We start from the raw sequence: 72,089 nt of genomic DNA, 5'->3' as shown, positions 1-72,089 counted from the left end.
CCAGCTACATTGTGTAATTTTCTGTTCATAGCTTCGTATGCCCGTATATTTTTCATGCATGCATGTTTGTATTATTGTACTGTTGATCCCTTCACTAGTTTTGCACATTAGAGTGTTTTAGTAAATATTAGTCTTAAGTTCTGATATCACGTGTTTCAAACCCATATCATGCGTAGAAGGCCCAAAAATGGTTCTTTTGTTGAGTTTTTGAATTTCGGATGACATATCTTGCACACCAAGATATTTGGTACAGAATTAGGGTTTTATAAATTGTACGTTTCCCAAAAATATCACTTTTTGAGTAACCGCCAATTTTTTTTTCCTAAAATATCGGGATCTTCAAAAATAAATCCACCTTCCTTTCTTTTCGTGGAACATACGCTCCGAGACTGGCCTCGTCTTTTGGACCGAGTTTGCCTTGTAGCCTCGATTATTCGAGCTTAGATCATTCTGATTTTCATTCTTAACTGCTTGTTCGTTTGGCCCTCACCCTTTTTTTCTCTTGTTAGATGCCGCAGAACTCGAAAAAGTGGTGGGGGTCAAAGCTCACAATTCCTTATTCGCCGAAGGCTCCGAGCCCGGAATCACCTTTCACCCGGAACCAGCATCTGATTCAGGAGCACCAACTAAGGCGTGAGCAAGAAGACACCCGAGATCACTTTCGGCGCCAAATCGACGAGGTCAAGGAGGGAAAAATGAAGAGACTTAGTGTCGCCGTATACTCGGATCCAGACTCCGAGCCCAGGTCAATTCCCATCGATCCCACTCTTAGAGTGACAATCGCCTTCAAGTTAGGGGACCTTCAAATTTCATTAATGGGAGACCCAACAAACCCCCCTTCTACCTCACAGCCAACCTCCATCCCCACCTCGAAGAGAGAGTTCTTTGAGGCCGAGCACTACTAGAGCTCGATCTCTTCATTAGGGTAGATCTCCGACATCTTGGCCTTTCACAACATTTGATTATTGGGCTCGCTGAGGTGTCAAGCTCCGTCATCCCACGAGCGAAGTTGCCGTGCCCCGGGAGATGGGAACCCTGACAACAAACTGAAGTATGCAGCCTGGAGCCAAGAACATATGAGGCAGGGGCTTTACTGCCTTTGAAGCCCTTTTTCAAGAACTTCTTGGACTTCGTTGGGCTTGCCCCTTTTCAGCTCAACACCAATTCATACAGGGTTTTGTCCGCCCTGAGGTCGCTTTACCACTAGCTCAAGTGGAAAGGGCCTTCACCAAAGGAGATCCTGTATCTCTTTTGTTTGAAAAGCAATCCCTCCCGAGCTTGGGCAGGGGACGACTTCTACTACCTCTCGAGCTATCCCAAAGAGAAGAAAATCTTTGAGGATCTACCCAACCATCCCCCAGACTTCAAGAAGGCTTTCTTTTGGACGGATGGCTTGGCTCCTTCTAGACACTACTCGTTCAGGCAAATTCGTAAGTACCTAACAAATTTCTTCTTTTCATGCTCAAGTTTTGTTTAAGCTCGCGCTTAGTCATAATATGTTCATTTTCCAGCCAACTACAATCGTCCCACTCCCACCAAGGAGATGAAAGAGCACAAGGAGGCTCTGCTCCAACTTCCCTACAACAGGAGGTCCCACTCCTATCTCCTTCATGAAGAAAAACTCCGAGCTTGTGGCCTCCTGGAGAAGGATTAGTCCACGTTCAGCTGGTCTAACAAAAAATATACCAAGTGGGAGCTTATGCCTCTCCCAACTGGCAACCTTCCTCTGAGGCGAAATGCTAAGCTGCCATCCCCAGTTCGACATCGTAGGAGCCCACAATCGGGGAACAAGGCCAATGATGAAGCCTCAAGCTCGAGCTCGAGTGACAGAGATACGGTCATCCTTAGCTCGGATTTGTGGTCTCCCTCCCTACTTAAGCATAAGCCCGACAGATTAGTTTTGTGTAAAGATGATAGGGACCATTTTTATGTATGGTCTTGGGTAGGTGAGAGGGTTCATAGGTTCGATAGTTGGCTCGGGAAGTATGACACTATGTATAGTCTGAACGAGGTATGGAATGGAATAGCCGTTCAATATCACAATTCAATTATGATTAATAAGATTATGTGTTTGGCCCATCTGCTTATTACATTTCCGCAATTAAAATAAGTTGGTAATTACTTGGTAATTAATTAAGAAAAACGAAATTTCAATAGAATAAAAATCTCCTTATCATGAAGATTTTGTTTCCAATTTCATTACATGAAAGCAAATAATACATGAAAAAGTCATCGAAAAGAAAACTAGGGTTCCCTTGCAGATGAACACTCTGCATATTGACAATTTTATTGTGCTCATTATAGTCACAATAGTTAGATCATATGCTTATTTCAAGGGTTGCATAACAAACACTCATTTTGTTTGATTATAATTAAGGAAAAACCTCAATTAGTGACTTCAAACCAAATATGGGTGTAATTTTATAGCGAGTGAAACCAGCTTTCAATACAAGTTTTTCCCAATCTTTCTGGCTTCTCTCTCTCCCAGGGAGACAGACCATTATTAATAAATCAAAAGAGAGCTTAGCTTCCAATACTTCATGTTCATCTTTTGTGCTGTCTATTACAATGTCTATAATCACAACCTTTCCTCCATTGCATGGAATAGATTCTCTACATTTCTTCAAAATCGTCAGGCTTTCATCATCACTACAACCACGTAGAAGAGACTATATATATATATAAAAAAAACAGTTAAGATATAGTTTTATACACCGAAATTCTTACAAAAAGAAAAAAGAAAAGAAAAGAAAAGAACCAATAACACTGTATATGTATATATAACATTAATGTTATGGCAAACAAACACACCTTGAGTAGAATTGCATCAGCTTGAGGAATTGCTTGAAACAGGTCACCCTCAATAAACTTCAAGTTTTCAGTATTAGGCAAATCAGCAACCACATGTGATAGTTCAAGCACTGAGCATTTCAGGTGAGGAAATGCTTCAATGAGAATCTTACAGACGGCACCTGTATTGCCGCCCACATCGACCAATGAAGTTAGTCCCTCAAACACAGGCTTGAAATCTTTTATAACAGCCTTCAACATTCCTGAATCATTGGCCATTGCATCATTCAAAAGGTCACCGTATTCAGTAATGTTCCCCCAGTAATCATAAAAGCTCATGCCATGATGAGCTAACTGAAATGGCATTGCTTGACTTGGAGTTGCATCTTTCTGCTGGAACCAACTTCCAATGAAATGGAATGAAGTTACTGTAGCTGGATGAAGCACTGCAAGAACATAGGGGGACAAGCTTAGGACCTCTTTATTACCGTTATTAGTGAGAAGTAATCTAGATGAAGGTGTGAGACCATATGCATCTACTTCTTCTTCATTTTGGCTAATAACTTTCTTTGTTGTGAAATTCACCGACAAAAGACACTTTTGCCGGCGCAATTCCAAAACGCATCGGCAAAAACCTTGTTTCTTGTATTGTAAATTCATATATATAAATATACTAGTTACAAACAATGTGAAATGCACATTTACTTAGTTTTATTTATAAAATTTATTAATATAACAAAAAAAAACCCATTAAAACCAAGAATTTTTGTTATCTACACATTTTTATATAGAAGATATATATATATTAAGAAAATATATAATTTTATTTTTATTATGTTTTTTAATTGTCATGTAAATTTTAAATAAATAAACAATATCATATATTATACAAGAATTGCATAAACATATTTTAAAAAAATTAAACCAAAACATTGTTATAGATAATTTTAAAATAAAAAATAAGATAATTTTTTAAAAATATAAAAAAATAAAATACTGTTAATTCAAGAATCCATTAAATACATACTTTTTTTATATATAAATAGTGCATTCTATTTTTTAAATTAAATACCTTTTTCCAATTTTCTTTTAGGAAAAATATCTATGAATTTCAATATAATAAAATATTAAAAAAATTCTAAATTAAAACTAAGAATTTAAAAAGTTAATTGGATCAAATTTTAATTATTTAATTTAAAAATTTTTAAAGCCAACAAAAAGTTATATATAAGTATATATTATTTAATTAATGACTAGAGGAACTAAAAAAAGTAATGTCTCATTAAAAAACTAAAGAGAAAAATAAGAAAACATGTATATTTATATCTTATTATACTATCACATATATAATTGGATGAACAAAATAAGTTAAATGACAAAATAAATAATTAATAAAAGAATGAAAAATATTAAATTTAAGCACATAAATATTTTTCGATTATAGTTTTGAAAATATAATTTATAAAGTAATTTAAATATGTGATTAGAAATTATTATTCATTTATTAATTTTTTTTTTCAATTTATTAACCTTATTTAGATGATATTTTTTTAATTTATTTACCTTATTTAGATGACTTTATTAATTTTTATTTTATAAAAAATATTTATCTTATTTAGATAACTTTAAAACTAACGGTGTTAGAAAATAATAAAAAAAAGTGTTAAATCTAACCGAGAAGAACAATTTCCGTTAAACTCACATATAGTATATATATATATATACACTAAGTAAAAATAACGTGCAATGAACATTTACTTAGTTTTATTTAGAAAATATATTAATTTGTTTTTATTACATTTTTTTAATTATCATATAAATTTTAAATAAATAAACAATGACACATATTAATTGTCATATATTATAAAAGAATGACATAAATATTTTTAAAAAAAATTAAACCAAAAATTGTCTATAGTTTTTGTTGACGCCGCTTTTCGTCAATTTAAAATGTAGAGCACGTAAACAGTAAATAATTATGGCAAGAATAACACAATAAAACAAAGAGAGTTTTTTACGTGGTTCAGCAGTTAACTCTGCGTAGTCCACGAGTCTTTTTTATTAAGACTTAGGAAATCTCTGGAAATTCTTCAGGAATGAATTCTCCAGAGATTCTCTCAAGATCACAAAACTTCGATCCCTTACAATGGTACATGACCTCTCTATTAATAGAGGAAGTCTCGGAATACTATCCCACACGTTTCGGGAAGTTATTCTGTATATTAATAAATTTAATGGCTTTAAAGCCTGTAACTCCTATATACCAGGAAACGTCCCCTGAAGACCAGGGGGCGTATAACCGACTAATAAATATCCATTTATTGTAGGGAAGTTACAACAATAAATGTAGACTGCGTCTCTTCAAATGACCTATTAAGCTGTTCGAGATCAGCAATCAGTATCATCAGCATCATGCCAGTCTAGGTCTCTGAGTAACTTACGAGTTATATTATTTTCCCCAAGACCAGCTCGGAGTGGGTAAATATCACCGAGACCACCTTGTTTCGAGCTCACACTCATGTCAAGCTCGGACCTCTTTATCCGAGGTCGCCCGAAAATGGACGCCTTCCGATGTTTGTCTTTCGAGCTTATAAGGACTTCGAGGTTACCCATCTTCGAGGTTGCCACCAACTTTGAAGATTCAGCGCCTAGGTTGCGAACATGTATTCTAGCTATTGCGAGCTTGCACCTGACGAATCCAGCTTTCGAGGTCACAACTCTCAAGGCTCGAAATCTGGGTGTAACATTTTTCCCCCTCAAAAGTATTTGTTCGAATCCTATGAGAAGGAAACTTTTGAACTACTTTCTTCGAGAACTCCACCGTCACACATACTCGAGTATGGACACGCATCAATTGGGTATTGCTCATTCAAGGTACTCGAGTACCTTGGAAATCTGCCCACGATCGTTCGCCTGCCACCTTTTCGGCACCATCTTGTCATTTATCCCTGGCCGTTGGATTTGATAAGGATCCTGGACAATTGCTCGGATTAATCCCTTTTTTATCACTTCTGATAGTCTATATATAAGACTCCAGTCATCTTCCTCCTCTTACTTTTACTTTTATCAGAGAAAAAACCAGAGGCAAGCCCAGAAAGCTTTTGCTTTTGCATGTTTTCCCAGCCAAAGAAGCAAATGACCATCAGCCTGTTCGAGACCGTGAGACTATACCTGCAGCCTCTTCTTCAATCAAATATTTCTCTGCAATCGCCATCTTCATTGCGTAAGTATCTGATCTTGGTTTTGTATATATTTTCCTTCTTTTTTTTTCTTTATGTCAGTTTCTAGCTTTGTTGTTCTTAAGTTTCTGGGAATGTATTGGTTCACTTTTTAGTTTGATGTACTAGGAGGCTTTGATCGATAGATTTTAGGTTTAGGTTCTCCCATTACTAGTTCTAAATCCAGTTCATATGTAGAAAGACCCAAACATGGTCTCTTTTTTCTGGGTTTTCAAAATTTGGAAGATGTATCTTGCACACCAATATACTGGGTACAAAATCTTGGTTTTAAAAAATGCACGACACTCAAAAATACCATTTTTGAATATCTGCCACCTTTTTTCCCTGATATTTCAGGATTTTCAAAAATCAAATCCACTTCCTTCCCTTTTTCGTGAAATACACGTCGTGACACTAATCAGGTCCTCAGGATCGAACTCATCTCGTACCCAAGCATTTTCGAGATTGATCCACCAAGCTCGTCATTCTTGATTCCTTGCTTGCATGGCCCTCACCATTTTTTCTTTCATGCTAGATGTCACAGAATCTGGAAAGATGGTGGGGGTCGTTGCTTGCTGTCCCGTACTCACCAAAAACTTTGAGCCCGGAGTCGTTGTTTGCCTAGAACCAGCGTCTGATCCGCGAACGCGAGCTGAGGTGTGAGCAAGAGGACACTCGAGATCACTTCCGACGTCAGATAGAAGAGATCGAGGAAGGAAAAAGAAACAAACTTAGGATCGCCCTTCATCGAGACCCTGACACCGAGACTAGACCGATTCCTCTCGACCCCAAACTTAGAGTGACAGTTGCCTTCAACCCAGGTGACCTGCAATTTTCACTGATGGGGGAGCCTTCTACCTCCCAGCCGAGGAGGGGATTTTTCGAGGCTGAGCATTATTGGAGCTCGGTCACGTCATTAGGCCAGATAACAGATATCATGGCCTTTCATGGCATAGGACTATCAGGATCGTTAAGGTGTCGAGCCCCAACCTCTCACGAGCGAAGCTGTCGCACTCCAGGAGATGGAAATCCTGACAACAAGCTAAGATACGTGGCTTGGAGCTAGGAGCATATGAAGGCAGGAGCAGTACTGCCATTGAAGTCTTTCTTCAACGACTTCACAGACTTTGTTGGGTTGGCCCCTTTCCAACTCAACACCAATTCTTACAGGGTTATGTCTGCTCTGAGGTCGCTATACCACGAGCTGAAGTGGGAAGGACCGTCACCAGAGGAGATCCTGTACCTCTTCTGTTTGAAAAGCAATCTCTCCCGAGCTTGTGGAGGAGATGGCTTCTATTACCTTTCGAGCTACCCCAAGGAGAAAAAGATGTTTGAGGATCTTCCCAATCATCCTCCTGACATCAAAAAGGCCTTCTTCTGGATAGATGGCCTAGCTCCGTCACGATACTACTCGTTCAGACGGATTCGTAAGTATTTCAACCTCCATCTTTTCTGTGCTCGAACTTTTGTTTATAGGCCTGTACTTAGTTGAAATTCGTTTAATTTTCCAGCCAACTACCATCGCCCTGCTCTCACTGACGAGATGAAGGAGCATAGAAAGACCCTACTCCAGCTCCCTTATGGCAGGAGATCCCTCTCGTACCTCTTGTACGAAGACAAGCTTCGAGCTTGTGTTTTGTAAAGGATCAGTCCACCTCGGACTTGTCCAACAAAAAATATGATTGCTGGGAGCTTGTGCCCCTGCCTACGGGAATTCTCCCCCCAAGGAGAGATTTGAGGCCTCCACCTCCAGTTCGCCGAAGGAGTCCACAATCAGGGAACGAGGCCAACGACGAGGCCTCAAGCTCGGGCTCAGATGAACAAGGTACAGTCATCCTAGCTCAAAAATGTGGTCCCCCTCTCTATTAAAGCATAAGCCTGATAGGTTAGTATTGTGTGAGGACGACAGAAACCACTTTTATGTGTGGTCTTGGGTAGATGAACGGGTCCATAGGTTCGATAGCTGGCTCGGGAAATACGACACAATGTATAGCCTGAACGAGGTATGGAACCGAATAGCCGTCTAACATGGAACCAACGACTATAGGGACCTTTCGAGGTTGACGTCCACCTATAGGGAAGGTACTCCCCCCGCCTCTTCTGAAGATGGGGGAATTTCTTGGTCGCCGAGCTCAAGCTCGGGGGGGGGGGGGGGGGGGGGAGTTCCAGTTAGGTTTTCTCCACTTGTCTTTTTATTCTTTGTCTGTTAGTGCCATGCTAAATTTTAATTGCTATCATGCAGGTGACATGGACTCCGACCTTGACACCGTGCTTGCCAGTGGCGAGGGAGCTAAAAAGAGTAAGCGCCCGCGAGGCTCGCGGAGGTCGGACCGACCCTCCAAAATCCTCAAACGCACTGAGAAGACCTCACTAGCCCCGACTACGGTGAGCACAGCCGAAGACTTGACTGCCCAGGTCAGAGCATCCATCTCGGTCGCCTCTGCCGCTCTTCCTCCGGCCATAACCCATCCAGTACTCGGCCCACCTCCGAAGAAGCCTTCAACTTCCAAGTTACATATGCTGTCGATCCGACCTCATGTTGATGAGTTCCCGATTGACAATGTTGCTGGTGCCCACGGTGCTGTACTTGGTTCGGACATCCTACCTCGGGTGGGTCAGAGCCTTGGCGGTTTCGACGCTGAGCATTGGGATTTTGTGAATAAAGCTCGGAACTGCAATACTCTTTATGAGAAGAGTATTGAGCTCACTGCCTCGGTAACTTTTTACAACTTACTTTTAATTGTTTATGTGCCTTATCATATATTCTAATTTAATCTTTTTGTGTGCCAGGCTCTTTTTGTCTCAACTCAGCTTAATTACAAGCTGACCAATGAGGTGCACTCGAGCATGTCTATAGCTCAAGAGTCGAAGAATCTTCAGCTTAAGATGGCTGATGATCTCAAGGCTGCGAAGGCTGAGGTCGAGGCTAAGACAGCCGAGCTTGAAAAGGCAAATACTCGGCTTGCGGAGCTGGATAAGGCCAATGCCAGGCTTGAGGAAGAGAAGGCCGCCATTTTCAAGATCATAGAGAATGAAAAGGCTCGTCTCCTCGCCGAGTTTAAAGAGAAGAAGGACAAGGCGGTTGACTTAGCTATGTATAGGATCTGGGCCAGCAACGCCGATCTCGACACCAGTTTCCTTGGCTCTTTCGAGGCAGGATTCATGGCCAAATGGCATGCTCGGCTTGAGGTGGAGGAGGCTGCTCGAGAAGCTCAGAAGGATAGTCATGCTATTCGTCCTGGAGAGTTTAGCACTGCTGATGTTGAGAGGGCTAAGGGGGCTGCTCCTTCATAGATCTTACTTCGGGGCTGCGTCCCTTTATTTTTGTAATTGTTTTAATTTATGCCCGCAGGACTGATAAATATATATGCTTTACATTTCTTGGTTTGAAATATCTTGCACATTTTATATTAAAGAGTCGTATATGCTTGTTTATTCGCACTAACATAATTTGGATTTAGGTTCGAAATTCAATGCATTCATGCACAGTTTGCTCGAATTATCCGCTTCCGATCTCGTTATTTGTCAAGGTCAGATATTACTTTAATCATGCACCCGTAAGTACTTATATGGTGTGTAATGCAAACGGTTTAGTTATATCTTACTTTTTAGTTATTTTTTCTTGTCCCTCAGTTATCTCTCCGAATTTATGAGGTCGAAACTATTGTTTTGTAAGATACTCCAGCCTCGATCTCGGCTTATCCGAAGTGGGTTATGCTCCAACTTACTGCTGATTAATTTTTGCTGGTTTGTTCCAAACCTGTTAAGGTTCTGTTAGGTTAGTAATCCATACACTTAAATTTTTAATCTGCATATCCAAACATTTTTATCTTTTGATAATTAGGTACGTCCAAACTTTCTCAGCTCGCGTATTTGGTTATGTCCAAATACTTGTATGTTTTTGATAGCTTGGTTATATCCAAACTATCCTAACTCGCACATTTGGTTATCTCCAAACACTTGCATGTATTTCGTATATGTTATTTTATTTTTCAAGCTGATGGTATATATACCAATGATGCCCCCTTAATATCCTATGAGTGTGACCATAGGTTATTAAATTAAGAGAGATTGCAAAAATAAAAAATAAAACATAACATATTGAACGAAATAAATCTTTATTTGAAAAAATCCAAAAGTAGACAAAACAGTACAAATAACGTGCAATGAACATTTACTTAGTTTTATTTAGAAAATATATTAATTTATTTTTATTACGTTTTTTTAATTATCATATAAATTTTAAATAAATAAACAATGACACATATTAATTGTCATATATTATAAATGAATGACATAAATATTTTTTAAAAAAATTAAACCAAAAATTGTCTATAGTTTTTGTTGACGCCGCTTTTCGTCAACTTAAAATGTAGAGCACGTAAACAGTAAATAATTATGACAAGAATAACACAATAAAACAAAGAGAGTTTTTTACGTGGTTCAGTAGTTAACTCTGCCTAGTCCACGAGTCCTTTTTATTAAGACTTTGGAAATCTCTGGAAATTCTTCAGGAATGAATTCTCCAAAGGTTCTCTCAAGATCACAAAATTTCGATCCCTTACAATGGTACATGACCTCTCCATTTATAGAGGAAATCTCATAATACTATCCCACATGTTTCGGGAAGTTATTCTGTATATTAATAAATTTAATGGCTTTAAAGCCTGTAACTCCTATATACCAGGAAACGTCTCCTGAAGACCAGGGGGCGTATAACCGACTAATAAATATCTCTTTATTGTAGGGAAGTTACAACAATAAATGTAGACTGCGTCTCTTCAAATGACCTATTAAGCTGTTCGAGATCAGCAATCATTATCATCAGCATCATGCCAGTCTAGGTCTCTGAGTAACTTACGAGTTATATTATTTTCCCCAAGACCAGCTCGGATTGGGTAAATATCACCGAGACCACCTTGTTTCGAGCTCACACTCATGTCAAGCTCGGACCTCTTGATCCGAGGTCACCCGAAAATGGACGCCTTCCGATGTCTGTCTTTCGAGCTTATAAGGACTTTGAGGTTACCCATCTTCAAGGTTGCCACCAACTTTGAAGATTTGGCGCCTACAAGAAATCATGTTTTTAGCTACAAAAGTTTTAGCTACCAAATATTTTTGGTAGCAGTTAATTACCATTTGCTACTAATTTTTTGTAGCAAAATGATTTAGTAGTAAATTCTAATCATACAATACTAGATATTACTGCTACCAAATATTTTGGTAGCATATTTATATTTTCAGCTACCAATGTTCTTTTGTAGCTAATATTATTGGCACCAATGAATAAATTTGCTACTAAATTTTGGTAGCAAAATGATTTAGTTGCAAATTATAATTAAATGATACTAAATACATCTGCTACCAAAATATTTGGTAGCATATTTATATTGTCAGCTACCAATATTTTTTGTAGCTAAAATTAAATATCAGCACCAAATATAAAATTGATGCATTTTATATGATTTTATCTTTGTTTTTTTTTTCCCATTTAGTGATCAATTCTTTGGTAGTAGAAATAAATTTATTGCTACTAAATTATATCATATTTTGGCACTAGCAAATAAAATATTTCTAGTAGTAGTATTTTTGCTACAAAAGTATTGGTAGAGAAAGTACACAATAAAAATTATAATGTAAAAAATATATAAGAATACCAAACATAAAGTAATTAAATTTAGATTTGTGTTATGGACTCTCAACAAATTAATAATATTTTAATTCGTAAAATAATTTTATTTTTTAATAAATAAGATCAAGGTAAAAAAAACTAACTAAATGTAGAAGGACAAAATAAAAAGATAAAATTAAAAATATCATAAGTACAATAACAAACTCGAAGGAAAATAAAAGTAAGAAACTACATAAGCCATGTATAGGGATGCATATAACTTTCCTAAAACAAAGATATTGCATTGAACCTATGGCAAGCCTCAGTTAAAAAGCGCAAAATGGAAAATGCAATGGGAAAAAACCTCTTGGGGGAAAAAAGAGCATAGTGACTATAAGACTATTCAAAATAAATAAAAAAAATTAGAACCACAAAACTCTTTGGATACAACTTTTGAAAATGAAAATTGGAGGAGGAACTATAGTATTGCTCATTGGAATTAGTCAACCAATTCTATGAATTCGTCAGCCCACTCCACTCGAATTTGATCAATATTTTGTTTTGTGTAATCTTTCATCTTCTCTTTGTACTGTAATAAATAAATGTAAGTAATAATGAATATTAGTCAATTGTATAATATAATAACAAAATATTCTATTTCAATAGTATTTATATACATCTTACATGAGTAGTTAACCAATTGATAGGTCTAGAATTCATGCAAAAGTCACGCATATATGTCATTACATAATATCCACACTCAATATTTAATGGTTGTTGAGGACACTGCACAAATTCATAAAATGTAAATGACAAGATTAAAAGATATTGATAATTTAAATTTTCAATACAATATTATATTGTAATATTTTAAAGTAACTATAAAATGTAATATATATTATGTGATATTATTTTATAACTTACCTTTATAGATTTCCATGTAATCTCTTTTGGTTGCTTATTTTTGGAGGTATTGTAGTAATCAAAAGCCCTAATAAACAAATAAAATATTTAATAATAAATTTAAAGTAAAAATTAAATAAGACTAATCCATATCACTATTTAACTTACATTGCCATTAGACTTTTAATTTCGTTTCATGGGGGTAGTCTAATTGGATCAAGCCAATAACATGTATTACTCAATGGATCAATTATTACTAGCATCCAATGATATCTGCTGACCATAAAATACGATATTGTATATAAATTAAGATATTGATAATGTAATTAGTTAAATAAATAAATAAATCTTACCCAATATGAATAGGAAGTGTTATCCAAAAAATTGGCGTAGATGACGTGGCAAGTGATTCTCGGACACGTGGCTGACACTTGGAGGAACCCTGCTAGGATATCGCCCAGAAGAAATATTATAAGCAGTATGCAGCCCAGTCTTACCTGCGACTAGTCTGTTCGCAGGTTCCGCATGTAACATGATGTTTCCATAAAGATCTTTGTAAATCCCGAAATTGACTCCCACAATCTCCTGAGTATCCGATTATTTAGGAGAGAATATCTGTAACAGATTCATGTAATCCCTTTTGAGCCTATAAATAGAGAAAGATAGCTCAAGGAAGGGACTTTTGACTTTCGAATTATTTGAGACTAAAGTAATTCTATTTGAGATATTGTATTGTTCTTCAGAGGTTAGTGAAACTCATTGAACCTTAGTTCTTTGATCACTCCTTTGATTTTCACATCAATAACAATCTAAGTGGATGTAGGTTATTACCAGACCCTAGGGCCGAACCACTCTAAAAATACTGTGTTCATTATTATTTTCGTCATCACGTTCTTTTCAACGCATTCATCCATGTCAAGCATATTTCGACTCCGTGTCAGTTGACCAAAATCAAGGTCAACATTCTGGTGCTTTCATTGAGAGCTTGATTTATCACCGTTGAGAAAACCAATGGCGAAAGCTACAAGGAAAACTGGATAGGCGGCCGCCGCTGCACCATCAAACCCGCCTCCTCCTCCTCCTGCAAGCGTGGCTGAAGATGAGCCACATTTGGACTTTGAGGAGGAAGAAATGGATGACGCGACGCTGAAGAGTACTCTAGGGGCGTTGCATGAAGAGCTAGCCAATCTGAGGGCCAGTCAGGAAAGTGCTGCCAAAATCATGGCGCGGCAGCAGCAAGAGATTGAACGGCAGCGTGCGGAATTAAGTGAGAGGCAGGCAGAGATGGACCGTCGCCAGAGCGAAGCCATGGCAGCCCTCGAGGCAGCCTTGCAATTGGCTAGGAATCAGGCTGCACCTGCCACGCACCCTGATCAACCCACAAATGGGCCACCCCACAGGGGTCCCAATCCTAGTCCGCCTATCCAACCCTTGAGTCCACAAAGGCCCGAGCAGCCTCAGGTGCCCCATGACGATGCCCCGCAGGACCCTAAGGCACAGCCTTCATCCCAAGCTGATGGCGGCAATCCCCCACATGGGAGGCAAAATAGAACCAGGCATCAGCCTCGCAGTCCTAGACGCCAAAGGGGCGACGAGCCAAACCTTCCAAACAGAGGACAACATCCTCCTAATAACAGGAGGAACTCAGAGTTAGGCTCTGCGGTCCATGGTCCCCAACGGCATGATAACGCACGGGAACCCAACGCAGGCCATCCTCTAACGCTCGGGACGTTTAAGCTCGGGATGGAAATCGAGGGAACAGTCGATCCCGTCATGGCCAGTCACGATTCAGAGATGGAAATGGTTATGATGAAGCCGATTCCGGCAGAGGAAACGCCGGTCGTAGGAATGACGAAAGAGGTGGAGGCAGGAGTCAGCCACCTCAGGATGACCAACCCGACAGACGGGATGCTGGGAGGCAGCCCAGGCAAAATAACATCTTCAACCGGCTCGGAGCTAGCGAGCAGCGGAGAAGGGACGAGGATTTGAGAGATGTGCTCAATGATCGCCGTGAGCGACATGGCGAGAACATCCCCCCAGCAACATAGGCCACATCGATTCCTCTCGTGGTGCAGGCCCAGATAGATGCCCTCAACCAGGCGGTGCAACAACTGGTTGGGGGAAGAACATCATACATCGACCACGATAGGAGGAAAGGCACTCCTTTCGTCCAAAGGATAGCTATGGCAGAGACTCCTAGCAAGTTTTAAATGCCTACACTTCCCAACTTTGATGGGTACGGTGACCCGGTGTCTCACGTCAATAAGTTCGAGATACAAATGGACATTCAGAAAGTGTCCGAAGACGCTCGGTGCAGGATCTTTCCTGCAACACTTTCTGATGCCGCACAGGAGTGGTTTTTTAAGTTCCCTCCTGCGAGCATAGTTTCCTGGGAGATGTTCGTAAGGGAGTTTTACGGACAGTTCTACGCATGTCGTGTGCATCCGACCGAGGCGAACCAGCTGGTTGAAATACGCCAGCAGGATGGAGAATCGCTTAAGGATTACATCTTGTACTTTATGCGAGCAGCCGCTGGAGCAAAAACGGTGGGGGACGAAGGCAAAATGATGGCCATAACCGCAAGGGTTAGGCGTCGCTCCCCCCTCTGGAAAAGCCTCCGAAAGGAAGGGGTTAGAACTACCCAGGAATTCTTGGACCGGGCTGATCGTTACATCAAGCTCGAAGATGCCATTGCCGACGATGGAAAACCTCCAGGCAAGGGTAAGAAGGCTGCCAAACCCGCCAAAGCCACCAATGGGTCTAAACCTAACGGCAACGGCAAAGGCAACGGGAACGGCAACGGCAATGGCAAGAATGGTGGAAAACGGCCACACAATGAGCCTTCCACCTCTGACGATAAACGAGCCAAGGGTAATCGTTATGAACCTCGGTTCACTAACTATACTGCCCTTGTTGAGTCTCGGGGAGAGGTTTATCAGGCCACGAGTTCCAGTGTGCCCTATAAGAAGCCTGTCTCCATTCGAAAAGATATTTCGAAAAGAGACACTTCCAAGTTCTGTCGTTATCATAACGACTACGGACATGATACCAACGAATGCAACCAGCTGAAGGATGAAATCGAGTTCCTTATTAGACAAGGACACTTGAGAAGATACGTACGGGCCTCGGGGAATTCCCAACGAGAAGCTCCAGGTGGCAGCGAGCAAGCGCCCACACGCCAACGCTCGCCACCTTTGCAGCCTGCCCCCGTGACTGGCACATTGTTAACCATCTGTGGAGGCCTGCACCTCGAGGGGAACAGCGGAAAGGCCAGAGAACGATACGCTCGAACTCTGTGCCATGACCAGGACATCGAGATGATGACTGTGGAGGACCGCGCGCCAAAAAGGCTCGATCAGAGGAAGGTGAGATAACCTTCTCTGATAGCGATGCCCAACATGTCCGGTTCCCACATTCCGATCCGCTGGTCGTGGATATCCAAATGGCCAACATGATGGTGAAGAGAGTGTTGGTCGATACAAGAAGTTCGGTGAATATCCTGTATAAGTCTTCGCTGGAACGCATGAAGTTGTCCGTCAAGGACCTGGAGCCTTGCAACCAGACGATATACGGCTTCTCTGGTGAGGGACTCGCCCCTGCAGGATCAATCAAACTACCAGTGACGACAGGTACAATGCCTACTACCAGGACATTACTCGCTACTTTTATAGTAGTCGATTGTCCTTCGGCGTACAATGCCGTCATCGGGAGGCCCGTACTGGTTGATCTACGGGCCGTCACCTCCATGTGGCACTTGGCCATGAAATTCCCGACAGACGCAGGAGTAGGATGCGTATTGGGAAACCAGAGGGAGGCCAGAGAGTGTTACAACGCCTCAATCGCGAAGGCGAAAAAGGGGACGTCAAAGAGCACTACCTTAGACAGGTTGCAGATGGCAATAGATACGCAAGCCCAATCCGGTGATATTATCCCCAAAATACAGACGAATTTTTTAATAAATATTATTATTATTATATTACAACATAGTAAATTATTTAAAAGAAAATGATGCGAAGTAACTAGGCAGTTCTCGTTGAATGAAGGTCCCCCATGCCTCTAAAAAATTGGTGTCTCATGTTGTGTCCATCCAATAAAATTTGGAAACATAATTAAAAATTCAAAAAACAAATTTCCAATATAAATGAGTCATTATTTATTACAAAGAAAACCATCTTTAGTCTTCTTTCTTATATATATAATAAATAACTTGTGTTGTGTGTGTTCATACTTGCTATCAATAACGTGAAAATGCTTCATTCATTAATTAACAATATGGATCATTAATCATATTTTAAAGTTATAATTAACAACTAATTATTATTTATAATAGCAAAATACATTGACTAATCAATTGTCCCCAAGAGCCGAGATAACTTCTTTTGTTTTTCTAATATTAAAATTTGTCAGAAAATTAATGGCATCACACTAATACGAAATTTGGCTTTCTCTGCGGCTACCATACTATTGTTTTAAAAACTATATTTGATGATCATCCTAGGTGCTTTGATAGCGATTTTATTGTTATGTCGAATAATATGGGGTTGTTTGAGATAAATGATGACATTAGGGCCAATAAGCTCATTACTTGGGTTAATCATATTTTATTTCAACACTCCGGAAATTGTCAAAGGTTGTGATAATGACAATTGGTTGATAAAGTACTAATAATATTGCATCTTAATAATTGCCACAAAAAAAATATTGCATCTTAATAATGTTTCTACAAACTAATGATAACTTGATGAATATTCATAGTAGTCTACAAAGACTTATCGAAAATATGGGGTCTAACTAATAAAGAAAGACTCATCATTTATAAATTTAAAGTAAACTTATTAAAGAAAGTCTTTTATATAAAGTCTTTTATTCGATCACTAAAAAAGAAATGAAAAGAGAGAGAAGACCATATTTTATTGTTCGTTTATTAATTGGATCTCCATATATAGTTTAAAGATATATTAATTTATCAAAAATTAGTAGAAACATTGTTTTTATTTCTTGCTCTTTCAAAGTCCTTAATTTATTAAATGACTACTACGGCAGCTTACAATTTTTATACGGTACCGTATCGCACGATCTACTTTACATATGTACGAAAGTTATAACTCTAGTATGTTTTCATGACGATGTTTATTGTAGTTAAAGTAGATATCCTCAACGTTTTTAAAAAATTTGGAATAGTTAGGATATCAAAAACAAATCCAAACTTCTATTTCTATCAATTTTTATAAAAAAAATAAAAAAATTAATTGATACATCTCCATATTTTAAAAGTTAAATCAATTTCAAAATTTAATGTTCATTCTAGTAAACACAAAATTAGAACAAAGATATTAATTAAGACAGTGAGGAGAGAAAAAAAAGTCGGAGCCAATAAAAGTATCCTTTTCTTAAATTATTTGTAAATTTAATTTAAATTCATTAAAGAAAGACTTTTATATGAAGTCCTTTATTATCAATATTGTACTTAAATCTAATCAAAGTTATTAATATGAAGAATATATTTAATATGAATTTAATTAGTAAAAAGGAAATATTGTTTTTACAAATAACATTTTAAATTTAATAAGAATTTCCCTAAAAGATAGACCTTCACATGAAGACTTTCATTATTATCGATATTTTACTTAAATTTATAAAATATGTTGATATTAAGGATTTAATTTTATTAGTTTTATTACATAAATTTAATAAAAGTCTCCTGCATTGAGAAACGAATGAGTATGGGCAGTGATGTCACAATTGTAATATGAAATGCCAAGGTACATTAAGATATGTTTAACTATGTATGAGTTCGGCAAACGTGCCACTAGGGACCGGTTAAGATTATGTTATGTTATGTTGACTTTGTTATGAGATATGTATGAATTTATGTAAGATTATGTTGTTTAATCATTTTTTGTGTTTTGTTTTATTTGTACTTTTTTATTGGACTTTAAGCTGACTCGATTCTTTATAGGTGTTGTTAATTGGCAAGCATGTATGTATATACATGTATGACTCGACTCTTGGAACGCGGGATGCTTCATAGAAGTTTTCCATGTTTTATTATATTAAAGACTCAGTGGGATGTATTTTATTTTATCTAAAACTGCATGAAAGTTATATTATTTTAAACATATTGTATATTACTTCAAATAAAGCTCCCACTGTAATTTCAACTATATTTGAAGTTTTTAAGTATTTATTTAAAATGTTGTATTTAAATAATGTAGGCAAATTAGGGGCAATACAAGCTCCAATTAAGGAAGAAGAAGCTTGATAGTATTTAGATCGTCCAAACGTAGATCTAGGATTGCCAGTGACTCGTTACCTGCGATACAATCCCAAAAAATCAAGGATTATTTCCCCTTCAGAAGATTTTTTTTTTATCAAAAAGAAAATTTCATTGATCAACCAAACTAATACAAACAAAAAGGAGCAAAAACACTACCGTCAGAAATTACAAATCCAAACATTTGCCTTTCTCTAGTAGATAAGTGCCTAGAATTTACATTAAGGATTCTAGCTTTGAGAGCTTGCCTTATCAGATTATCAATTTTAAAGGCAGTGAAACAACTATCATTAAAACAGCAAGAATTCATATTATACCAGATATAATAGGTACAAGCAGCAAGTGAAGCAGTCACTATGTGATGAATCCAGTCCGACTTCCATTTAGACAGCCAAGCAATCCAGTTCTCATAATTCACAGGCCAAAAAATCCCACCAAGCCAACCTGAAATCAGCTGTAAAACCTGTCTAGAGAAAGTGCAGTCAAAGAAAAGATGACCATGGGACTCCTCAGCAAGATCACAAACTGGACAGTGAGTATTAGCTACTGGTATGTGATGAGCTACCAGTAAATCCCGAGTTAGCAAGTGATGGTTAACAGCCTGCCACAGTATATATCTATGCTTAGGCACCGAAAGCTTACACCAAACTGGTTTAGCATAATCAACTTTCTCAATCCGCAGTCGCTGATTGTAAAAGGATCCCAGCTAAAACTTTCCATTGACCACTGCATTCTGCAAGTCAGATTTCGATATCGATTGACAGAATGACATCATTTTCCTCCAGTACCAGCTGGTATCAGCTTTAGGTTTATAACTCCAAATGCTTATTCTTTTCAGGTATACACAGATGACCCACTTGACCCAAAGCTGGTCTTGTTTAGATTCAATTGCCCATATATACTTTGCAAGTTTCAGCTTATTCCACATAACCCCCTCCCGAAATCCTAAACCCCCAAAAGGCTTAGGACGACAAACTTGCTTCCAAGAAGTGAAGTGAAACTTACTGCAGGAACCACTCTCACCCCAAAGAAATTGGCGACAAAATTTATCAATATCCTTCACAACACTTTGAGGAAGCATGAATATACTCATCCAATAAGTCCGAATACCCATTAGCATTGACTGAATTAGTTGGACTCTACCCGCATAAGAAAGATGGCGGCTGTACCACACGTTGAGGCGCAGCTGTATTTTTTTAAAAATAACATCACAATCTACTGATTTCCATTTGGTTGGACGTAGAGGAACACCTAGATACTTCATAGGAAAACAGCCTTCAACCAGATTCGAGCAAACCAGAATATTCGATTTAATCTCTGCAGAAACACCTCCAAAGTATATGTGAGACTTTGAGTAATTTATCACTAAGCCCGAGGATTTACCAAACTCAGCAAACACCTCACAAAGAACCTGAACAGAAGAAACAACTCCTTTGCAAAATATGATGAGATCGTCAGCAAAACAGAGATTAATGAGATTCAAAAACTTGCACATAGGATGAAATCTGAAACTATTATCTTTGAAGCCTTAATTAGAATGCAAGTCAGATATTCCATTACTATGACAAATAATAAAGGGGATATAGGGTCTCCATGCCGAAGCCCCTTCCCTCCTTTGAAATTCCCTTGAATTCTTCCATTCAAAACCAGAAAATAAGATGATCCCCTCAAGCAAACCATAATCCAATAGATGAAACGGCTCGGAAAGCAAAGCATATTAAGTAAATTTTCTAAGAAATCCCAATCTATAGTATCATAAGCCTTGCTCAAATCTAACTTCATAGCACAACGATGCGAGCTGTTCTTCCTATTATAACCTTTAATCAGATCTTGTAAGATGAGAACATTATACGCCAAAGATCTTTGTTTGATAAATGCTCCCTGATTTAGATTGATCAGAGAGGGGAGAACTGCTGCCATTCAGTTACAAAGAATTTTTGAAATGCATTTGTAAACAGTGTTGCAGCAAGCTATAGGCCTGTAATCCGTAGCTTTTGATGGCTGGTCAACTTTCGGAATGAGTGAGAGGATAGTGTCATTGAGAGCTGGAGGAATTCTGCCAGATATGAAAAAATCTAAAATAGCCTCAGAAATTTCCTTGCCAATATCTTTCCAAAGCACTTTGAAGAAACCCGCACCATAACCATCCAGGCTAGGACTTTTGACTGAACTGATACTATACATGGGTGAACGAACTTCATGGTAAGTAAAAGGTTTTATTAGACGCAGCTGGTCATCCAAACTTAACACATGACAATTACTAATACTCTCTGTTACGACCCGAGTCCTAGGCCGTGACAAATTTGTAATATCCATAACTTTGGTAGTCAAAGGTCAAACTTTGACCCTCGTTGTAAAATAGTCTTTATAAATGATCATTTAATTTATATTAAATCGTACTATAATTATAAGTTAAAATAATGAAATAACTTCTATAATTATATATAAAAAATATTAGTAATAAAAGTATGATCATTTATCATTATACATAAAACAATAATATGCTCACAGTTATGTAATCACCAAATAGTTAAATTTAATAAGTCATAAACACCCAAAATAATACCTAGCATCCACCATTCCTCATTCTTGGCTATTTCATAGCTCATTCAGATATACCGAACATTAGATTCGAAGTTGAATACATATATAATGCTCAAAAGATAAGACAATGACACGAAATAGAAATAGGCTAAACACATTGGCTCCATCGATAATTCATCTTTTCCACGTTCGCGTCACTAAGCTCCTGGAATGGGAGAGATAGGGGGTGAGCTTATAAAGCCCTGTAGGAAAACAACTAATAACATAGGACCCAAAAGTTTAATACAACCCCTGCATGGTTAGCTTTGAAAACAAAACATACATCAACATGTATAAACCAAACTAGAGAAACCATAAATAATCATAAGAGCATAGCTACAAGTGCACATCACACCGTCCACTAGATCCTTAGTTCCCCTTACCCACCATAGAAAATCCGACATCCTAAACTGGGTAGCCGGACCTGATAACCACCACAAGGGGGAGGCTCATAACACTTCCTGTATACAGATGCTAGGTCTTTATACCTACAGATGAGTGGACACCTGATCTACCTATGGTGACACGATGACTAGGTCGTGAAACAACAACGTGCACCAATCATGATCACTATGGCTCTCATCGGTATAACCAAATGCAGGTAAACATGAAAAGAAAGAAACATATTCCCTTTATATTTTAGAAAATTGGGCAGCATAACAGCTACATTTGAATAAACCCAAAAATCACAACCTGCATAAATAAGTGAACAAAAATATATATTTGGCACTCAGTGCCCTCAGAACAGATCAGAAAACATGCAGGTTAAGTTTTCAATTTTTCAAACATTTTATAAATATCAAAATTGGAATATGTTGAATGCAATTTAATACGAGTAAAATAAGTCCAATAGTCTAGTTGAGTCCCTACCTCTTTAGAATTTTCAATCCGAGCCCAAAGCGATGCTCCTAAGCTTAACGATGATCTTAGTCCGATTTTAATATCACGTTTTTCCCAAGCGGTGCACAATAACGGTTGGTGGCAGTACCGGAAACGTCGACGAATATATGCATGGCACATATCAAAACGATCCTCTTGATGAGTACATCAAGAAAGTACAGATCCTTCACCCAATTGACCTCCGGTGTCGCCAAAAAATGCTTCCAAAGGGGCGAAGATATCCAAAATCTCGCCGGAGAAAAATGGCGAGTTGACCGGAATGACTTAGTGGGCGACGATCCTCTCACGATGCTAATTCCAACAGTACCACCCACTCACAGAATGGTGGTCAGAGTTCGCCGGAAACTCACCTCAAAGTTTCGACGGCGAAACTTTGGAGTGATCGCACATGCGCGTCCTTGCTTCGATGGTCACCAAATTTCGGGGTTGTCGTCGTCGCTGGTCAGGGAAGCTGCAGCTCCGGCACGTGTTAGAAATGGTGCTCCGATGGTGACTGGTCTGAAGCTTGCCGTGGCTGGTTTGGAGAGAAAACAAAGGAATGAAAAGAAAAAAGAAAAAGAGAGAAGAAGAAGAAGAAGAAGAAGAAAGAGAAAGGTTCGGGAGGGAGGGAGAAGAAAAGGAAAAAAAAATCAAATATAATTTAAATTAATTTTCTTTTCCTCCCATAATTGACTTTTTCAACCTGAAAAAGTCTCAGGTTTCACATTCTTCCCTCCTTAAAGAAATTTCGTCCCGAAATTTTCAAAGTACAACCCTAAGCTGAAAATTAAACAAATGAGGATACTTCTCATACAACTCCAGCTCTAACTCCCAAGTAGCCCCGTCTTCTCTATGGCTCCACCATAAGACCTTGACTAGGGGAATCTCTCTATTCCTTAGCACCTTTAATTCTCTCGCTAGAATTCTGATAGGTTGTTCTTCACATGTCACGTTCTCTTGAAGAGGGATAGCCTCATACTCAATGATGTGCGATGGGTATGGAGTATACTTCCTCAGCATCGACACATGGAACACATTGTGAACATGCCCCAACCATGCTGGTAAGTTCAATCGATAAGCGATCTCCCCGTCCCTCTCGATAACCTTGAAAGGTCCAATATACCTCGAGGCTAGCATACCATTCACTCCAAATCTCGTCACACCAAGCATGGGAGTAACTTTCAAGAAGACATAGTCACCAACCTCAAACTGAACTTCTCATCGGAGGAGATCGGCATAACTCTTCTGACGACTTTGAACAACCTTAAGTCTCTCTTGGAGAAAAAAAATAATAAATTATTATTCTGATTTTCCCAGTAGTACTAGTGTTAGCCCAAAAAATGGGAGATCGATGACGTGGCAATAGGAGGTGACAAGTGGCAGTAAAAGACACATTAATAGTCAATAAATACATTGACTCCTCAGAGTTGTGATAAAGTGACCCGGTAGACTGATGAAGAGTTTTGACTGCTTGAGAGGTGTCATGTCCAAGCAAGCGCACAAGTGCACCTGAGGAGACCCCAAGGGTGTGGTCCGAGGAGACCCCAAGAATTTGGTCCAAGGAGACCCCAAGGGTGTGGTCTGAGGAGACCCCAAGAATTTGGTCCGAGGAGAGTCCAAAAGGTCTGGTCCTTATGCATATGTCCAGCAAGTGCATGGTTGTCCAAAGAGAGAAATGGCATGCTAGAGGAGAGTGTCATGTTAGAAGAGAGACATGGCATGCTAGAGGAGAGTGCCATGTTAGAGGAGAGACATGGCATGCTAGAGGAGAGTGCCATGTTAGATGAGAGGAGTGCATGTCCTACCACCATGCACATATCCGACCAGTAAATGCATGTCCTACCAGCAAGTGCATGTCCTACCAGCACTTGCATATGTCCAGCATGCATGTGTCCGACCAGCACTTGCATGAGTGGTCAGTAGGAAATATGGGTCGACCAGATAGAGGAGGACTAAGTCAAGATTCCCAGAAACGACTTCAGCAAGAATCGGTCTGGGCACGCGCGGGAATCCCTCATTCTTCGCTCAAATTGAGGATTCTGTTGTATTTTGAATATTTTGTGTAATTTAAATATAATATGAGTAATAAAATATCCCGATCCTAAGGGGATATCAGTTTCTGGTCCCAAGCCTATATATAGAGGGTTAATGGGATCAGAAAGGGGACTTTTGGCAATTTGAGATTTGGTCTGAGTTCTAGAGAGAGAAAGTGCGTTTTCCTTGAGAGAGAACCCTTTTTGTATTCCTGAAAATTTACACTAAAGAAACTCAGTTGACACTGGTTCATCTGATCTTGAGTGTAGATAAAGTAATAAAATCTCTAAGTGGATTAGGCTATTACCGACTGAACGGGGCTGAACCACTATAAAAATCTTGTGTTATTTGCTTTCTTTGATAAAACTGTCTGTGTCGTTTAAATTCTCTTGAATGTTTATCGTTTTTGACGTTCTCACGTCGTTGGCTAAAAACACAGTCAACAACTAGCAATTTGAGATCCAATTGTGACATGCTAATCTGGTTCTGCCTAACACAAAGGTGATCTGCATGGTCTCCCATATAAGGCATCATAAGAAGCCATGCCTATATTGGCCTGGTAGCTATTATTATAAGTGAATTCCACCAATGACAAGTGTTCTCCCCGGCTACCCCCAAAATCCAAAATACAAGAACGAAGCATGTCCTCCAAAGTTTGGATAGTCCTCTCAGACTGTCCATCTTTCTGAGGGTGGTGAGTGGTGCTCAAGTTAAGTTCAGTTCCTAAAGCTTCTTGCAATGCTCGCCAAAACTTTGATGTAAATCGAGGATCTCTCTTAGAAACAATGCTGGAAGGCAACCCATGCAGTCGAAGTATATTACCCACATAAAGTCGAGCTAGTTCAGAAACCTTACAATCCTTCCTAATTTGAATGAAATGAGCAGATTTGGTTAAACGATCAACAATCAACCGGATAGTGTCATGCTTTAATGGTGTTAATGGTAATCCCATCCAAAGTCCATCGTGATCTCGTCCCACTTCCATTCTAGTATGGGTAAAGGTTGAAGCAACCTTGAAGGTCTCTGGTGCTCAGCTTTAACCTGTTGGCAAACCATACACTTAGCTACAAAGTTAGTCGCGTCTCTCTCTTCATACCTTCCCACCAATATTATCTTTTCAAATCTTGGTACATCTTTGTGCTTCCAAGATGTACAACAAACTTAGACCTATGGGCCTCAATCATATCAGACTCTCTAAGATCAGGGATATTTGCAATGACTAATCTTCCCTTATGGTATAATAATCCTTCAGCATTTACTATCCATCCATCTAACTGCTCACCGTTTTGGATTCGATTCTAGATACGTCTCAATTTCTCATCTTGCCACTGACATTGCTTAACTTGTTGAAGTAGCACTGTGTAGCAACCGCATTTGCTTTTCCATGAGGATATTTCAAAGTGAAATCATAATTTGCCCTGTACTTGACCCTTCTTCTTTGCCTCAAATTCAAGTCTCTTTGAGTAAAGAGATACTTTAAACTCTTATTATTAGATTATAATTCAAACTTTTTCCCCATATAAGTAACATCTCCATATTTTCAAGGAAAAAGTCACTGCTGCAAGTTCCAAGTCATGTGTGGGGTAGTTCTTCTCATGTGTCTTCAATTGGCATGAAACATAGGCAACAACCTTTCCATTTGGCATGAGAACTCCACCTAAACCAGTACCAGAAGCATCAGTGAATACCACAAACGGTTCATCACTATTAGGCACAACGAGATTAGTCGTCGTAGTCAATCTTGGCTTAAGTTCTCTGAAAGCTTCTTCGCAACTGTCATCCCACATGAGCTTTAAATCCTTTCTTGTTAGCTTTGTCAAAGGCATAGCAATTCGAGAAAAATTCTCCACAAAGTGACGATAGTAACCTGCTAACCCAAGAAAACTTCAAATCTCAGTAACGTTCTTTGATTTTTCCCACTACAAGACAGAATCTATCTTCGCATGAATCCACAGTAATGTCCTCTTGATATTTTACATGCCCTAAGAATTTGACCTCAGTCATCCAGTAGTTACATTTTTCTTTCTTAGCATATAATTGATGGTCCCTCAAAGTTTGCAACACAATTGTTTAATGTTCTGTATGGTCCTCAGGTGTCTCAGAATACACCAAAATGTCATCAATAAAAACAACCACAAACTTATCCAAATAGGGTCTAAAGATTCTATTCATAAGGTCCATAAATGTTGCAAGTGCATTCGTCAATCCAAATGGCATCACCAAAAACTCAAAGTGTCCATAACGCGTTCTGAAATTAGTTTTAGGAATATCCTCTTCCTAAATCCTCAATTGATGATAGCCCGACCTTAAGTCAATCTTGGAAAAACACTTTGAACATATGAGTTGATCAAACAACTCATATATCCTTGGCAATGGATACTTGTTCTTAATTGTCATCTGAATTAATTTTCGATAATCGACGCACAGTCGCAAGGATCCATCAGATTTCTTGGCAAACAAAACTGGAGCTCCCCATGGGGAAGTACTGTTCCTGATGTATCTTATCCATTAGCTCACCCAATTGCTTGTTCAATTCATCCAACTCTGCAGGTGCCATGCGATAAGGGGTAGTAGAAACTGGTTGAGTCCCGGGAATCAAATCAATGCAAAACTTAATCTCTCTATCAGGTGGTAGTCCTGGCAAATCCTCATGAAACACATCTGGAAAGCCACTAACCACTGATATCCAAGGAAACTTGTCTAGAAGCCTAGACTCATCCTCAATTGCAAACAGACTCCCATAACACTCTAAGTTTCTTTTCCCACCTAAACATGCCTTAAGGATAGGATCCTGCCTTACTGCATTCATGTTGGCTCGATATACAATGAAATCTCCACTTGGAGTTGAAAAAAGTCACCCTTTTGCGTGAGCAATCAACAATGGCTTGGTACTTAGACAAACAATCCATGCCAAGAATCACATCAAATTGTCCTATAGGTAACACCATCAGGTTTCCTAATAAATTATGCCATTCAAACACAATACAACCGATTTGCAGATGGTTGATACTTCACCATGCCCTCCCATAGGTACACTCAACTGCAATGTAGGACTAAAAGTTTCCCAACTCAAACCCAACATGCTAGCAAACATTAATGATATACAAGAATGAGATGCACCAGTATCAAATAATACATGAGCCTAAGAGCGTGAGATAAGAACCACACCACCCACAACTCCCTGGCATGCTCCTCCTTGTACATCATCACCACCAAGAGCATAGGCTTGACCAGAGGCTTTTTCCTTTGCTTTCCCTTTTCCTTGACCATATGGCTTATGCTTGCACTAGAGCCTCCTCCGAGATTGAACCCTCTCTAACTTCTAGCAGAAATAGGAGTTTGAAAACTCTGCGAGTACCCCTGGTTGAATCCTGAACCCTGGGACTAGAACTGATGTTGATATTGGGATTATTGCCCTGGTGTGGTTGTGAAATCATAGGATGAAGTCTCAGACTGGTTACTCTTAGGTTTTCCTGTGAAAGGAGTAGACCTAGCATAACTCCCTATGGGTCCTCCAGGTGATGGTTGGAACCTCTGTTGTCGTGTGGGCAATCTTTCTTCTTAGGACCCTATTGGCCACAACTGAAACACCCATACGGCCCAATTTGAGTCTTTCCTAAAGATTTGCTACTATTGCTACCCCCACTAAGTTGTTATCTTTGGGATAACCATCGCCGTTGATTCTTCTAGTTCATTTTCCTATCATTTCCTCTTTTTCGGGACGGATTCTTTATTTCAATTCCTTCTTTATGAGCCTCAGTCCGTAAGGCTGCTGTCACACACTCATTCAAATTTCCAAAGGTCATAGGGCAAGTGGACCCAGAATTGAAGTGGGTGAGGGATGGAGGAACTGCTCAATTAAAAGAGGTTGATTGACCGTACCAGCATAAACATAAGAAGATAACTCTACAAACTTCATGTAGAATTCATTCACTCACATCCATCATTATCTAGTCATTCTGTGATCTCATCAACCTCTCATTGATCTTAAGCAATCAAATGATCCAATCAAATCCTCCTATGAGATGGGTTAAAATGTTGTTCTTCGAAAACCCATCTCAAAATTTCCTCAAGTCATCCCATCAGTTCTACTCATCCTACTTAAGGCTTCCTACCAATCCGGTGCGCTCCTTTCCAACTTGGGCACATTAATATTAACATGATACTCCTTAGGTGTTCCCATAATGTTTAAACTCTTCTTTATATGCCTCGACCATCTTTTAGCAACCATGGAATCCTTTCCACCTTTAGACTTAAGTATTTGAATCCGATGGAAAATCTGGAAGTGATTGCTCTGTCGGGCAGCTGGATCCATCTATTCGGCAGGAATGCCTCTTAAAGCCTCAACAATGGCATTCACAGGGAATGCAACTGGCGAAGAAGGAACCTCAGCCTCAAGGACATCATCTGCAGGCCTTCTCCTTGTTGTCCTTCCTTTCGGAGGCATTTTCTTAGGTCAGTAAATCAAAAGCTAACCAGTTAGTGAGGAATGGATGCTATCTATATACATACGCCTTTTATAGATCAAAATACTTTATTTTAAAATAAATTTAATCTATTTGGTGACACACTTCGAGGTATTTGAACCCGGTGCTCTGATACCATTTTTCTGTCACGACCTGAGCCCAGGCCGTGGCAAATTTGTAATATCCATAACTTGGGTAGTCAAAGGTCAAACTTTGACCATCGTTGTAAAATAGTCTTTATAAATGATCATTTAATTTATATTAAATCGTACTATAATTATAAGTTAAAATAATGAAATAACTTCTATAATTATATATAAAAAATATTAGTAATAAAAGTATGATCATTTATCATTATACATAAAACAATAATATTCCCACAGTTATGTAATCACCAAATAGTTAAATTTAACAAGTTATAAACACCCAAAATAATACCTAGCATCCACCATTCCTCATCCCAGGCTATTTCATAGCTTATTCAGATATACCGATCATTAGATTCGAAGTCGAATACATATATAATGCTCAAAAGATAAGACAATGACACGAAATAGAAATAGGCTAAACACATTGGCTCCATCGATAATTCATCTTTTCCACGTTCGCGTCACTAAGCTCCTGGAATGGGAGAGATAAGGGTGAGCTTATAATGCCCAGTAGGAAAACAACTAGTAACATAGGACCCAAAAGTTTAATACAACCTCTGGATTGTTAGCTTTGAAAACAAAACATACATCAACATGTATAAACCAAAATAGAGAAACCACAAATAATCATAAGAGCATAGCTACAAGTGCACATCACACCGTCCACTAGATCCCTAGTTCCCCTTACCCACCATAGAAAATCCGACATCCTAAACCGGTAGCCGGACCTGATAACCACCACAAGGGGGAGGCTCAGAACACTTCCTGTATACAGATGCTAGGTCTTTACACCTATAGGTGAGTGGACACCTGATCTACCTATGGTGACACAGAGACTAGGTCGTGAAACAACAACGTGCACCAATCATGATCACTATGTCTCTCATCGGTATAACCAAATGCAGGTAAACATGAAAAGAAAGAAACATATTCCCTTTATATTTTAGAAAATTGGGCAGCATAACAGCTATATTTGAATAAACCCAAAAATCATAACCTGCAGAAATAAGTGAACAAAAATATATATTTGGCACTCAGTGCCCTCAGAATAGATCAGAAAACATGGAGGTTAAGTTTTCAATTTTTCAAACATTTTATAAATATCAAAATTTGAATATGTTGAATGCAATTTAATACGAGTAAAATAAGTCCAATAGTCTAGTTGAGTCCCTACCTCTTTATAATTTTCAATCCGAGCCCAAAGCGACGCTCCTAAGCTTAACGATGATCTTAGTTCGATTTTAATATCACGTTTTTCCCAAGCGATGCACAATAGCGGTTGGTGGCGGTACCGGAAACGTTGACGAATATATGCATGGCACATATCAAAACGATCCTCTTGATGAGTACATGACGAAAGTACAGCTCCTTCGCCCAATTGACCTCCGGTGTCGCTGCAAAATGCTTCCAAAGGGGCGAAGATATCCAAAATCTCGCTGGAGAAAAATGGCAAGTTGACCGGAATGACTTAGTGGGCGACAATCCTCTCACGATGCTGATTCCAACGGTACCACCCACTCGGAAAATGGTGCTCGGAGTTCACTGGAAACTCACCTCAAAGTTTCGACGGTGAAACTTCGGAGTGATTCCACATGCGCGTCCTTGCTCCGATGGTCACCAAATTTCGGGGTTGTCTTCGTCGCCGGTCAGGGAAGCTGCAGCTTCGGCGCATGTTAGAAATGGTGCTCCGGTGGTGGCTGGTCTGAAGCTTGACGTGGCTGGTTTGGAGAGAAGACAAAGGAAAGAAAAGAAAAAAGAAAAAGAGAGAAGAAGAAGAAAGAGAAAGGTTCGGGAGGGAAGGAGAAGAAAAGGAAAAAAAAATCAAATATAATTTAAATTAATTTTTTTTTTCCTCCCATAATTGACTTTTTCAACCTGAAAAAGTCTCAGGTTTCACACTCTCGGTATCAATCTGACCCGAAGCTCTGCTAGCATTGCCCAAGTGATTCTTAAAATGATGAAAATAATGATCTACAACCTTAGCATAATCATCCACCAAACACTCATTATCATCAACATAAGCAATAATACGATTGGATAGCTGCCTCTTTTTCAAGCTAGCATGAAAGTACACTACATTTTCATCACCAAATCTAAGCCAAGTTCTCTTGCTTTTTTGACGAATATAACTTGAATATATCTTCTCATACCTAAAGAAAGACTGTTGCACCTCCTTTTCTTTTGACAATAACTCAGCATTTAGAGGATCAGAACAAAGTTCATTTTGGGCCAGCTGATATTTAGTTCTGCTTTCCTCGTAATTATATGTAACATCGCCCATAGTTCTCCAATTAAACTTTTTGAGAGTATGCTTAAGCCGAGTGAGTTTACCAACAAGACGGAATAGCCCCTACCCCTCAAAAGGACGAGCCCAATTATGAAGAACTACTTCCCTGAATTTGTCATGAACAGCCCACATGTTGAAAAATCGAAATGGCTTCACTCCCCTACTATGGATATCCCCCTGTTTAATCAAAAGGTAGCAATGATTTGAAATCACATCCCATTGAGCATATGATACAGCTAATGGGAAGCTATCAAACCAGCTATCATTAGTGAAAACTCTATCCAGTTTGCAATATATCCGAGCTCCTCCATCTTGTTTATTGGTCCAAGTGTATTTAGGTCCCAATGTCTTCATTTCTATAGCCTCTCCCAACGCCAACCAATGGCGAGCATCCTCCATCTCTTTAATAGAAATAGATCTTTTACCAAGACGATCATCAGTATAGAAGATTGCATTAAAATCTCCCATAATGAGCCAAGGGGTAACCGGTCTCTGAACATTATCTAAGTCAAGCCATAAAATCTTTCTTGTCTCCAACTAATTCGAGCCATTGATAACTGATAGGCAATAAGTCAAGTTCACACTAACTACAGAAACGCTACAATGAAGCAGTTGAGAAGTTTCCTGAAGGACTTCTATCTTCATCATATGGGCTTTCCAAATGAGTAAAATCCGTCCCTCCACCATAGTGCTGCTATAATAATTCCAACCAACAAATGATGAATTCATAAGATCCCTTATTCTATCCCCTTTTAATTTTGAATTCATAAGATCCAACTTTATTCTTCTTGCAAACATCGATCAAGAACTGTTTGCTGTTTATTCTTACTATTTAAACCCCTAACATTCCAGCTCAAAATTTTGTTGTTGTCCATTTATTTCAGTGGGAATGAAAATAGCAGCTACTTGTTTCTGGTTTACCTGTAAAATATTAAATGAATTCCTATGCATTTCAGTTGGAGGTTTACCAGCAGCCTTCTTCATTCCAACCTTTCGAGGGGTAACCCATTTAGATCCACTAGGGTCAGATTGAGTTCCTCCCTGCTTTGTAACCCAAGTAATCTCTTGTTTGCTCTGGTTTCTACTAATTGGAGTAGCAGCATCAGGTTCATTAACTGTTGTAGTAACAAGATTAGGCTGGATTGAAGGCTCTGAGTTCTTCTTTATAACAGTTGGGGAATGCTTACACACAGCAGTGGTATGACCCAATTTCTTACAGTTAGTACACTTAGTGGGGAGCCACTCGTACTCAATGGCTTGCTCCAAAATCTGACCTCTCTCATTTAGATAGTGGATATGCATAGGAATATGTTCTGCAATCTCCATATCAACTAAGATTCTAGCAAATTTGATCATAGTCCTTGCTTTTGTGACCTTATCTATATTCAAATAATTTAATACTAGTTAATATTAGATAATAATATTTAATAAACAAATTAAAATAATTTCTTAAAATAATTTATTATTTATTTAATTAATCATTATTAATTTTTAACACTTTTATTAAATTAAATTTTCAATTTCTATATTCAAATAATTTAATACTAGCTAATATTAGATAATAGTATTTAATAAACAAATCAAAATAATTTCTTAAAATAAATTATTACTTATTTATTTAATCATTATTAATTTTTAACACTTTTATTAAATTAAATTATTCAATTAGATAATGTTATTTAATAAAAAAAATTAAATTAAATTATTTAATTAAATAATGTTGAATCAAACTTTTATTATTTAATTTATTAAAAAATTAAAAAATAAATTATTACCAGATATGTAGTAATTTTTAATTAATCATTATTAATGGTAAAAACTTTTATTAAATAAAATTTTCAAATAATTTTATACTAATTAAAAATCATAATCTACAAGTAAGCAAGATTAAAACAAGAAAATATCTAGAAGATTCAACTTACTTTTTTTTCACTTAAATTATAAAATTAATTTTAGTCTATAATAATTGTTTTGTTTTAATTCAATATTGAGCATGCAAACAAGTTAAACATACAACATAACATAATATTAGCATCCACAAAAATCCCGGAGCACACAATATAATATAAATATAGTATAATATAAACAAAAATCCCAAAGCACACAAAAATCCAACATCCAACACACTAATTTTAAAGCATAGCATAATAATGTACTTTAACTTATATTAAGTAAAAATTGTAGCAAAAAAAAACTAACCAAAACAATATCAGTAAAGTCCAATAGCCACTTTGAACAAAGGAACGAGACACTCCAAAATATTGAGATATACCTGAAAAGTTCAATATAGGAAACCAATATTAGTGGTTAGTTTGATAATTTGAGAACAGAAAATGTAAAAAAAACTTAGACGATGAGAGAAAACTGAGCACGAACCAGACCACCATGGTGAACGCGTGGCATGGGGTCCGAAACTCCGGCGTGGCGTGGTGGTGGTGCTCGGACGGAGGGGCGGACGGTGATGGTGCTCGGACTGAGAGGAAAAAAAAATTAGAGAGAAGAGGAGAAATGGCAGGGACGGACGATTCAATCCAATATATAGCATTATTACCAGCGGGGCCAGTATAATCCGCCGGTATAAGTGTTAGTACCGGTGGATGAAGGCCCGCCGGTAATAACATTACCGGCGGACTAACCAACAGTAATGTTATTACCGACAGTTAGTCCGCCGGTAATGTTATTACCGACGAGCCTTCATCCGCCGTTACTAACACTTACCGGCGGTTAGTCCGCCGGTAATAACAGAAAATACCCACCTCTTGCAATTTTGAAACGCCCTCTTCTTCGTTTCCTGGACATTTTATTAGCGGTGGACTACCCGCTGCTAATAATGGGTAAGTCCGCTGCTAATAAAATAAATTAATTTTTTAATTTAATTTCTCTATTATTAGCGGTGGACCCAGTACTCCGCCGCTAATAATCTGTAAATTACCGGCGGACGTCCGCGGGTAATATTTCCGCTTCTAAAAACGTTTTTCCTTGTAGTGTTAGTAAAGTACAATGAATTGTACACAAATTTAAGAAATTCAACCGCAAAACCCATGAAATATGAAACAAATAATAAACATGGCACAAAATACTGACAGAAGAGAAAATTTTAAGATTCACAAAATATGAGTTCATCAGTCAAACTCAACCACAGGCCACAGCTAACTTTTATTACATTAGTAGTCAACATCAAGCATGAAAGCTTACGAAAAATTTCACAACGTGAAAAGATAAGAGATAACATAGACTAATTAAATTCCAACTTATTATTTATTTCCTTCATAAGAGAAGAACAAGTAGTGCACATGCACATATATAATGACATATATGTATATGCTTATTATGTGAAGAGACTTGTATATAGTCAAACAACTTCATCAGTAGACTTGAACGCGCCATTGCTCGTCAATCTTCAATTTGGCGAGTATTTTAGCCCAATCTTCCTCGATCACATTGGCAGCTTGCTCTAAGGCTTTCTCAATTGTAGCTATTTTGTCCGTGCCCCCAGCGAAGCATATGTAGGCCCCACCAATCAACAGCTGCAACATATCACGAGCTTGATTACTGGTTAATGTTGTCATCTGGTACAGGAAATTTTCTGGGCAGTCCCTTCGATATTGCTCGAATTCATCTTTGTAGAGTCCACTATCATCGAGCAGCCAAGCAAGCCCAGAAAATTTGAATGTTGGAATATCTTCTTTGAAGAACCGGCGGAGATGGGCTTTAAATGGAGCAATACCAGCCCCAGTAGTGGCAACAAATATGTGAGTTTTGTTGGCCTTATAATCTCCCAAAAGCATTTCCTCGCCCGTTGGACCTGTTGTTGTTATATATATATATATAATTAGATATAAAGTAATACACACAAATATATATATATATATATAGTCACATACACATAACATAATCATATATATATAAATAATTAATGTAGTTTACGCATGCACCTGTAAGTAGAATTTTATCCCCGCGCTTTGATTTGCACAAAATTTCGCTAGTAGTGCCAGGAATAGGAGACACACATAAACTAGCTGTTCTACCATTAAAATAATCTCCATACCTTGAAGAAGCAGCAAAGAAGTAGCGAAGCATTTCCTGATCTGGTTTATCTGAAGGATTTTCAGGCTGCGAAAGCAAATGAGAGATGATTAAGAAAAATAATATGATCGATGATGTATATGTATACATGAGTAATGATATATACAGCTCCAATATGCACATTCAACTTAATTACACCACACCGTACGAGGTGTAATTAATTTTAACTTTTTAATATTTTTATGTCGGTGTATGTATCAGAAGGGAAGTGTATGTATCATTACTCGGATATATATATATATATATTTTTATATATATATAACTACTCGTATTATTTTTACCGCGAGCATTACACCGAAAGCTTGTCCCTCCCAGTGAGGAAGATAGCCATCATGAACAAATACGACATGGTAAGTTTCTACAGTTGGAATAATTTTCACAACAGAGAGAATTGCGGCTTTGTGAGGTGATTCAACCGAGTATAGATTTGTGGGAGGCCTCGTATCGTCTTCAAGCGCTGAAGGAGCCACAGAACACTTAACAGCTTCGATGAGATTATTAGATGTTAAAGCGACCTGCATGCATGCAAAATTATCAGTTAATTTCTATTAGGATCAAACATAACAGAGTCGTTGAGAAAGAAATTGTAGACAAATTTACCTTGAGAGACATGGCTAGCTGAGGAGATAGAGTGAAAGCAAGGCAACAAGGAACGAAGCAGAGAGTTGTCTTGAGTCAGTCGTTGAGAAAGTGTGATCACCCAAAGGGGTTTATATAGCAGTAGAGACGGCTAATTTTCTATTTTCTATCCAATGTGGTAATAATAATTCAGACAACTCTTCTTTTTCTATTTCAGCCTAGTGACACGCTCCGAACCCACCGAGGTTAGGGAGTGCGGCACTTCACCAGTCCGTCGGCAAAGTCAGCCTATGAGAGTGGTTAGTAATAATCACTTAGAAAGAGTGTAAGCAACTAAATGAAAAGGAACAAGGCAACAAGGACTTGCGAGTCCCCTATTTGAGAGCCTTAAAAACTGACGTTTTTTAGGACTCGCATTGAGAGTCCTAGAAACTCCCGTTGAGTGTCTTTATGTAAGTTTTTAGGACTCGTGTTGCGAGTCCTAAAAAATCAGGTTAAGTGCCTTTAAGTAATTTTTTAGGACTCGCGTTGCGAGTCCTAAAAGAATGTGCGAGTCCTAAAAGATCCCGTTGAGTGTCTTTAAATTAAGATTTTAGGACTCGCTTTGCATGTCATTAAAAGTAAATTTAAAAAAATATATATATATAGCTACAATATTCATTTTGATTTAAAAAAAATATATATCTCTTTGAGAGTCCCTAATGTATTATATATGTTAGATTTTTAAAATTTTCAAAAGAAAATACAAAAAAAATAATTTTTTATTAATTACTCAAAAATATAATTTCAATATTTAATCTACTCGGCTTACAAAATCATATTACATAGTTTATACTACAGTCAAATTCTATCATCACCAAATATTAAACAAGAAATGTATACAAAATTAGTGAAATATATTCTAAATATTTACAACAAAGTTAGTAAAATTCTAAAAACTTCAACTACCAATGTTTGAAGAGTCTGAAAGAGTGTGAGTTGGGTACATAGAGATGTAGCTTTTGTTTGAAGAGTCAAATTTTCGCACAAGTTCCTGTTTATAGCGAGCTTTCCTCTCCTTTGAGCGAGCAGCAGACTGTCGATTAGCCAGTATCCTTTGTCATATAATGAAAATGTCAGGAGAAGAAAGCATACTTAGAAATGGAAAATTAATATAAGATATAGAATTAAAAATATAGTTGTATTTCACCAATAATGCATGGATCTATTTAGTGCCAAAATCTCAAGTAATTCAGAAACTTCTCAAAAGAATCATATTGCCCTCAACTTATTATCCAAAACCTTTTTACAAAACAATACATTTAATTAATTGCCTGCCAAAGATCTTATCCAATAAAAGTTATATAGCATGAAAATTTCATCAAACTTTCCTAGTCCCATCTTTTAACTAGTGTTATATTCTTTTTGCTAAAAGCTAGGAAATCTCTATGATGATGGCTACCTTTTCACGACCTCAATTGCTACCTACAGCCGTTCAAATATCAATATAGAACAAATACTACACTATTACATCCTCTTGGATGCTAAATATTTTAAATCATATTTTCAACAGTTTCTAGCCTAATTCAATAGTTAATAATCATGATATAAAGCATTTACTTCACTATATTCTTTACTGAAAAATGAAACAAACATACATGGGGTTTCCCAAGCAATAAAAAAAATAAGTCATTTAGTTTGTGGAGTGTAAAAAAAAATCTATCAACAAAAGTTTTTCGTTATTTAACTACTAATACATGTGTGACACCATAAAACTATATGTTCTCTCATAAACACCTCCCTCCTAGTCCCAATGGAGTGACTAATAAACCTCTTTCAATATGTGGAGGGAAAGAGAGGCATACTTGGTTTCAAATATGTATCCAAGGAAAAAGAGTTCATTCCAGAGTTGTCTGATTATTTTGTAGGCAACACTGTATTAACACAAGTAATTAAGTAAAAAATTTCAACACTCAATAGCTTTGCAAGTTGCAATGGCTATAATTAGCAGAAAATCACTAGTTTCCATATATCTCAATTCATATGTTGTGCTTACTTCAAAACTAAGAGAACAAAACTAAAAATTTTATCCAAATTACTTCAAATTAGGCCCTACAAAAGACATAAAAATTATCAAATATCAGCTCATAAACAAAAGAACAAAATATGCCTGTACAAAATAACTTTAAGAGACTACTCTACAAGCTTCATGTGAGGTCAGTAAGTAAATCAACGAGTGTACGACTGTTTTATTATGTACAAAACCAAATGCCCAACTTACATAGCCAAAAATATTATTGCCATCGTCATTTCAACCACTCATATACCATAGTTCCCCCCAATGTTTCCTATCAAGTAAAGCAAATTTGACTAAAATGTAAAGAACATCAAAAAAAGAAATTCTCAAGTTCTAATAACGAGACCCTTGTATAGCCCTCTCCAAATCACAAAGTTACAGTGATTACATATATATTAATCCTTAACAAATCTATACTATTTTAAATAGATAAAAACTAATCATCCCAGCTTTGAAATTCAAAAGCTGCAAAACCAATTTCAATAGTTGCACAACCTCCACACTTGTGCAAATGGAAACATTAGCAGCTTTATATATTCTAATAAAGTACGTTACTAAAAATTTGTAAAATACTAGATAGTATAAACAAATCAACAAAAGCAAATGTACATAGTATAAACAAATGCTATTTGTAACACTAAGTCAAAGAACAGCCAAACCTTTAACAAGATGAGAGAACAGCCACCACCGGAGACGACGCCACGCACACCAAAGACGAGCAAGAGTACCTCGAAAAACCAAGAGATGACAGCGAGATGGAGAGAGTAGCGGATTCAGGAGAACGGCGAGATAGAGCTCTGATTTTTTTGGGGATAAGTACTCGTGGCCATTGTTTTAAGCTGTCAGTACCACATTACAATATGCAAACAAAAACAAATTATAAACACACAAAAGGGACCAGCAATTATGTTACTGTAATAATAAGTTACCATCAATTAGAAGCTCCATGAACAAGACAAACCGAATTCAAGAAACATATCATGTATAGCTAGAGTCTCCTAATTAATTAACTATATATAGCTACATAAACTAATATTAATGAGTGGTATAGATGATGTTCTACTCAATAATCTATACAAAGAAGAGTGTGATGATCTGATCGATAGTATTTGATTACCCTCAATACCACAAGGGGAAGAGGCATGCATATATATGCCATTTTTGCTAAGAACCAAGCTATATAACATGCTATGCAAACATATATATATATATATCTATATTGAGAAATTAATTAACCTTATTGGGATGAATTATACATAATAGGAATTGAATGATGTTGCCGACGGGCCTTTTTGGAGATTATTAATTACTAGAGCTACTGAAATTAGACATGGAAGTTATCATTATATATCCTCACGTGTAGCTTTTAATATATTATATATTAGCATACATACATTAATTGCTTTCCAAAGACAAAAATAAAAGACTACTCAAGACGAAAGTGAGAATGAGACCAACATCTCTTGCTTGAAGGAGAAAGGGGAGCTTGTTATAGTATAAGAGATTATATTATATAATATAGTTTATTATTAGTTCCATAAACTTCCATAATTGAATAATATCTAAAACTGGGTTTGATAATCCAAAATCAGAAGAGAGTAGAAAGAAACAAAGTGAAAACCTTTAGTTGTGAAAGCCCTTTTTCAACTCTCTTTTTATTGACTGAAACTCCACCTGGTAAAGTCTCCTTACTGCCATAACCAAAATCAGTCAAACTTTTCTTCTTCTGGCTCATTAATCAAACAAAATTAAACTAATCCACTTGAAAAACCAGTTTAATGGCCAAATCATAATACTTATCATCATGTATAAATTTCAATGAAATGTCCCAAAAAAGAAGTTAATCCAAAACTAACCTGACCACTATAGCTTCCAAATTTTCATCAACTATAGAAGGGCCATAAGGGTCCATGATTGGCTCAGCTTGCACAGTGAGCTCGGGTTTTATAGACTATCACCCCATTTATATGAATATATATATATATATATAAAGAATCTGAATAACATTGGTCTACTTTCTGAAGTTGCAAAATTTATTCATTGCTTACCAATTTACGCAAATATATTTAAACTTCTTCAAACAATGGAATAAATTATAAATGCTATTTTCGTTACTTGAATGGTCAGGCAGAAAGAATGCATCAGAAAAACAAAAAAAAATGAAATAAACGGATCCCATGATACACCCCAATGAACAATAAAATAAAATCACGAGCTTTCTTTTATTTGATATCACCCAATGAACAGAAAAAAAAACATATGTACAAAAAAATCCAGACAAATCAACAACACTCAAATTGGTCAGAAAAACCAGACCCAGATACACACAATCTACAATAGAATGAAAGCACAAACTAAAATAATATGGTTCAAAGTAGGGGTGAGCACGGTGTGGTTTGGGCGGTTTGAACACTTTTTAATACACCACGCCACAAGTGCGGTTTAGTAACTAGAACACACCATGCGGTGTGATTTGGTTGCACCAAACCGACCAAACCAAACCATTTTTTGTGGTGTGGTTTGGGCGGTTTTCCACGGTTGGTATTAAAAAATATGTCATAACAAAATTTAAATTTTAAAAAAAATACTAAATCCTTAGTTCATATCAAATCTTTAATAAGTTCTAAACAACATCACAAGTTATCAATTAAGTTCAGTGAATCACAAAAAAAATATACAAGTCTCCCATATTGGGTAACTATAAAAAATGGTATATATGTAAAGTTTATTTATTTTTTAATATATTTGTCAGTATGCGGTGCGGTGCGGTGCAAACCAAAATTTCACACCGCCAAACCGCGCACCGCACCGCACCGCACAGTTTAGCTTAAATACAAACCATACCGAACCATTACACTTTTGACACCGCGGTTTGCGGTGTAGTATGGTGCGGTGCGGTCGGTCACCGCGGTTTGTCGGTTTAGATGCTCACCCCTAGTTCAAAATTCAAACAAACGAGGCAATGACTCAATGATCTTTATAAAATATGTAAATACATAAATACAATTAACCAGCATGCATCATATCCAGAAAGAAATGAGAAAATAAAAGTTGACAGACTTGATTTTTCTTTCATTTTCATCATTTCTACTAATATTGAACAACTCCACTTGGCTTAGATATCAAGAACTTAGGTTGATTTTTTTTCCTTTTTATTATTATTATTGGCAATGGAAATTATTATTGATTAATACCTTCGGCCTGTGCTCTTCGGTCCGTGCGAATCGTCCCTTCTGCCTGTGCTATTCGGTCGGCGACGGTGGCGGTGTGGCTACAATCGGCTGGCTGAGGTAGAGGCGGCGACGGAGAGATCGAGAGGGAGGGTGAGGGTGCGGCGACAGAGAGATCGAGAGTGAGAGTGAGGGTGAGGGGTGCGTCGACGGAGAGATCGAGAGTGAGGGTGAGGGTGAGGGGTGCGTCGACGGAGAGATCGAGAGTGAGGGTGAGGGTCTGCGGCTACAATCCGTTAGTGGTATATTAGGGATTAGATTTCTAATATATAAATTCTATTTTAGTTAACATAATTTTTTTTATTTAAATTAAAAATATTTTGTGTGTGACTAAAATAAATCCCAAAATGTGTATTTTGACCTTATATTTTGAGAGTCTTTAATACTCTTTTAGGACTCGCAAAGCTAGTCTTTAAAAGTCACAATTACTAATTTTTCAGCCAAGGTGTTTTTAGGACTCGCAAAGTGAGTCCTTAAAGAGTATTAAGGACTCCCAAAGCAAGTCCTTAAAATTGTTAAGTAAAACACTCATTTTTTAGCCCAGATTTTTTTAGGACTCGCATATTTTTTTAGGACACTCATTGCGAGTCCTATATTATGGTTTTTCAGGACTCTCAATGAGTGTCCTAAAAACTCCATAAATATTTTTAAGGACTTGCATTTATGTTCATGTCCTAAAAAAGTGTCTCGTAAATGGTATTTTGTAGTAGTGGGTCTTTGTCATATTAATCATGACTAAACCCATCAATGGTCACATATACAAATATAGTCAAATGACATAGATCAATCATGGATGTGTAGCATGGAAATTACATGCAATGTGAACCAAATATGTCTATTTCCAATTGGTCCTCCTTAAACTTTAGTGAGGTCAGAATAACAAAAAAAAAAAAAAACAGAGTGAATGAATTGAAAAACTTCATTTCTGGTCAAAAAATAACCAAATACATAAATGTCTGAAATAAACATAAAGCAAATTAAATACAAACTCCCACTAAATCATGATATCCTCAAACAATACCACACCCATATGAGCAATGTGCTCATGAAAGACCTTGGGTGGTAATCCTTTTGTGAGCGGATCCACTATCATGGAGTGTGTCCCAATGTGCTCTATGGATATTTGTCCACTCTGCACTCTTTCTTTCACAACTAGGAACTTTATGTCAATATGCTTTGACTTGGATGAGCTCCTGTTGTTGTTGGAATACAATACTGTTGAATTATTGTCACAAAATAACTTGAGTGGTCTTTCTACATTCTCCAAAATGTGCAGCCCAGTGACAAAGTTTCGCAGCCATATTTCATGATTCGATGCCTCATAGCATGCTACAAATTCTGCTGCCATAGTGGAAGAAGCTACAAGTGTCTGTTTGACACTTTTCCAAGAAATAGCTCCTCCAGCTAACATGTAAATATAGCCTGATGTATACTTTCTGCTATCTTGGCACCCAGCGAAATCAGAATCAGAATACCCTACGACCTCCAAACGATCTGATTTCTTATATGTGAGCATGTAACATTTTGTTCTCTGAAGATACCTCATAACCCTCTTGGCTGCTATCCAATGGTCCATACCAGGGTTGCTTAAATATCTGCCTAACATTCCAACAATGTACGCAATATCCGGACACGTACAAACTTGGGCATATATCAGACTCCCAACAGCTGATGCATAGGGAATCTTTTGCATTTCCTGAATTTCAAGGTTACTTTTAGGGCACTGACTAAGACTGAATTTGTCTCCTTTAGCAACAGGGGTATCACCTGGTCTACAATCTTGCATGCCAAATCTTTTGAGTCACTACACGAAAAAACAGTATTCATAACACTTAAAAACTGCTAACCGGGAGTATTGATAACGCTTCTGAAAATGCTAACATAGCCCCTGTTATTAAAAGTCCTGTCTTTTCTATAACATTATTCGAATGTTATGTTCGATGTTATCTTAAATTATTCAATAACACATTTTTAGTTGCTATAATATTCAAATAATAACATTTAATTAGAGTATTGGGTTATAAATTTGAAGTTTAATCTTATACTTTATGCATAACACTTTCCAACTGTTATGAAAATTGTTATATTTGATCATTTTATAACGTTTTTAATTCATTATATTATATAAATCATAACTTTTTGTCCCAATTATAATATATTATACAAAACAACCATAATTATTGTAAATTCTCCCAGTAATAACATTTTGTTATTTTGTAGTATGCATTTTTAATTGCTGTAAAAAGTTTTTATTATTGTATTTTGATTAAAAAAATCACAATTGATCACAAGTGCAATATTAAATAGATCAAAAAATCTAAAATATTCAATATATATGATAAACCATGAGTATTTTTACATTTGAAGACAAACTACTTCAAACCATGATGACGCTGTCCACTTCAAAAATTCTTAGTTCTAACTTGAGTTTGAAAGCATACATAATAAAATTCTATAGTCTTCACATCTTTTGCTTCAAAAGTAAAAAACAGAAACATAACAAGATACACAAAAAGTAAACCATGAAGCTTGCTCCACCCTCCAATTCATCATCCATTCCATTGGGGACTTGTCTTTGTTGTGAGGTTGATTTGCTTATCTACACAAGAGTTTAAATAATTAATGCTTAAACTTAGTTAATAGTAAACTAAAAGAGTACAAAAAGAAAGAAAGTTAATAACATCATTACGACTTTATAAGATGGTCATGCAATTACACTAACTACAGCACATAGGCATGAAAGATTGAAGATTTATGCTTGGTAAAATACTCATTAGAAAAGTTAGCTCAAACACTTTATGATTATGAAATGAAAATGAAAATGAAATACCAACCAAACATATAAATATATATATACAATACAACAACTAATTTATAAAGAAAACCCAATAGCATAGACACATGAACTAGAATTAGATCAAATATAAAGTTCCAAAAAACAAGAGAAATGAATTTGCCATTTTTATTGTAGATTTCACTACTGGACAATTAAAGGTTTCTCAAAATATACAAGCTAAATATGAATATAGCAAACATGGCAGCACAATGTTAGAAAAATATACAACAACTTTGAAAAAGTAATGTGAGTCTGCAAAGATTTACATAGACAACAAATATAGTTTGGATCTTTGGCATGATCCAAACTAAATTTAAGAAACTCAACGACTAATTTAATATATTCTACTAAAAACCTATCGGCTAACATCCATTCCTTTTCCATATTGTGCCTATCTGTTTTAATAAAAGATACAAATTATGAAAATAAAATAAGTATACAAAACAAAACTAAGTATAAAAAATCTACTAAAAATCGGACAGCATATTCCCTAATTTACTAGCCTAGCCATCTGTCACAATCAACACAACCAATTCAAACAAATCAAACAACAAATAGGTTTTCATCCATATATCACCGCAGCACACATAATTCTCATAACCTACTTCACTAAGACATGCAAGTTTTCAACCTTCCCTTATCACCGCAGAACACAAAATTCCCAGAACCTACTTCACTACGGATGAATGTCTAAGATATTCAAACTCCACTAAAGTTATACAAATTCTATTCAAAATTATAAAAGATTAAAAATTAAAAAAAATAAATCAAATACAACATACCTCTTGCAATTAGCTACCAATCCAATGCTTTACAATAATCACTAAAGCATTTATAAATCATAAACACATTATAAAGACTATCACTCAAAAATATTCCTTAAACAAAATAACACAATGAATTCTCAAATATCTGTTTGATTTATTAGATTGATTAGTCAGGCCTATAAATGAACAAACATATATTGTATTAGTTAGAGAAACCAGTGTTAAGAAATGAAGAAAAATTATGTATTGAATGAAAACGTTGCTTGCAAAACTGTACATAGTAGCTTTTATATATGCTACTATTAAGAAATAATTAACTTCTATTCTAAAGCTAAGACTATTCTTTTGCACAATATTAACTACTCAAAAAAGCAAAGTTAACAAAATTTGAAAACAAATCAATTAAAAGGACAAGTGATACACACATCAGAAGATTCAAAACCTTGGCCAATCATTAGTAGTACTGCAACCATGCATCGGACCTGGTGCCACAAGAAAACACTACCTTTGATTTTAATTGCCCAAAGTTGGTTTCCTTGAAACCTAAAAAAGTTCAGCAATACTCAAACATTATTTTAAAAGAAAAGATGGTAGATAAATTTTGTTCATTCTAGACGATCAACCCCCCCCCCCCCCCCGCCCCCCTTGTACACACACACTCCTCCTCCTCTTTCGTTAAAAAAAATTGGAAGCAAATTTACATGAGTATCGAACAGCAAAAGTGATCTAGTGACATCAGTAAAAGGTTTGAGAATTCAAAAATAAAAACTAATAGATGTAAAAACTGTGAATTTCTGTTGTACACTATTTTATATGACAGTAATCAGTTCAATTAATGACACTTAAATACCATTAAGACAAGTCCATTCAGCAACTTGCACTTGCAGTCAGGGAACCATGCTTTTATCACAAGTCTGCTCCCTAGCTGGTGCTTGTGAAACCCAGAATATAGGTATGTCTCTAGAGCTACGATCGCAAACTTTAGAAGCTACTACTACTATTTTCTACTCAGCTTTGACCACTGTTATTTATAGTTCTCACACATAGTTCCTGCCCCCTCAATTACATGTTTTATAGAATAAATCAATAAGTACAACGATAATTATAACCTGGCAAGAAAGGTCAGGTTTAACTACTGAATTTCAACATGAATGAGAGAGAATTAATCTACCAGTGTTAACCTCACATCACAAGGAGAAATTTCAAATGACTGAAATATTTATACTCCCTGCTCAGATAGCTAACTAATTAAAGTTAATTCTAAACTGAAGCAACACACAAAACAGATCATTTATTGAGCTAATCAAAAAGAGCTAAAAGATATACCTTGAGATTTAGATTGTCTTCCCAAAAGAAATATTTGTACTCCCTGCTCAAATAGCTAAACATGTATTTTGGATAAGGCAACCATCAGAAGACAATCAATCCAACATTGACAGACATAGACACACACAAAAGTAAACAAATAATTCACTAAATAAGTCAAATATGGAAAGATCTAATGAAAAGAGAGGTGATACCATGTAATGAAAGAACATTAAAACGAGATAGAGCAACGCTCAAGTTCATCTTTCAAAGTTTATTACAGTTTATCATCATTCACAAGTCCAAACACCAATGCAAGACAGAGCAACACTCAAGTTCATCTTTCAAAGAAGCAATATGAGAGCAAATATATTTGCTCCACAATTTTACTACTCAAAAACCTCTAAAATTTACAGTGGAAAAACCTTGCACTGAAATCAATTGGAACAGAACACCAGCCTAAAACTCCCATATCATTTGGAAGGGCTCCATTCAAAACCCCCACATAATCAATTTCTCCTTCTGCAAAACACATGAAAAGGGGTAAATAATGAAAGGAGCATGTAGATTAAAATCTAGAAACAATTAGGTTGAATTTAAGGTCAGAAAGTAAACAAGATCATATAAATAGAGCTCAGATACATAATTAGATGCCAATTGTCTTAGGCTCCTAGTCTTTGGGAGGTATCCCCTTTGTAGCTACCATTTTAGCCTTAGAGTTAAAAGACTTAAATAAAAAGAAATTTGGTAGTGCCATTTTTCAAAGGTTAAACGCATGTGATCAAGTTGTAGAGCATAAAAACATAAAACAAAACAGAATACAAAACTAGTTGTAGAGCATAAAAAATACCACTAACAGGAGCCTGAAACAGAGATCAAAAGGTAGCTGTAGGCAAGCTGTAAACAAAAGCAAACCCTACAAGCAAACAAAATTAACAGAAAACAGATGGAAATACTGAATACACCATAACAGAAGGAAATACTCATCATTTGAATGTCGCAATCTAAAAAATAGGGGACCGCCATTGATTAAACTAGAAAAGTCTGTCACTCCTAAGTTTTTGCAAGCAACATGCCATTTCAAAAGTAGAAAAAAATAATAAAAAAAACAATTTAAAAATCATTGTATCTAAAATTGCAAGCAAATTGTTTTGCTATCAGTAGTTAAAATGACATGGTGAAAAACTTATAAGAAATCAAGCTATAGAATCATGCCTAGTGTAGTCATGATAGCAACAAAAAGGATTATGCCAACAGGCTGCACCTTAAAAATAAATATAGAGCATTGATCACTGGTTGGACTGAACTACAAAGAGCATAAGGTATAACTTGACTATCTTGTTTTGAACTATAGCAGCTAAATAGCAAAGCCTGAAAAGATGTGGTAGTCAATTTCATTAAGTTTTCAAGAAAGCATGACCGAAAAAAGTTTCTCCAAATTTAGAAGTTACTACATATACTTAAGAAGCATCTCCAATTTCATTTGAAATGAGTATTACTATAAGACCTTCTGCTTCTAAATTTTATTAGACTTGGATCAACCACCCCAACACTCATTTCTTGATATATTCGATTGGAAATGCATGCATTAAATGACCCTCTGTCTAACAAAATCATTCCCCATCTCTGTTTATGTAAATAAAATTTAAAATCCAAATAAATCTAACAACATATCCCAAGTTATTAGAACTCATTCGAATTTAAATTTTCAAAGTTAGTTTCTCTCAATGAAATGTTTAAAGCTTAAGTAAAAATATTGACATCGGGACAACTATAAATGTAAAAGTCAACTAAATCAAATAGTCACAATTTCATGAAAATAATATTAGAAAGAAAAAGTAAAAAAATCAATCAAGACTCTTTAACAAAAAAAAAGCATGAAAATCAAATAAATTGATGGACATTCCATATGAGGTAAAAAATCTCCATCTGCACACATTAAAAGAGAATCAAATAACTAAAATATCAACTGCAAAGTAAACTTCACATTGTGACATGGACACAGACTTGAAATTAATACTTAATATATTAGATTTTTTTAATGAAAAAACTATAATAATAAAACTTTTGGCAAGACGTCTTATGGTCCAAAATACCATTATCAAACAACAATCAAAATACCATACTCAGAAATAGGTCAAAGATGAACCACGACACCAGAGACCAATAACATAACAGAAAATAAGGCTCCCCCAAAACAGAAAAACAACAGAAACAACTTTATACAATTGAATCACCTGAAATTGATCAGAACAAATGGCATAGGATCCTTCCTCTCTATGAGGGAAAACAAAATCAGAAGACAAGAGAGAGATACGTACCATCGAGCCTACACCTCGCCTTTCCAAGCCCTGCCACCATCAAACCTCCCAGCCACTGGTGCACATGCAAAACAGAAAGAAATAAGCATAGCTAAGTGTCTAAGTCATTTGTAATTTATATTATGCACCCAAAAGCAAGCAATTTCTTCCACATCAATAAATTTATTGTCAAAAGCATTCTATAAATGAATAATAAATGATAGTATTCTCCATGAAACTAGAAAAGACTCTCAGATCATAACATTACATTATAATAAAAAAGATGCTACTTTAGAAGACCATGAGAATCAATGGCTAGTTAATGACTTCTGATTTCAATTAAAAATGCATTCAAGCACAATAAAAGTTAAAGAAACCAACACTACTCAAGGCCACCAATCATAAAACTTTCAGTAAGGTTAATGTAAGATCTGGCTGATCAAATTCAATATAATTGAATATATATGCAAACCGCACCAAATGAATCCCTCCCTACATATATTTACACACTGAAAGAATACGTGCAAGGTTTACTAACTAAAACAACTAAAATCCTAAGATACATGTCAAATCCAATGCTATAAACAAACTCTTATTTCTTTACAATCTCTAATAATAATAGAAGTATAACCTGATGAACTGTTAAGCAGCATTCTTTACAAGCTCAAGCCATCACAGTGTGGTAGCATGACAGCCAATACATGTATATTTAGATCAGTTTCATCTGCCTCACAGACCATCTTGTAAAATTCTGTCAAAAACAGAGAAAAATTTGACATAAAAATATAGCAAAACATAGATGAACCCTAACAGAACATAACTAATAACATAAATACACACAAATAGATTATAAATACATTTTTGATTGTTCAAGAGAATCAATTATATTTTTTCACCAATTTACATAATAAAATTGATAATAAAAAAAATGTCAAAAGAACAGAGAAAACAACATCAATACTATTATCTCTCACATAATTCAGACTCAAAACAGAACCATTAATAGCTAATTTATTTTAAGACTTAACCACAAGCACCAAACGAAACCAAAACTGTAATAGCTCCAAATGCATTAGTATTACAAATAGGAAAAAGATTATTCAAAGTTCACTAAATGGAAAATTCCTAACAAAAGAGGGGAAACTAAAATAAATAAATAAACTTATTTTTTATCAGAGGGTAATCAAATACAAAATAAAAGGCTATGAAACTAACCAAAGCTACATTACCAAAAGCTATGAAACTATCAGCTTTCATAAACCCAATACAAAATATATTTTACATCATCAAGTTGTAATCTTTGCTTGATCAATCCCAAACAAACAATAATTCCATAAAAGGGAGAAACAGAGAACTAACATAGAAACCCAATTCAGATTAACTTAAAATCCAAAACTTGCTGAAAAATTTCACAATTCGACAAATGAACAAACTAATAAGAACATAAACCTGCCAAAATTTTCATCACCATTAATCAAAACCGAGAAAGATACTAAAAAATATGAAGAGAGAAGAAGAAAAAAGCAAACCCATAACATAAAAGCATAAAAAAACTATTCATATAATCACTAAAATAAACTCTATTAACCATCGTTTAAAAAATGTTCAGAAGCAAACAAAGGACAGAACAACATAACCTCATGGTGAGAGAGAGATAGACCTTTACCAAAAGCATAAGAAGAAAAACCCCATGATACCGGTTCCACAGAGAATGAGAAGAAGAAGAAGAAGAGGATTAACTTCAAAGGAGATGGGTTTACGGTTGGTGGGTTTACAGTATATAGGTGTTGGAGAATAATAGTTACCCGTGTAGATATAAAGTAAAATCATTGGTGGGTGATAGAATACGTGTACACTGAAGATAAAAGGATGTTCAATAGGAAAATCTGTGTTGCTTGTTAGAAATTAAGTAAGGGTTGCAAAATTATGAACCAAGAATGTTCCATTAATCAAAAAGTTGAAGCACCATTACCAGAGTGAGGTCGAGAGAAGAAAGAGTACCTTCAATTTTTGCTTAGTCGAGCCGATGGGGTGGAGAGCGACTTCGTTAGGTTGGAGAACAACGACTTCGTGAGCCGATGGGGTAGACTGATCTGACCACCAATGGAGGAGAACAACGTCTTTGTGGTTTGGGCACTCTCTCGTGGAGGCTGGAGAGAATGAGGGTGGCAGACGAAATCCCGAGAGCAGAAAGAGAGTGGTAGACGCAGACCGAACCTGAGAGAAGAAAGGGGTTTTTGTTATTTAGGTTTTGCTCAGATTTTTTTCTCTGTTTTGGCGGGATAGCAAAATAAATGAGAGCCTTTTTTTTAAGTGACTATAGCATTTTTTTTAATAATGTTGCATTTAGTATGTTATGTATATTATTTTTTCTTGTAGTGAGTACTTTATCGATATAGCTCTTTTGTGATAATCCAAGAATACCTCGAGAACGATCTCGATGTATTCGAATTCCTAATACAAAAGAGGCGTCCCCAAGATCTTTCATCTCAAAATGCTTAGATAGAAATCTCTTGGTTTCATGCAATAAGCCTATATCATTAGTGGCAAGCAATATGTCATCGACATATAGAACCAGGAAAATATACATACTCCCACTGAACTTATGATATACACAATCATCAACAACATTCATCTCAAAACCGAATGAGATAATTACTTGGTGAAATTTGTGATACCATTGACGAGAAGCTTGCTTGAGTCCATAGATGGATTTTGTCAATTTGCAAACCATATTCTTCGGGTCTCCCGACACAAAGTTTTCTGGTTGCACCATATAAATTGTCTCGTCAATGTCTCCATTGAGAAACGCGGTTTTAACATCCATCTGATGTAGTTCAAGATCAAGGTGAGCAACAAGTGCCATTATTATTCTGAAAGAGTCTTTCGATGAAACTGGAGAGAAAGTCTCTGTATAATCAATGCCTTCTTTCTGAGTATAGCCTTTAGCTACAAGACGCGCTTTATACCTCTCCACATTACCATTTGCATCTCTCTTGGTTTTAAATATCCATTTACAACCAATTGGTTTTGCACCGTCTGGTAATGGGACAAGTTCCCAAACTTTATTGTCTTGCATAGACTTATACTCTTCTTTCATGGCATCAATTCACTTTTGAGAGTTAGAAATTTTAATGGCCTGATGAAAATTGATTGGATCATCTTCCATCATTCCATTGTCATCCTCATGTTCTTGAAGAAATACAACATAATCATTTGAAATGGCATTTCTTCTTTCTCTTGTGGATCTTCTTAATGGCTCTGGTTCTTGAGGTTGTTGAGTTTTTTCTTCTGGAACAACTACCTCATCTTGATTTGGGGGTTGTTCAACTTTGTCTTGTTGAGATTCTGGATTCATTTCTTGAACAATGACAGGTGTAGAAGCCTGAACATTGTAAAAAATGATAGTAGGAACTGAGTTTGAACTCAATTCCTCCTCAAAAGTAATGTCTCTAACCTTAATTCTCCCCCCAAACTCAACATCCTCAAAAAATGTTGCAGTTCCTGTCTCAAAAATATTTTTCATTGTGGGATCATAAAATTTATAGCCCCTAGATCGCTCAGAATAACCAATAAAGTAGCTGCTCACTGTTTTGGAGTCCAATTTTTGTTCATGTGGCTTATAAGGCCTTGCCTCAACTGGACATCCCCAAATGTGAAAGTGTTTTAGACTAGGCTTTCGACCTGTCCAAAGCTCATAAGGTGTTTTTGTAACTGCTTTAGTTGGTACTCTATTCAGAATGTAAGCTGCTGTCTTTAATGCTTCTCCCCAGAGGGACTCAGGTAAGGTAGAATGAGCAATCATACTTCTTACCATATCCTTAAGAGTCCTATTGCATCTTTCAGCAACACCATTCATGCTAGGTGATCCTGGCATGGTGTACTGTGGGACAATACCGCATTCCTCTAGGAATTTAGCAAACGGTCCTGGACGTTGTTCACCTGAGCCATCATATCTACCGTAGTACTCACCACCACGATCAGATCTGACATTTTTAATCCTTCTGTTGAGTTGATTCTCAACTTCAGCTTTATAAGCTTTGAACACATCTAGAGACTGGGACTTTTCATGAATGAGATATAGGTACCCATAACGTGAGTAATCGTCTATGAATGATATGAAATATTGTTGACCATTCCATGATGCTGTAGGGAATGGCCCACAAATATCTGTATGAATCAATTCTAAGACATCTGAAGATCTGTTGGCACCTAATCTCTTAGTTTTGGTCTGTTTTCCCTTGATACAATTGACACAAACATCAAAGTCTGTGAAGTCAAGAGATTCTAAAATGCCATCAGACACAAGGCGCTCAACTCTACCTTTTGAGATATGACCTAAGCGCTTATGCCATAATGACGCTGAATTGTCCTTATTTAATTTGCGTTTAGTACCACTTGATTCCACATGCAAGGTTTCATTATAGGATGCAATTGTTTCTAGCAAATAAAGGTTGTCATAAGCATTCAAGTAACCAGTTCCAATAACATTTGAATTTAAAGACAAATTAAACTGATTGTTTCCAAAAGAACAAGAATATCCAAATTTGTCCAACAAAGAAACAGAAATTAAATTCCGTCTAAAAGACGGTACAACAAAAGTGTCTTTCAAATCCAAATAAAAACCAGTTCCTAACAACAACCTAAAATGCCCAATTGCTTCCACTTCCACCGATTTTCCACCACCCACGAAGATGTGTCTTTCACCATCACTTGGCTTTCGGAAGCTCAGGCAACCCTGCATAGTAACACTTATGTGAGTAGTAGCACCAGAATTTATCCACCAAGTGTTCCTAGGTACTGAAGCTAAATTAACCTCAGAACAGACCAAAGTAAGAATCATACCTTTCTTTGCACGCCATGCGTGATACTTGGCACAATCTTTCTTCACATGTCCAGGCTTGGTGCAAAAGTAACAACCTTCTGAATCCTTCTGTTGTTTCTTTTGGGCTGGACCCTTAGCAGCTTCATTCTCAGATTTCCTTTTCTTGCCCTTATCCTTAGAGGCAGTGGCCAAGTGAGCACTTTCAGTTTTGTCCTTTTTTAACCTTTCTTCCTCTTGCACACAGTGAGAAATGAGTTCATTGAGAGTCCATTTCTCCTTTTGACAGTTATAACTAATTTTAAATTGGTTAAACTGTGCAGGAAGCGTTAACAAAACAATAAGCACAAGCACATCATCAGAAAGCTCGATCTTAAGTGTCTTAAGTCTTGAGACAATATGATGCATTTCCATAATGTACTCCCTTACATTTCCTTGACCCTTATACTTCATGGTCATCAAAGAACCTATAAGTGTTGTCATTTCAACCTTATCGTTTTTAGCAAAACGTTCCTCAATTTGTTCAAGGAAATTCTTGGCCTTATTAATCCCTTCGGATTCTGTGCCCCAAAAGGCTTCTGGAATGATGTGTTTCATAATCATTAAACTCATGCGATTTGAACGATCCCACCTCTCAAAATCTGTTTTCTCATCACGGGTGCTTTCCTTAGTGAGAGGTGCAGGTTGTTCATCCCTTAATGCATGGTCTAAATCCATACATCCCAGAACTATAAGTAAGTTTCTTTTCCAATCCTTGAAATTGTTCCCATTAAGCATAGGAATAGAATTAATATTAGCAGATATTGAGGCAGCAGAAGATGAACTAGCTGAATATAGAACAAAACAAACAAAACAAGCTCACATCAATATGCATAATCAAACAATAAATTCAAAATTTGGTTAATCCCATCTCAAGATACCAAGCACAACATTAATATTAAGTATTTGGACAATAATATTAACTGTAAGCGATACTCTTGTTGTAGCAATCAAACATTGACAATAAATTATGTCAAACAATAAGTCAATCTTTGGACTAACATATTGCTCACACAAAATACCTTATAATTGTCACACATTTATTACCATACGGTGAATGAAATTCAACGAAATATTCACTTACCTTTGGGTCAGTTAATATATGCATAAATTACAAACACACAAGCATCTTGATATTTTAAATAAATTAATTTACACAAAAGATGTCACTTTGGCAACATATTGTTTCAATTAATCTATTCAAAATATTAGACATCCTTAAGAAATTTCCAAAACCAAAATTTAAATTTAATTGTTCCTTAAAAAATTATCAATCATTAACCTTTTATCTTTCAATTAAATATATACCAAATTGAAAATCTGTACAAAATTATTTAAATGAAACTGTATATGAATATATATACATATATTTAGTAACTATTTCATATATATAATATACAAAAAAAAAAACCAACGCTTGAGTATAAATTTATATCTTCTTTATTATATACAACTTTGAGATATTTTATTATATTCAATAAAATAATAATAATGATAATAAAACAAAATCTGAAGTGATGAAGTTATCATCGTATATGCATCAAATAAAGTAAAAGGAAAAAAAACATAACAGCCATGTACAATAGATATGGACTCAAAAGATTGATTTGATTCCTGAAGCTTGAAGCCTATGTACATAGATAACCAGAATTTTCAACAGCAAATAACAGCCACAAAATTATTCGACCAATTTATATATGCATATATTACATATACCGAAACATAATAATATGCACTTAAATGCAATCAAGAAATAATAGAAGCGGTAATATTATCTTATAATCAAAACCCTAATTTTATAAAATTCCCAAATTTCTTATGAACAAAATCATCAAATCTTCAATAAATTCAGCAAAGGTGGCTCTGGTACCACTTGTTAGAATTTCTAATACACTCAAATACCATGAACAAACAATAATCTCCAACACATAATCCAAAAATCATGTCATTATAAATGCATATATAAGAAATCCTAAATCATAATTCTATAGATCCTTTGCTAAATTAAAGAAGAAGATTAACACAAGAGCGGAAGCACTAACCTGATGTCATTGTTGGAGATTGCATAGAGGGTTTAGATCTTCCTATATAATACGTATCTCTATGAGAGAAGAGTCTCTCTTTTCTTTTCTGTTAATGGAATGGCAGACAGAATAGAAAAACACATATATATATATAGGGGACCACAACCCTAATTTATAATTAGTGATTTCCAATTTTGCCCATTATAAAATTAAAAATTCACTTTCCTGTTTCAACACATTAAATCCATGACACTTTAATACCCTATGATATTCATAACATAATTGGTCACTTAATTTTATATCATACTTTATAATAGCATTATACATTATACATATGTGCCCATAAAATAGGATTTTAATCCAACATTAACACCATGTTCAAGGCTATCAAAGTTAGCTGTACTGAGAAGGAACAATACTTTTGATTTTTCCACCCCAAAACAACCAAATACGCCTGTCTTTGGAACAAGCCAGGAGACCCAAAGGCCAATGGCTTGTGCTCAACACCGTACCCTTTGGATGACGATCGCGATGTGTTCAAAATCTTGGATTGGGAATCGTTTGTCATATTTCCCAAAACCGCCGTGGCCTTTAAGCTGCTGGGGAACGATAACAAATACCTCAGAGTCAATACCCTTAAGTTTCTGGTGTTCGACAACCAGGATGGCATTTGCAATGAGACAATAGCAAATGAGATCTCCTCCTTCGGTGATGGTTATGTTCGTATAAAAAACCTTTCCACCAATCAGTTCTGGGTGATGGACTCAGTAGGCTGGGTTATGGCAAACTCTTCCGACACCACCGGCACAGACTTGAACACGCTCTTCTAGCCCGTCAAACTTGCCAACAACTTCGTGGCGCTTCGCTGCACGGGGAACAAATTCTGCCAGAGGAAACTTTCACCTGATATCTATATAAATCATCTTTTTGCCAATGTCAATGTGCCTACCATTATGAATGAAATGAAGCTGGAGGTGGTGGAGGAGAACATCATGTCCAGTAGTACATACGACATCAGATTCAACAAAGACGAGGGCAAGGTCTACAACCTCAATGTCGTCCAGAAAGGTTATGCATTGACCGAAAACACCGGGAGGGAAGAGAGCACTATAAGCCTCAAGTTTGGCTACAAGAAAACATACACTAGTAGCTTTGGCACCAGCTACTCACTCAAGTTAGGCGCTAAAACAAGCGTCGTATGTAGTGTGATTCCATTAATCGTTGAGGGCAAGATCGAATATACGGCCGATTCTATGTATGAAACTCATTGGGAACAAACCATGACAACCGAAACTTTTATCGAGGTTACGTACACCGCTAAAATGCCTGCTAACAAGAAAGTAACAGTGACTCTTGAAGCGACTGAGGGAATGTGTGATGTTCCCTTCTCTTATACTCGGCGCGATATTCTCTGCAGCGGGAAAGCCGTGGTCCACAACATGGAAGATGGAATCTACAAGGGGGTTAATTTGTTCAACTTCAACTTCAAAAGCAACTACGAGCCGCTACCTAAAGGTCATAATGAAAAAATTGAAGAGTAGTTGACTAAAATTAATCAATCGATTGATTGATTGACTGACTGACTACACTGGTCGATAACACTGTGTTTCGCGCAATAATAAAATGGATCGATATTGGTTGCATTGCAAAATCGTATTATTGATTCCTAGCGTTCTATTATTCCAATTCAATAATAATTAACCTCGTGAGGCTATTAATAACGTGGCATTATTTAGTTTCATGATGGTAATAATGCAAGGTTTTTTTTTTTATTTAAGTTCTACGCATGCAGTACTTTACTTTTGTGTTGTTTGATCTCTTTTTGTATGGATAGAGTTTTTTTTTAATCAAATTTGTTGAAGGAGAAACCTATACTATATGCTACTTCGCAAATTTGGTTGTCCACACCAGGCTACTTTACTTTCTGTAATAAATTGCCGTAACAGCTCCTAATAATTGAAGATGCAACATGTTTGGTGCACCTTATAAGAACTACTACATTAATCAAATACAATACAATATACGATAGAGCTTTTAAAGTCTACTAGGTGTGTGTTCCGCACTTGTGAATAATTTATGTTTCTTAATTAAAATCTAAATTTTAATTGTAGTAATTTAATTAGTCAAAATTTAATTAAATTAAGGGTAAATACCTATATGGTATCATTTGTTTTATCGAAAGTCAAACTTAGTATCTTTTAAATAATGCTAATCTCATATTAGGACCAACAGAATGGAAATTTAGGTTCAAGGTCTCTTACAAATGTGGCAGCGTACGAGATTGCACCAAAATTCGGATCCATAATTTGTGAAACGCTAGCCTTTTTAAAGGCTGCTTGGGTGGATAAGTTAGATAATTAACACTTGTCTACATCAAGTACACTAATCCAGGAGTAAGGTTTACTGAGATTTTACAAGGTCAAGTTAGGTAAAATACATATCTCTCCAAAGGGACCTGATCGTGCATGGCACGCTTTTTTTTATAATTCCTCTACCTGAGTACACTAATCCTAGTTTTGGTGAGCTGGCATTGCATGGGAAAGATGTGAATGGCGGGTGTACAGAGGGAACAACACGTTTGGTAACGCCTCCTCTGATGTTAGGAGTCTGTAGGTACGCCTTGTAGTTGTCCCAATGAGCCCTGAGGGCGATACGAGTAGTAAGTTGTTCGGAACCATTCACATACAAATACACTTTTTGTTACAACCTTCTCGGGGAAGCGGAGGTTCACTCAGGGACTGGCTTTTCATCTTTCCGTCTGAGTAGGTTGTGTCCTTTTTGATACTTGGAGTAAAATTATTTCCCATGACTTTTTCAATGGAAAAATTAGTCGGATATAGGGACACGTGTTGTTAGGCTAACGGCTCTCTTCGAGACAGAGCAAATCTCCCAGTGCACTCTTGCAATTTCATTCAACATGCTTCCAAAATATTACAAAGAAAATATTTATACTCAGTAGCAATTAAGATTCTAACAGAATTGGTTACATTCTCTCACTCCCTCAACAACCCAATATCATCATGTAGTCTCTCAACCATCGTGGCCTCACGCGCTCTCTCTTGATACGCGCTTTCTCTTCCTCTGTTTCTCTTCTAATCCCTTCTCCTTCAGCTCGGATGTCACCGTTCTTGTCTTCCCTCATTGGTGCTTCTGCAGTTGGCTGAACCGAGTCCTTTCCCCATCCTTTTACTTGCGCCTGGATTGCAGTAGAGTCCAAATCAATTGGGCCTGCCTCTTGGGCCTTACTAACACTACTCCCCTCCACAAAAATAACCTTGTCCTCAAGGTTGTGCAACTTGTACATATCGACGAAAGCATCGAAGTCCTCCCATGTTGCATCTTCTGGAGAGCTCAAAGACCACTGTACCAGAACCTGTCGAATGGCTTTATTGTTGTCCTTGTAAATCCGAGTAGCGAGAATAGATAATGGAATCATGAGAGGTTTGTTGGCAATGCTCATTTCTGGTAAGGGGTAGCAGCTTGTTGGTTGCTCTCCATGATAAGGCTTCAGCAAGGAGACATGGAAGGTCGGGTGAAGATGGCTATTTTGGGGCAGCTTCAAGGTATAGGCAACTGGACCTGCTCGTGCTATAACTTCAAATGGACCAAAGTAATGGCGACATAGCTTGGAGTTGAGGCGATGAGCAACTATTGTCTGACGGTATGGTTGAAGCTTCACAAGGACTAGATCACCTAGTTTGAATTCGACATCCTTGCGTTTCTTATTAGCTTGCTGGCGCATGCGATTTTGAGCCTGTTGAAGATTTTGTCGCAGCTGGTGTAAAATAACATCCCGTGTAAGCAGGTCATCTTCTACTGCTTGAATGGTCGTGGCGCCCCGAGTATACGAGGGAATCGTTGGAGGAGTGCGTCCATACATAGCCTGGAAAGGTGTCATACCAATAGCTGAGTGATGACTAGTGTTATAACAGTACTCGGCCCAAGATAGAAACTTGCTCCATTGCTTCGGATTTTCGGCTGTAAAAGCTCGTAAGTATTGTTCCAAGTATCTGTTAGTTACTTCGGTCTGGCCATCCGTTTTAGGGTGGTAAGCGAAGCTCATCTTCAGTGTAGTGCCCATCAACTCAAATAGTTTCCGCCAAAAAGTACTAGTAAAAATTGGATCTCTATCTGAGATGATAGTCCGAGGCATGCCGTGAAGTCGAATCACCATGTGAGAAAAGAGATCAGCCACTTTGGTAGCTGAGTAGTGATGCGGTAGTGCCCCAAAATGAGCATATTTAGTAAATCTATTAATCACCACCAAGATATTAGTCACTCCATGTGAGTTAGGCAGTCCCACAATAAAGTCCATAGCCAAATCTTCCCAAACTCGTTTTGGAATTTCAAGTGGTTGGAGCAAGCCGTAGGGGGCTGTGGGTGAATACTTAATCGTTTGGCAAACCAAACAGGCTGAAACAAATTGACGCACATCCTTGCGCATCCCGTGCCAGAAAAAATTTGCTCCCAAGCGTAATAAAGTCCTGTTAGTTCCTGCGTGACCGCCTAGAGGAGAGGCACGAAATTCCTGAAGTAGCTGCTTCTTTAAATTAGAATGGGCACTGATAAAAAATTTCTGGCGATAATAGAGCAAACCGTCCCTCTGTGTGTATACAGTAGCATCTAATTTTCCTTGCTGCAGTTGTTCATGAATAAGGCGGATATCTGGACAGGTGATGTTTTCTTGGCGTAACTCATCCAGAAAGTCGAAAGAACCTGCACTTATTGCCAAATGAAGAGAAGAGGAAGACCCCTCGAGCTGCCTATATAGTGCATCAGCAGCAGAATTTTGTTTACCGGCCTTATACTCGATGGAGAATTGGAATCCCAGGAGTTTTCGGATGAAGTGTTGTTGTTCCGGAGTTTGAATAACTTGTGTTAACTGCTCACGAAGGCTTATATGGTCTGTTCGAATGATGAAATGTCGTCCAAGCAAATATTGGCGCCACTTAGAGACAGCCTCTACAATAGCTCTCATTTCTCGGATATATGCCGAAGCCCCAACAAATCTGGGACCAAGCTTCTTGCTGAAATAAGCCAAGGGATGTCCCTCTTGCATCAATACCCCTCCTATGCCAACATTAGAAGCATCTATCTCAATAATAATCTCCTTTGAAAAATCTGACAGTCTCAGAACTGGTGTGTGTGTCATGGCAGTTTTTAGTTTCTCAAATGCAGCAGCTCCGTCCTTAGACCAATTAAAATTGTCTCGTTTCAATAGCTCTGTGAGTGGTGCGGCAATGGTGGCGTAATGGGCCACGAATCGTCGATAATACCCTGTAAGACCAAGGAAACCTCATAACTGTTTTAGCGAGTTAAGTGTTGGCCAATCCACCATGGCTGTAATCTTTGAAGGATCCGCTTGTACCCCTTGCGAAGACACCAAATGCCCCAAATACTCTATCGTTCACTGAAAGAACTGGCACTTACTCACTTTTGCATAGAAACTATGGTCTCTAAGGAGCTGGAGAACAAGTCGGAGGTGACCAACATGTTCATCTTCGCTGCTGCTGTATATTAAAATGTCATCAAAAAATACAATAACAAAATGTCGCAAAAATGGGCGAAAGACTTGAGTCATTGCAGCCTGAAATGTTGAGGGAGCATTGGTAAGCCCAAATGGCATTACCGCAAATTCATAATGCCCTTCATGAGTATCGAATGTCGTCTTATGAATGTCCCGACGATCCATACGATTTTGGTGATAGCTGGCCCTAAGATCCAGCTTCAAAAATACTTTAGCGTTGCCTAGTTCATCCAAAAGCTCCTCAATGGTGGGAATCGAAAATCTATCCTTGACTGTGATGCTATTTAGGGCTCTATAATTGACACAGAAACGCCAAGACCCGTCCTTCTTCTTTACTAACAAAACGGGCGATGAGTATGGACTGGTACTTGATCTGATGAACTCCATCTCCATCATTTCTTTTACATCTTTCTGGAAATATGGGTATCGGTATGGTCTAACATTCACCGGTGTTGATCCTGGTTGCAAAAAAATTCGGTGGTCCACAGCTCTATAGGGAGGCAACCGCTTGGGTTCATCAAATACACCAGCATAATGAGTCAGAATTCCCTTGTCCCGTGGAAGGAATGTAGTATCCAAAGTAGTCAACTCGTCCCCCTTATTACCTTGTTCTGCAGTGATAGCAGTCAACCGAAATAGTCCCCTAACCTCTCCCTCTCTCAAGAGAGCATTAAACTATGTATACGACAGCTGGTGAGTAGATACATCGGTGGATCCAGCTAGCTTTACTGCACTTCCTTTCCAAGAAAATTCCATAGTCAATGCTTTATGGTCATGAATGCACGGACCCAAAGTTTGTAGCCATTGCATTCCAAGAACCACATCCAAACCACAAATAGGGAGTACATACAAATCAACAATGAATCGATGACCCTGTAGAACTAGCTCAACTCCCTTGCAAATTTTTTAACACAATAGAAAATTACCATTCCCCATATATACCTTGAAACGTTTGGTTTCTTCCCAAGGAAGCTGCAAGTGGTCAGCTAGGGACTCCTAAATAAAATTGTTGTTGCTGCCCGTATCAATCAAAACCTCCAAAGTTTCAGCGCCATGCTTTGCCATAATCCAAAAAATCCCCAGGTTCGTGGAGTTGGATAGTGAATTGAGGCTCACCTCATCCTCAGTAGTGTCGTCTGCCACTTGAAACTCTGTCTCGTGGAAAGAGTCACAGTCCTCTTCCTCATAACCACACAAGATGAGCATCCGATTCTTACACTTATGTCCATAGTTGAATTTTTCATCGCAAGTGAAACAAAGACCTTTGTCCCTCCTATCCTTCAGTTCAGCTGGAGATAACCTCTTAATTGGTAGGGATTGAGTACCTGGAAGTGAAGATTTGGTTGTAGCTGCTGCTGGAAATGAAGTTGGCTTGTGCAGTGGTTGGGAAAATGTGTTGGTTGCTGGTGTAACATTGGTCGAGCGAGGAGACCAACTGGGTCGTCCCACCTCAAATCGATTTCGGCTGCTAAGATCATCATGGCGGTCTTCGAACAATTGGGCCTTCGCCATTGCATTAGCTAGATCAACTGGTTTCAGCATCAAGAGTTCCCTTCAGATTTCCAATTTAAGGCCCCAAACAAAAAAATTCAGAAACATCGATTGATCGACCCCTGAAATTCGTGGCATCAATGACTCAAATTCCGTTCGATAATCCGCCACCCTCCCTGTCTGAGTGAGCTTTGAGATATGTCCCAGTGGGTCGTCACATGTTGAAGTTCCAAAACGCATCTGCAGTGCTTTTAGAAAAGAGTCCCAATCCGAGAATGACCCACCCTTCTCCATCCATTGAAACCACGTTGATGGTGCTCCATCCAAATGGAAGGCAACCACAGAAAGTCGCAGTGCCGGTTCGATGCGATGAAGATCAAAGAACTTGTTGATCTTGTAAACCCAATCGTCCACATTGGAGCCATCAAATCGAGGAACCTGAACTCGCAAAGACTTGAGAACGGAATTCAATTCTCTGTTATCGGTCTTGACCTCAGACTGTCTTCCTCCTGAGTGACCATAGTCACCCACAGTACTGCCTTCCTTGCCAGTAGCTGGTGACGATGGTTGAGACACCTGAGCGATTTTCTCTTCCGTTTTTGTCGTGTGTTGCTCCAATGGTAGCTTGAAATTCTCCATCTGAGACTTGGAATGCTGCTCCCATTTGAGGTCCAAAGCCTGCAGAAGAGCTGCAATTTTGTCGTTCTTCATGGTGAAGAAAAAAACTCAATGAAGGCACCAATGTTAGGTTAACGGCTCTCTTCGAGACAGAGCAAATCTCCCAGTGCACTCTTGCAATTTCATTCAACATGCTTCCAAAATATTACAAAGAAAATATTTATACTCAGTAGCAATTTAGATTCTAACAGAATTGGTTACATTCTCTCACTCCCTCAACAACCCAATATCATCATGTAGTCTCTCAACCATCGTGGCCTCACACGCTCTCTCTTGCTACGCACTTTCTCTTCTAATCCCTTCTCCTTCAGCTCGGATGTCACCGTTCTTGTCTTCCCTCATTGGTGCTTCTGCAGTTGGCTGAACCGAGTCCTTTCCCCATCCTTTTACTTGCGCCTGGATTGCAGTAGAGTCCAACTCAATTGGGCCTGCCTCTTGGGCCTTACTAACACGTGTCCTCATCTAGACCCTTGATCTTTCTCCTTCAGAATTAGGATAACATACTTATTTGTGACTAAAATATAATATTTAATCACAAGATCTCATTAATATTGTTTTAGTGACAAAAAACACATTTAGTGTAAAAAAATATTTAGTCACAACAAATTGTGACTTTTGTGACTAATATTTTTCGCCATGGATGTTTTAGTGATGACATTTAGGGAATGTTATATTTTTTTAGTCGTAATATTTTTTTTTTACTTTTAGTCATAAATTTTGTTGTGATCAAAAATAAGATTTTTTATAGTGTATTTTTTTTTTATATGAGTAATGATATATGTGCATACAAAATATGAACCCAAATAATGCACACAGTGACATGTGAGTTTCGATTAACCAATCACATTTATCTAATTTTGTAATGACCCAACTATTTCTAAGACCTCGGACCATTAAAAACTACTAAACATAGCTACTATTTTAAATAAAACATACATAAGCAATACTCATAACTTTATTGAAACTCTAAAATAAATATTGTATCAATAACATAAAAGTGTAAAATAAAATGTGATAGGGTATGGGATCCCATTGTTTACAAAACACAAAACATAATTTTAAATACAAATTGCAGAATTACATTAAGAAAACATAATTTAAAAGACCACAAATAAATAACTTCGTCCTCGATTGACATGCAGTCTATTCATTCCATTCATCCTCAACACACAAGCTGTAACGCCCTGGTTAGCCAAGATCGCTACACTGTGTACTTATAAAGGTGCAAGACTCGCTAATCAAGTCATTAATTTAAAAACGTGTCACTAAACATGTATCAGCTAGGGTTAAAAAGGTTTTGGTCTCAAAAGTTACACTTTATATAATTAAACAGTTTTATACATGGGATCCCAAAAAGAAACAAAGTTTACAAGTTGGTTTACAGAATCTCCAAAATACAGACAACCATCAGTCATACTAAGGAAAAATAGACATTTATGGTTCTCACGTCCCTGCCTAAACCCCAACCGTGGCGACTGAGCAGCTGGTCATGTACATTCAGCTCGCAGAGCTCTCCAAGTCAGGGCTGATCAAGCTTGCCCTTGCCTTTACCTGCACCACGTAGCACCCGTGAGCCAAGGCCCAGCAAGAAAGCATAATATGCAACACAAACAACAATAATAGATAATCAACTCTTTAAGCATGTTCAAACACTTAATACTCCACATTAACCACTCAGCACTTATACATAACCAATAATGCAACTAAACACAACTAACAATTAGGTTACATAATAGTTAGGGCCGAAAACTTAGGCCGCACCCTCTATTTACCCCACTGACTCCGGCCCGCTTAAACCGAGCTCAGTGCATAATAAGCTGTCCTTGGCTACCAGTGGCCAAGTTGCGCCTTGTGCGCCAGTGTAACCCTTGGCACTCTTAGGTCGTTGCTTCACTGTTTACATGGCATAATACCATCCTTTCAAGCATACATATTAGGGAGCCCTTAGTCCCATTACAAATACATAGCCGGGTGCAGTTTTGTTACCTTTAGTTTCTACGTTCACTGATTAGGGAGCCCTTAGTCCCATTACATGGCATAATACCATCATTTCGAGCATGATCCGTTCCCAAGCCCTAGCTTTAATACCTAGTCACAACCAAGGTATTGGATTCCATGAATATTCAAATAAAAGTTTCCGAGTACAAAACTAGCTTCCAGGACATCGAATTCCACCAAGCACGGTGGTGAAATCAATACCGAGCACCCTAGGCTAGATTCCCACGCTTAAAATCCCCAAATGATCAAGAATGCACCTAAGGGTTGCAGCCCTTGAACCCTAGCCGCGGCCCGCCCCTAAAACAGAGCCCAAGGACCTCAGCAAGTAGACACGCGCCGCAGCCCTACGCTCTCCCTTGGCCGAGCCTCCCTGGCTCTCTTGCTTCGTAGGGCCGCAGCGCTCTAGAACAGAGCCGCGGCCCTCCTCTTTGTGCCCAGAAAATCCACCATTTCTAGCATCCTAACCCCATCCAAAATCATTCCAAAGCACTCTAACTCAAAACCCATTAATCACAAAACTTTTATCATGACTCTAACAACATATTCCAACATGAAACAAGCTGCTGGAGTTATCATGACATAGTTCTGCACACAAAACAAGCTTTGGCCCGACATTCACCCAAGTGACGCCTTCTACACCTCGGGCACTCTGGTGGGTTAAAGTTTGTATTACCCTATAAAAATGGAGTTGATAGTTTCAGAAGTGTATTAATAGTATATTTATATTGGAGTACATTGGAGTTATCATATTTTGTACATTTAATATAAATTGCATATTCTTCCTTCCTTGAAGAAATGGTACTTAGAATATTCTGAATTTGTTCCTGCATGTAAAGTACAAAATGGTAAAGGTTATTTCAATAAATTTGTAACTGTGGAAATATTTATTACCACTTGAGATGTATTTTCCATGAGAACTGTTGCAGAACATGACATAAAATCTTCAGCATTTTTTCCAAACATTGTTGCTGCTAGTACTCCAGTTCCATCATCCAATTCAACATTGACACAACATCTACATTTAAGTGGAGAATATATCATATATCACATATATAAGGAATATATAATATGTATTAAATTTCTAAGTAATAAGTAGACAAAATATATGCATCTTGGTGTGCCTTCAGCTTCTTTTCTACAGCGGAAACATGTAACTTTCTGTTGAAAGTCTGCTCGAGTAGGTCTGTGGCATTTGTTACAAGACATGTAACAAAATTTTTGGTGTGGAATTGGTATTGATATAGTTCCTTTAATCCAGAAAGTCTTATGCTGAAGAAATTAATAGTCAGACATAATTATCTTGTTGACGAGTTAAGTAAATAAATGTGTATTGTATAAATAAAAGAAAATACCTCTTCAGGTATAATAGCAACTATAGTAGAGAAATCTTCTGGAGGAGGCATGTTGATAGTGTATGGCAAGTATGCTTTTCTGAAAATTTGTGTTCTTCGCAGCCTTATCAGTAATGAAATGAGTGAGGAAATATTTTGTTTTGCTTAGAAAGTAGATTCACAGTAATAGGTATTTGAAAATTACCAAGAATGTAGCAGTGCAACTTCAGGTATGTTGGGATTAATCATAAAGGAACTTGATGTTCTCGTAGACAGTGATAACCCTAATATATAAAAATATCACAAGTGTAACTATTATATATAGTAATAAACACATTACAATTATTTAGTTGAACATATTAATATTTATTGTTGTATTTAACTGGGAAAAACATTTTACAGGAGTAGAAAATTTTATAACAATATATAATATTATATAGTTGTATTAAATTATCATCTTAAATTCTACTTTGGCAGACAAATAATAAGAGAAAATATTCATTACATATACGTAAATAATATCTGTATAAAATAAATATATGAATAAATATAGTTAGACATAAATATATGCAAACTGAAGAATTTGATGTTTACCATTGTAAGACACAACTTTTTACACGCAATGCTACTAGAGCTGGTTTTGTTGCAAGCAATTCCGAAATAGCTACGCATTCACTTGTGATAAATTGATCCCAAAAAGTTAGAATTATCGGATTCAATCTGGCAATATGTTATCAATAACAGAGGGTTATTATGGTCTTATTTTTGTATCAGAAAAACAAAATTAAATTACTTACTCTTTATTGATCAATATTACTTCTTGTATTTCTTGCACTGATTCATTTCTTGTTTGTGTAAGTTTTTTGGGATGAACACAGATTACAACACCAACAAGATCTGATAAGAAGAAATTAAACATATGTTATATATATCCAATAGAGCAGAATGATAGAAAAAAGCAAGGGGTATTTAAATTTACTGATAGAGTCTGAGGAGTCCATGTGCTCTTGAAAATTAGCAAATGCATCAACGTCAGGAATTTCTTCTATGAGAGTATATCTGTTTATAATTCAATCAAATTCATGCTCAACAATTTTAAACTGCGCTTTGGTTTCTTTGATCGTTGCATTAGAGAGATAATATTTTTCTGAAACTATCACAGTGTTGCTAAACAAATTTATATCAGCATCATAAATTGTTGCCTGCACATAAGTTTCGTGTATAAAATAAGATTTTTTTTAATAAAATTAAAGAGAATGAACACCCAAATTGAGAATAACATGGATAATAATATTTATTACCTCTTCGTCGCATAGGATTAGAGTTTGGTATTTCTTTGTTCCATAACGAGATACTTTTGGTAGTCTTTTTTCGACAACAATAAGTTTGCCTTCTCCATCTTTTATCTCCAGGAATAATTTCTTTGATAAACTTAAATTCTTTTGCCATAGTCAACCTGTCAAACATTAAACTGTAGAATGAGTAATAAGTACCATATATCTTCAACAGTAATTGTAAGAAAAGAAACAAAGTAAACTAAATGGCTTACTTGTGGGTGAGAGTGGAATGGTGGAGAAGTTGAAGAAAATAAGCGTTATGTTCTGCTAAATTGATTTGGATATGACTTATATGTAATTTATGTTTATTAATTTATAAGAAAAAAAGATAAAGGCAGTGAAGGTTGTAGAAGATAATGGAAGGTCTGAGAAAGTGAAAGGGGAGGAGTATAGCAGAGTTCATTGTAATCATTTAATAGAGGAAATTATGGAAAGTGATGTGATGGGCTTTTGTTTTTTTGGCCCACATCTATAGTTCCAAGAAATCTTGGGAAGTCGGTTTTTTGATAAAAAGGAGAATAACAAAGGGAAATTTGATTTTTAATGCAATAAGTGACACTCCGTTTGAAAAATACCTTATGACTATATAACTCTCGTTTTGGTCCTACTAATGCCGTTACTATCCAAAATACCCCTGGCATAATTTTCCCTCTCTTTTTCTCATAGTCTTCACTCTCTGTCTCTTATGTTTTCCCTCTCTATCTCTCAAACTCTCGTACACACAAAAAAAGCCAGCCACCATTAATTTGCATTTCGGATCTAGGGGCAAGTTGTGAGTCCTTTCAAGTCAGGAAACTTCATTTTGGATTTTAGATCTAGGGGAAAAAATCGTATGGGTAAGTATATATTTGTTATATGTAGTGAGAAAAACTTGTCTGGTTACATTACTTGTCTTATTTCGAACAGATCTGTGTATGCCTTCATGTTTTATTGCAATTTTTCACGGAATGAATTTCGGATACTTCGTGCATTTTTTTCTAGATTTTTTTCCTGCCTCGATGATTTTCGATGAAACTTGATAAGTCTAGATGTGTTGCATGCATGCTGGCTCGATGGACCTCGACGTGCCTCGATAGTGTTAGGATGTTAGTACCTCGATTGTACTCGATAAAACTCGATAGGTGTATAAGAGTTTAATTGGATTTAATAACTCGATTGTACTCGATAGGTGTATAAGAGTTTAATTGGATTGTTTGCCTCGATAGTACTCGACTGTACTCGATAAAACTCGATAGGTGTATAAGAGTTTAATTGGATTGTTTGCCTCGATTGTACTTGATTGTACTCGATAAAACTCGATAGGTGTTTAAGAGTTTAATTGGATTGTTTGCCTCGATTGTACTCGATAAAACTTGATAGGTGTTTAAGAGTTTAATTGGATTGTTTGCCTCGATAGTCCTCGATTGTACTCGATAAAACTCGATAGGTGTGACCTCGATAGGACTCGACATATATCGATAGAAATCGATATTTTCTGTTTTATGTTGTAGTTTAACTTTTTGACCTTTTTTTTTTGTTTTTTGTTTTTGCAGATTCGACTGTTTCCATATTTGTTGCATTCAATGGTGTTTGGGAACTCGAAAATAGGGATTGGATTTTCAGAGATGTTGAAAATCAAGTTCTGCCCGTGGAGAAGGGTGTGACATATGAGCAATTGCTTGACATTCTGTACGATGAGCTTGAAGTGGATAAATGTGTGCATGACTTGAAAATTGAGGTCCCGTACACATGCCTATCACAATCCGTCAAACCTAACGTTATAAAAAATGATAGGCATGTGCGTGCATTCATTGGGTTAGCATTGAAATCTGTAGACAAGCTCATTCCTCTATGTGTCACATTGATTAAGAAGGGAGGTGTAAGAAATGCATCAGCTTCTGTCAGCGTTAATAAAGAAGTTCGATTTGAAGATAACATTTCTCCTCCATGTCATGGTTTCAAAGGAACTCAAGGTGACATTGGAACATGTGTTCCCGAGACAAATCCAGATGTCATAGTCCATGGTGATATCCAGGTTAGAGATCCTTCATATGTGCATGACACGGCGGAGTACGATCCCTATGGCTACGAGCCTTATGTCAACGACGATCCTGTAGTTGATGCAACAGATCTTGGTGGGCTAGATGTTAGGGCAGATTTTCCAACACAGAGTTCAGATGTTATGGTAGATGTGGAGCGCAGAATAGAAGACCGGCAAACACCTGGGACCAACAGTAGTCATCCAGGTCCAAGTAAAACCGATGATAGTTTTAGATGGAGTTCTCCACTGGACTTAGGTGAAGATCGTAGAACATGGAGTGCTCCCATGTTCAGCAAAGAGGATATAGAGGCCTCACATCAACATCATTCCTCAACCAGCAAAGCTTAAGGAGAATTGCACCTTGGGAAGTTCTTTCAGAACAAGCTTGAATTGAAAACCAAAGCATCCATATTTGCGATGAAGAATAATTTTGCGTTTATGGTGAAGAAATCTGGGACTGATGTGTGGTACATTACCTGCAAGGATCCTGATTGTGGTTAGAGATTGAGGGGTAAGAAAAAAATGCGATCTGAAATGTTCGAGATTACTGTATACAACGAAGTACACACTTGCTCACAAGAAATTCGAGATAAGGACCACCGTCAAGCATCACTGTGGGTTGTTGGGCACTTAATCAAGAGGAAATTTGCTACCGATGGTACTCGGTACATGGCAAACAACATAAGAGAGGGCATGAAGCACAATTTTGGGGTTGAAATGAGCTATGAAAATGTTTGGAGATGCAGAGAAAAGGCTCTTATGTATGTCAGAGGGACACCTGAGGAATCATACTCCAAGTTACCTGGATACCTGTGTCAGTTGGAGCATAAGAACCCAGGTACAAGTACTGATTTTGTAGCAGAAGATGGTCGTTTCTTGTATTGCTTCTTTTCCCTCGGTGTTTCTAGGTGTGGTTTCCAGTACTGTCGTCCTGTAATTTGTGTGGATGGCACATTCTTGAAGAATAAGTATGGTGGCCACATGCTCTGTGCTGTTGCGTTGGATGCAAACAACCAGTTGTTTCCAATTGCGTTTGCATTAGTGGACAGTGAGAACCATAACTCTTGGACTTATTTCATGAGAAAATTAAAGGAAGCCATAGGGGACGTTGAGAACCTTGCTTTTGTATCGGATAGGCATAAAAGCATTAATCATGCTTTGGAGCTTGTGTTCCCAGATGCGTATCACGGTGCATGTTACCATCATATCTGTATGAATGTTGTGGCAAAATTCAAAACTGACCAACATCATGGGGTGTGCAGCGTACGCATTTCGAAGAGCGGAATTTCACAAGTTCTTTGAAAAGATTAAGGTAATTGATCTGCCCATTGCTCAATATCTAGAGGGAATTGGCTTTGAAAGGTGGATTAGTGCTTATTTTCCTGGTAACTGATACAATATCATGACGAGTAACTACGCAGAAAGCTTTAACAATAAGACCAAGGAGGCAAGGAGCTTTCCAGTCGCCACTTTTCTTGAATTCATAGGATTCACTCTTCAGTCTTGGTTTGCAGATAGACGTGAAAGAGCTGCAAAAGCAACAACTGTGTTATCACCTGAGATGGAAAAAGATTTGAAGCAAATACGTGATAAAGCAATTTTTTTGGATGTCCAAGTCCTTGGTCATCACGAATTTCTTGTGGTCGATGGTAATGGTGATGGTGAGGTGAACTTGGCCACAAAATCATGCTCTTGTGGCATGTTCCAAACCATTGGGATACCCTATGTACATGCTTTTGTTGCAGCCAGAAAAAGAAGCATAAACATTTACTCATTGTGTTCCCCTTACTATAGAATCGAGGCATTAAAGGACACTTATAAAGATACTATTTACCCTATTGGGAACGAGGATGAATGGGTAATCCCTGATCACATCAGAGATACGGTTGTCGGCGTCCCCGCTGAGAAAACCCCTGTAGGAAGGCCCAGGAAACAGAAAATGGGTAGGCGAAAGAAAAATCGCTATGCTTCATGCGGGGAAAAGATTGTCAACCCACGTAAGTGTAGCAGATGTGGTGGTAGTGGGCACAATAGGAAGTCATGTAAGGCTAGGATTTAAAATATTGTGTTATGTAATTATTTAATTGATTTTGCTTCTCCTCTATTCATATTTGGTTGTTCATTACGGTTTCCATTATTTCATTACAGTTTATGATTTAGCACTAATTTCCCTATTCGATTTCTTAATCTAGTGCTGACGAAAAACCACTTCAACAGTCTCCAACACATAAAACCATTGTACAAATATCAAGTTTAGTGTCAAATTTTTACACTAATGATGCTCTATTTTTAAAAATTTTAAGGGGTTATGGTATAATTTTAAAACTTTTTAACACTTCATATTTTTTTCTTTCTTAAATAATAAGAAAGATGTAAAGGAAAGAAAAATTGAGGTACACATGACTATGAGATGGTTACACTACACCAAATACCTATTACCATAACACATTAATATAATACTAATAAAAA

The 72,089-nt window shown here is 37.1% G+C and overlaps 5 protein-coding genes and 1 long non-coding RNA gene across 8 annotated transcripts in view; 2 read left to right on the top strand and 4 right to left on the bottom strand.

Moving 5' to 3' along the window:
• Positions 1-2,199: 2,199 nt before the first annotated feature.
• Positions 2,200-3,450, bottom strand: LOC133792520 (trans-resveratrol di-O-methyltransferase-like). The gene is made up of 2 exons (XM_062230430.1): positions 2,812-3,450; positions 2,200-2,669 (listed from the first exon to the last, which is right to left on the bottom strand). The coding sequence occupies exons 1-2, from the start codon at positions 3,448-3,450 to the stop codon at positions 2,373-2,375; spliced, it is 936 nt and encodes a 311-aa protein (XP_062086414.1). The 3' UTR covers positions 2,200-2,372.
• A 31,109-nt stretch (positions 3,451-34,559) lies between these two features.
• On the bottom strand, positions 34,560-35,892 carry LOC133792519 (ferredoxin--NADP reductase, root isozyme, chloroplastic-like). The gene is made up of 4 exons (XM_062230429.1): positions 35,881-35,892; positions 35,562-35,795; positions 35,130-35,307; positions 34,560-34,999 (listed from the first exon to the last, which is right to left on the bottom strand). Exons 1-4 carry the CDS (start codon positions 35,890-35,892, stop codon positions 34,560-34,562), a joined length of 864 nt encoding a protein of 287 aa, XP_062086413.1.
• A 959-nt stretch (positions 35,893-36,851) lies between these two features.
• LOC133789041 (uncharacterized) lies at positions 36,852-41,392 on the bottom strand. Of its 3 annotated transcripts, none has more exons than XR_009873453.1 (5): positions 41,110-41,392; positions 39,537-39,606; positions 37,895-38,754; positions 37,704-37,772; positions 36,852-36,953 (listed from the first exon to the last, which is right to left on the bottom strand). It is a non-coding gene; the product is annotated as an uncharacterized LOC133789041 (long non-coding RNA). The 3 variants fall into 3 exon arrangements; XR_009873455.1 differs by lacking the exon at positions 41,110-41,392 and adding an exon at positions 39,772-40,294; XR_009873454.1 differs by lacking the exon at positions 39,537-39,606.
• Positions 41,393-53,062: 11,670 nt separating this feature from the next.
• On the bottom strand, positions 53,063-53,952 carry LOC133792518 (uncharacterized). Its single transcript, XM_062230428.1, has 3 exons — positions 53,421-53,952; positions 53,199-53,303; positions 53,063-53,091 (listed from the first exon to the last, which is right to left on the bottom strand). The coding sequence occupies exons 1-3, from the start codon at positions 53,950-53,952 to the stop codon at positions 53,063-53,065; spliced, it is 666 nt and encodes a 221-aa protein (XP_062086412.1).
• Positions 53,953-56,191: 2,239 nt separating this feature from the next.
• Positions 56,192-56,779, top strand: LOC133792517 (uncharacterized). Its single transcript, XM_062230426.1, has one exon. It carries the CDS (start codon positions 56,192-56,194, stop codon positions 56,777-56,779), a length of 588 nt encoding a protein of 195 aa, XP_062086410.1.
• Positions 56,780-71,559: 14,780 nt separating this feature from the next.
• Positions 71,560-72,089, top strand: part of LOC133792516 (potassium transporter 7-like) — a 3,143-nt gene continuing 2,613 nt past the window's right edge. The window contains exon 1 of the mRNA XM_062230425.1: positions 71,560-71,617. Within this exon, the coding sequence (XP_062086409.1) occupies positions 71,560-71,617 (58 nt within the window). The remainder of the gene's footprint in view (positions 71,618-72,089) is intronic.

The sequence above is a fragment of the Humulus lupulus genome, chromosome 7, assembly GCF_963169125.1.
Source record: "Humulus lupulus chromosome 7, drHumLupu1.1, whole genome shotgun sequence".
Taxonomy (NCBI): Eukaryota; Viridiplantae; Streptophyta; class Magnoliopsida; order Rosales; family Cannabaceae; genus Humulus; species Humulus lupulus.
Note: the sequence above shows the minus strand (reverse complement) of the source record. Positions and strands in the feature narration are given on the sequence as shown.

What these genes read in the sequence shown, in the direction of transcription:
- LOC133792518 (XM_062230428.1), bottom strand. Translation starts at nt 53,952, where the DNA reads ATGCTTAATGGGAACAATTTCAAGGATTGGAAAAGAAACTTACTTATA. An exon ending in CAATGAACTCATTTCTCACT is followed by an intron (nt 53,304 to 53,420) that starts GTGTGCAAGAGG and finishes CTAAGGGTCCAG; the next exon opens with CCCAAAAGAAACAACAGAAG. An exon ending in CGCATGGCGTGCAAAGAAAG is followed by an intron (nt 53,092 to 53,198) that starts GTATGATTCTTA and finishes GTTACTATGCAG; the next exon opens with GGTTGCCTGAGCTTCCGAAA.
- LOC133792517 (XM_062230426.1), top strand. Translation starts at nt 56,192, where the DNA reads ATGAATGAAATGAAGCTGGAGGTGGTGGAGGAGAACATCATGTCCAGT.
- LOC133792519 (XM_062230429.1), bottom strand. An exon ending in CTTTCGGTGTAATGCTCGCG is followed by an intron (nt 35,308 to 35,561) that starts GTAAAAATAATA and finishes TTGCTTTCGCAG; the next exon opens with CCTGAAAATCCTTCAGATAA. An exon ending in GGATAAAATTCTACTTACAG is followed by an intron (nt 35,000 to 35,129) that starts GTGCATGCGTAA and finishes TAACAACAACAG; the next exon opens with GTCCAACGGGCGAGGAAATG.
- LOC133792520 (XM_062230430.1), bottom strand. Translation starts at nt 3,450, where the DNA reads ATGAATTTACAATACAAGAAACAAGGTTTTTGCCGATGCGTTTTGGAA. An exon ending in CTGATGCAATTCTACTCAAG is followed by an intron (nt 2,670 to 2,811) that starts GTGTGTTTGTTT and finishes ATATATATATAG; the next exon opens with TCTCTTCTACGTGGTTGTAG.